The sequence below is a fragment of the Helianthus annuus genome, chromosome 15 (assembly GCF_002127325.2).
Source record: "Helianthus annuus cultivar XRQ/B chromosome 15, HanXRQr2.0-SUNRISE, whole genome shotgun sequence".
NCBI lineage: Eukaryota > Viridiplantae > Streptophyta > Magnoliopsida > Asterales > Asteraceae > Helianthus > Helianthus annuus.
In genome coordinates, this window is record NC_035447.2 from 12250181 (window position 1) to 12322269 (window position 72089).

Genomic DNA, 72089 nt, shown 5'->3' on the forward strand with positions numbered 1-72089 from the left:
ATAATAAATGGAACTTTTGAAATAAAACAGTTAAAACTAAACTAGAAGGCATATTGCTACACTAATTGTTTGGATATATCGAGTTAACTCCGAAGGAAATAAGACATTAGTGTAATACAAGAAAGCATGCATAGGTCTTAGGAAGACCCACTTTCAAATAGAGGTGGCAAATTAATTTGGTCATATAAGTTAAATGTTCATATTCGTCCAGACGTTATTTTTTCTTTCAAACAATAATTCCTAAATTTTCTATGATTAATACACCACATCTACACTCTATAGGATTTAAGCTCTTAATTTTTTAGTTGTAGAGTAAATACTGGCCACAAAGATGTTCTCTTGAGATTTATCTAAAAGGCCTATTATGTAAACATGCTTGAAATGAGAAAAAAAAAATACTATGAAAAAAAAAGTCAAACCAAAATACAAAAATTAAATCTACTTGGGAATTGGAAAACAAAAGAATAAAATCAGGAATGAGGTGGTTAGAAATTAACATTACTCTCTCAAGGTTAAGGCTATGAGTATGGTAATACTCTCTCAAGGTTAAGGCTATGAGTATGTCGTCATGATCCTTCATCACTCCTCTCCATCATCATACCCTAAAAACACAACATCGGCCCTTTGGTAGCCGTGAGTACGTGACCAAGCCACACAATTCACAAACCAGCTCCTTGAGGGTCGGTGTCCACTAGCCTCCATTGCCCTCGTGGCACACCAACGCACCCATAAATATTGGTTACTATGTATGTATTTATTTTGTTATTGACATGAGAGACTGTATTAAATGATAAATGTGTGTGTATATATGTATATAAAAAATCTCATCCACGTCAGTATTTTTCCACCGAACCACCCAAAAAAAGTGGGGTGTAGAAGCAGCGTGAATCCGGTTAAGACAACATAGTCTGGTCGGAGTGGGGCAACGGGGCTCTACAATTTGGGGAGTGCGGTAGCCTAATACAACTCCCCACCCAACCAACGCCACAACTTGTCAACAATCTCTAGCTCAGCTGGTGGCACTAGTACATAAATGGTTTATTGGGGCGTTTAAAATCGTTTTTTGACATGGTTTATGGACCGCCCCAACAAATAGGGAGTCAAAAAATAAGGCTATCTTTTAGCACGGTTAAGAAAACGCGTCTTTAAAAAGAAATAATAGCGTCAGTAAATAGAAACAACCGTGTCCAAAACCACTTCAAATAGGGAGTCAAAAATGAGGCTCTCTTTTAGCGCTGTTAAGAAACCACGTCAATAAATAAAAACAACCGGGTCATTAAATATAGATAACAAAAAAGTGCTAGTACATAAATAATAATAATAATAATAATAATAATAATAATAATAATAATAATAACAACAACAACAACAACAATAATAATAATAATAATAACAATACTGGTAATTTTCTATATTAGCATAACAAAAGAAAGGTTAAGAGTCGATAGATTCAAAACAAACATAAAACATAATACTTTGCTACCAAATGATAATAGTCAAACTCTCACTTCAACACAAAATAAAAAAACTTGGAACTCCTACAGAAACATATCTCCTACCAAATGTTCAAACACAAAATGAAAAAACTTTAACTCCTAAAGAAACAAATTTGCCACCAAAAATTCAAACATAAAACAAAAACTTCAACTCCAATCCGGTTGTAGAACTCCAACTTTTACCTTTTTTTTGCATTGCTCTCTTCTTAGTTTTCATCACCACACCTGACAAAATTGAAATCAAAATCAATCAAGATAAAAGAAAAATATTAATAAACAATATATTCAAGACACAACCAAACTAAAAGATAATAACTAAGCATTTTCAGTATGTTTCCCAAGTTAAGTCAACACATGAGATATTTGCTCAGTAGATGTCCCAAAACTTTATATAATAGCATTAGTTTTCTAATTATATTCAGTGTACTAACAATAAGACTATATATGAGAATATTATTCATTTTCTAATTATATTAGCTTTGTTTACTATATTTGACATGTGAAAATACATTTTACCTGTTGTCACGCATGCCTCTGACCTGTTGGAAACACCCTACTGATAAACTGTGGCGTTAATTCTAGGATCAGTTTGTCAATTTCTTTTTGCGGAAGACAACCTTTTTCGTTCCAAAGCTAAAACAAATAAATAGAAAACATGTAATTTGAAAAATATATAATTTAGTGCAAATATACAAAGTATATAAATATATAGAAAACACTTGCCTTAATGGGAAAGTCATGTTGAATAGTATTGACAAACTCGTACATGTTTTTGATAACCATAAAACCACATTCCCAACCATTCTTTTGCTGCTTACACTGTTTTGAATTAAGAATTAAGAATTAGAATTTTAAATGCATGAAAATAAACTGATAATAAAATAGAAAACATACATTCACCATATCCCAAAGAAATGGAAACCCAAAAGCTTCATCAATAACAGACGTAAGAAGGTAACTATGCTGGTCCTTTTCTCTACTTATAGAATCAATGATATAGCCTCTCTCAGTTGATGGACAAATGATAATTAGGGTCCAATGGTTACTACAAAAAATAAAAATCATACAAAAATTAAGTATGTATGTGTGTATGTATGGTGGAAGAACATAACTTACTCGGCTAAATATGGCGCAAGAAAAAATGTTTTGTCGGTATGGAACATAAACATATCTATGATATGTTCTTGAACGCCTTCAGAATTTTTCGTGCATGAATCACCTTTGATGTGGTGCGGATTAAAAAATGCGCTTCGAGAATTATGTGACTCATAAAAATACCTTAAATCAAGAACAATAAAAAATGATAAAGTTGGTAAACTGAATTGTATCTATAAAATGTTACTGTACCATGTAAAACAATAATAAAAACTTACATTGCAAACCAATGTATCACAGTGATGTCAAGCCAATCATTAGAAAATAGTTGTAACAACTCCACATATGGAATACTATCCTGAACCGTTTGGGGATACATCCTGGCCGGTGAAGAAATCTGAATGCTATGGTTATCCCCAACACACCTTGATAATAGTTCAACCATATCTTGAATTGCACGAGGCCTAGTCTTTGTTCTTTCCAAAGCAGTAGTTACTTCAGGATCGATAAATTCTGGATCTAGATTAGGAGCATGACTGTTTGCCATTTGTTTTTCAGGTAGTTCTTGCACTTCCATTAACTAAAAAGCATTATAAAAACAACATTAGTACTTATGGATTATTATAGAAACAAAAATCTGATTAGTACTCTTTTATATATGTTTGCATATATATAGAGATAGAGAGGTGTGTGTACACGCGCATTTGTGTGTGGATTGTTATATAAAACAAGTTGCTGATGCTTTACCATATTCATAAAACTCATCTGATCAATGTTTTGTTGAATAGGCATTTGTAGTTCATACGGGTCTTCCTCAATCTAAAATAACAAAAAAACTGTTAGAATCATAGTTATCAAAAGCGCTCGCCTGCTGCGCCTAGGCGCAATTTTCAGGCGAGGCGCAACCATACCGCCTTGTGCCGTCAAAGGCGCTCTTCTAGTAAGCTTCCAGCCAAAAAACAACTTTCCGGAGACTATTCCGGCCAGATTCCTGCCCAGTTTCCGGCGAACTTCTACAATACTTTCCGTATGGACATATTTGTGGTTGTGCATGGTTCAACGAAGACAAAAATTTGAATAGGAGAAAAAAAAAAGATGAAAGAATGAAAGGCATTATGACTTGCAGAAAGGATACTCAGTTTTGACCTTTGAAAAGGAGTGGAGAAATTTTTCTTAAAAGCTTACGTTAACAGTGTTTTGCAGAAAAAGCTAGGCACTCTAGGCACTATGTAGAAAGAAGACTGTGTCAATAGTTAACAAAATTCTTTTTCCTTTCCAAATATTCAAAATTATTATAGCAAGTACTCAACTATATATGTTAGAATTTCTTATAAAAAATTATCTAAAAAAGTTTTATTTTTTTAAACTACTCTAACTATATATGTTAGAATTTTTACAAAAAGATTATCTTAAAAAGTTTTATTTTTTTAAACTAGTTAGATAATTTTAATATCTAACTATATAAGTTCTACAAATATATTTAGAGAGTACTATTAATTTTATACACCTACAAGATACATTAATTATCTTTTTCAACCCATAATACATTATATTATTTTTTTCAATTACGTGCGCTTTTTTTCTAGGGCCCTTGCTTTTTTTGCGCTTTGCGCCTAGGCCCTAGGCGAGGCCTATGCGCCTCGAGTGCGCCTAACGCCTTTGATAACTATGGCTAGAATATGAACAAATCAAGCTAAATTAATATAAACTACCTCTGGATGATAACATGAAATCGCCGAGATGTCACCGGCTTGTGTTTGAGGCGAGGCGCCTGTGTGGCTTGATGAATCGAGCCTCGGGTTCGTTCTCAGGAAACTCACAGACCTGCTGGATGTTTCCTTGTTCACAATCTACAATTTAACAAAAAAAATTAGAGTAAACATCAATATACTAAAGTATAATGTAATATATAAACAAATATACCTTTACTGCATCCCTTGGCCATTGAACAAAACAGTGAAGCATGTCTCCAACACATTTAATGTCCACAGTTTTAGTTACTTCAAGAACAGGCATTTTCTCGCAACCTTCAATGACATTATCTACTTGAACTTTTACAAAACCCTCGCTTATTAGTTTGCCATGTAGAATCCTATCAGAAGTTGGCCATATCTGCCCTATAGCCACCGTCAACTCATCGCTAACTTGGAATGGAAAAAGCATCTCACATGGTGTCAATTTCTGCGAAACCATAAAGCATTTTTTAAAAAATATATAACATTTTTAACAGCCTATAAATATATTACCTCGATAGGTGGATAGGATATGATCGGTCCACCGGAATTCTTGTCCACCCATGATACCGAGCCTTTCTCCTTGTTCGCATCCAAACTATTGCACCTTCTTGCTCGCTTTTTACTATTGTTGAACAATCCTCCATGAACCTGTGTTGAACCTACATAAACTCAAAATCCAAAACTACATCAGCATCAATAGATGAAAAAAACTCAAATATATATATGTGTGTGTGTGTGTGTGTGTGTTTGACATTACCTATAAGCTCGGAGACTGCCCGTGTTCTTCCGCCGTGTTCACGTCCCATAACTCTAACAATCGGGTCATCCTTTCCTGCAAAATAACTACCATCTTCTATCATCTCTCTCTCGGTGCGGACCTATAGAAAGATATTGTTAAATCATCCGTTTCAGATATATACAACTTTAAAAAAATAATCAAACACATTTACTTACCAAACGTTCGATTGTTTCATGCGAATCTGGTGCAAGTTCATACGAGTTAGTTTCTGGGTTTTTTATTTTTTTACTCATTATCCACGCTTTGGCACGTTTATCTTGTATAGTTTTAAGATATGGATACTTTGCTTCAAGTAGAGGCCATATGATATCGGTTTTAGCATCCAATCCCGCAAACCCAGTTCGTCCTAGTCGGGAGAAGTTTGTGTTCGCGTTTGCACTTGCTTTGGCCTTCTCGCTTATATCCTTCACACAAATCAACAAAATACAATTAATACTTGCAAACGTAATAATAATAATAATAATAATAATAATAATAATAATAATAACAATAATAATAATAACAATAATATAATAATTAATTCATACATACCAAAAATTCTTTGCTTGTCTTTTTCTGAACGAATTCATCCCAATGCGCAGGATCGAGATATGCATATTTCTCAAAAGGCCTTTTTCCTTTATTAACATAGTTGATAACAAGCCTGCTTCTGAATTTTGTACAAAGCTTCTTTGCTTTTTTAAGCATAAACTTTTTTGCCCCATCAGTTTGAATATTCCATAACCTCTAAAAATTTACAAAACAAAAGGTTAAACATAATACTAAACAAATATTTCATCTTATGATAATGTGTAAAAAAAATAAAAAACCATACCTTGGTATCCAACCATAATTCTTCCCACCGGTTTCTTTCAAAATCCTTCGTATCAATATGATATGGAAACGTTTGTCTAACTTTCAGCCCAAACCATGACATAAATGGAGAACTCATTGCACCCACCGGGCGATTATTTTTGTCAAAATCTACCTTATAATCCTCCTCTTTATAATTCTTTTGAAAAGAAGCAACACCACGTTTGCCTCTTTTCGACATAGCTATAGATTACAATTAAGCAAAAGAAATAACTAAGTTATTTAATTAGATACATATACATATATATTTACAAAACCAATATACATATTTGCCCTAGTCAACAACCAAGCATCAGTTTAAACATAAACTATGAACTCAAAGGTCACCGTAACTTTAGAAAGTGATATTGCAGAACAAATAACGGTTTCTAAGAAGACATAAATGCTATCAACATCTTGATTACAGGTGTAATTATGTTAATTAGATTAGTTACCTAATATTTGATTTATTTGAAAGCATATGGATATAACACAAAAGAAACAAAATGAAAAGCTATATCTTGCATTTGAAATTCATAAATCCAATTAGAATGGTGAATTTGCAATTTCCAGTAAACTTTAGAGGCCACTTTCCTAAGATCACAAATTTAAAATCATCAAATCAAAAGTGTGTAATACAAAATCTAAGAATTGAATCCACACCTTAATTTCAGCAATCAAAATTGCAAAATCAACAAAAAGGTAACAAATATATATAACAACTAGTCAAATAAATCATGATTCACAAGGTAACAATAAGAAACATTAAACTTGTTGAAAATGCAAATCATCAATTTAAACAGAACTATAAAGCTTTTAACATGCAAAGATACTTACAAATCAAAATGAGGGAAATAGGGAAGAAGCTACCTTCGTTCACTGTTTTAATATGGCAAAACAACGTGGACGGTTTGGAGAAGAATATTAGGTTTAAAACTAACGTGGGACTGTGGTAAATGGGGCGGGAGCGGGTATTTTATGAGAAATTTATGATAATGTGGCGGGAGTGGGTTTTTTATGAGAAAATCTTGATTTTCTGAAACGGTTTTTCACCCATTTTTTTTCCAAAAAAAAAAAAAAGAAAACATTTAGGGCTTCTTTTTTAATTGCCGGAAAACCATCTCCGTCGGAGACGAGGCCGGAGACCCAAACTCAGTTATACCTTATGCATACTCTAATTCGCCGGATCTGTGCTGAAAAAGCCTAAATCGAAACGTAGGATATAAAAATCTCATGTGGAGGATGGATTATGAGGCCGCCATTGCTTCACATAATCAGCTGAAGCTCAGTCAAACCGGCTTGCGTCGCCACCAGAGTAGAGCCATTCTAGGAATCGGTATAGTGGAAACGGGGAGATGAATGAGATAATCATGATTAGTGGCGGAATAGAACGGTGCGGGAGGTGGAGCGGTAGTGGTGAGTGCCAACGAAACGGCGAATGCAAAGAGAGATGGAGAGATTGGCGTTAGGGTTTCCTCCATATTTGCTTTACCAATTTTAAAGTCACCTAATCTCTGTGTGCTTGTAGCCTTCATAATTTAAGAAAGTTAATAAATTTGTTTTCCCAGTTCCCATATAACAGCTGTCTCCGGTTCCCCATATGGCTTTTCACTTCCTTTTTTATTCTTTTTAGTTTATTTAAAACATTAGATTTGTATTTTTTTTTATTTTTAGAACCTATATAAAAAAAACCCTAAGTAATTAACAATTACTATCACGTACAGTATATACACATACTAGGTTGTAAAATTGATTTTGTAAAATTTATTAAGAGATATAATAAACAGATGAAAATAAAAAAAATAAATAGATTTTGTAAAATTGATTTAAACTTAAATAAAATTAGGTGTTAGTACCCAAATGTGTTATATTGATAAACTTAAAAAAATGCAAGGGTATTTTAGTCATTAATTAACTAATTTTGGTGTTAGTACCCAAATGTGTTACAAAATTGAAACCATAGAACCTAAATCTGTTAAAAAATAAAGTTAGTACCCAAAGGCGAAATTAGGTATAAACCACAGGACCCATTTGTGTAATTAACTCTATTAAATAATAAAAAGTTATATCTTTAAAAACCTCATTTATTGTGCGGTTTGAATAAATATAATTTTGTATACCAAACAATAAAAAAATTATATGTAAAAAAAAACCATGTGTATTCACGGGTGGAAGAAATGTAATTTTATATACTGAATAACAAAAAAAGGTATACTTTAAAAGAACTTTGTGTATTGTATTGGCTTTTATATATGATGTTGTCTATTTATGTTTAATGTTTGAGAAACAATTTTGGTATATTTTCTATATTTTTTGAAGATTAAATTATTTATGATATCATCCGATTCTTGAATCCGGTCCGACCGATCCAACCGGTTCGACCAGTGAACCGGTAAACCGACCAGTTCACTATCCGGTCCGGTCATGAAAACATTGATTATAACCATTTCAAACATTAGAACGCAGGGTGTGGGCGGCTTGGGTTGGGGCATTGCTTGACACGTGGTGTGTGGGGTCCATAAGGTAATTCTTCAAAAGAAGGGGTGTGAGGTGGCGTGGTTTCGGCTGGCGTGCCCAACCATGTAGATTTTGATTTTTTTTAACTATTTAAAATTCCATTAATTAAATTAACACACTAACTAAAATAGAAGATTGTATATTTTTTTTTCAAAAACTACAAATAAAATTAAAAAAAACTACATGAAATAAAAAAAGCTACTTAAAACAAAAAAAAAGATTAAAAACTTCATGATTTATCCATGTCATATAGGGATGTAAACGAACAGAACGAACACGAACAAAGCCTTGTTCGTGTTTGTTCGTTAAGGAAATAAATGTGTTCATGAACGGTTCATGAACACTTACCAAACGACATTTTATGTTCATGTTCGTTCATTAAGGAATTATGCATGTTAACGAACGGTTCACGAACACACAAGAACACAAATAAATTTGGCGAACGTGACAAATGCTAAAGGTGGATGGCCAGAGAACGAATGAACGAATGTTCACGAACACCTTACCGAACGTTCACGAACACAATAGAACGAATGAGACCTCTATTCATGTTCGTTCATTTAACTAATCGAACGAAATTTCTTGTTCATATTTGTTCGTTTATTAAACAGACGAACATAAATGAACTTCCCGCCGAATGGTTCACGAACTGTTCGCTGAACTTCAGTTCGTTTACAACCCTAATGTCATATTTTTTCAAGATTTCTTGTTTCATTTGCATGTCAATTCCAATTACGGACCGGTACGGTGATTGATGGGCATGACAAGAAATTTCATATCTTCGCATTTTTCTTTTAGAGATATTTTTTTTATAGTACGACACTTGGATATTTTTTTCCATCTCGATCCTTTGTTGTTGGATGAAATTGAATGTGTCGATTTTCGTCCCAATTTCTTCCAACAGGTCGGTGTAAAACCCTTTACCTGAGGCCGAACCCGATCTCCCTCTTTGAATCCGCTTTTTTGATGTGTCTCTACCTGGTGGGCGGGAAGGAGACTCATCAAAATCATCCAAATTACGATCAAGCTCTTGATTACGAGCAGTGGTAAAAATGGTAAAAAAAAATGGGTGTGGATTTATAATGTTAAAAAAGAAATATTTTTTTAAACAAAGTAGCCGTTTGGCAACGGCTAGCCTAAACGGTCATCTCTCACCAGCCACCTCACCTCCCCCCCCCCCCCCGCTCCACGCCAGGCTTCAAACCCACGCCAGCGAGGCAACGCCATAGCCAACGCTGCTGGCCCGGTGTGGTTTAGCCAACGTTGCTTTGCAACCCTCGCCCCAACCAACGCCCCACACCCCATAGCCTTATACCTGAAATTGGGGTTTAATGATTGCAATTTACATGAGTGCCAACATTATTAAAAAAATACATTTAATTATTTGTTATCTAATTGATTTTTTTGCATTTCTATATTTTAACTCTATATACATTTATGCGGTTACTAAATCCGGTTAGACCACTTTGACCAGCGCACCAATAATGCCACCAGTTCAATGTCCGGTCAAGTTATAATAATATTGTTCGCGGATCATTGAAGTGTGTGTAAAGATGTTCGTGACGTTGTCAAATTGGTCAAATGTGGGTCATTGTTAATTAGAATAAGTTTGTTTTGAATAAATATTATAATTTTAATATAATAAGTTTTAAAAAGTTGGTCAACAATGTTTGATCCATGCGCAAATTCCCAGCCAAAATTTATGGTGGCGAAATCTAGTTCCTTGCGACGTAACGGTTTTTTTTATTAAATTGTTGAGTTTTATTATAAACAAGTATAAATATTAAAAATAATTAGGATGTCTTTTTTATTTGTTATGCCAAGTGTGAGTACTATTAAGACTTTATTTTTATGTTTTAGTTTGCTATAGCAAGTGTCGTTACTATGACAAACTGAACGAATACCTATCAAATTCCGCCTAGGTTCGGCAGCAACGTGCAGGCTGAATCATCTAGTTGAGTAATATCATGTAGTACTTCCAGTCAAACAATAATCATTAATTAAGATGCGAAAGAAAAATTATTTGACTATACAACTTTACCACAAGAAAAAACCAATAAAAAATCTAGTGATAATTAAAAAAATTAGACACAAAATAACAATCTTTTACTAAGTTTCCACTAGAAAAAGTTCAATAAAAATGAGATCATCTATCACATGGCTTATCTTCATCATTGTCTATCCTGTAAAAAAAAATTGTATTAATAGACTACAATTAAAAAAAATAATACAAAATGTGTGTGTGTATATATAATCTCAAACCTTGATCATTTAGTTTGATGTGGTTTATCAGCAATACGTCCCTTCCGTGTGGTCAGATCGTAAGTATGTGGTGCCTTCAATCCTGTAATTACCTGGTTGAATACCGACTGAAAATGGTGGTAGATCATCAAACTGGTCATATTCTTCCTCATTAGCGACATTGTCGACACCAATAATACGTCGTTTACCTTGCAAGACGATGTGGTATCTTGGGTTGCTCGGGTCATTGACAAAAAACACTTGTCTGACATGTTTTGCGAGAACAAATGGTTCAGATGCATAGCCATCACTTTTAAGGTCTACAAGAGTAAAACCGTATTTATCAACTTTGACACCTGTACGATTATTCACCCATTTACATCTAAACACAGTTTGAGTGAAATCATAATAATCTAATTCCCAAATTTCTTGTATGACACCGTAATAAGAATCTTTAGCAATTCTTTTCATTGTATCATGATTCATCCTATCAAATTCAGCCGTTGATGCTATTATTGTAACTCCACTGTTCTGCATTGTACTTTTTGCATCTTGATCTTTAGTATAAAACGTGTAACCATTAATGTCGTACCCTTGGTAAGATTTAACTTTAAAATCTGGACCTTGCCCTAACTTTTCCACAATTCTGTCAACCTTAGTTGTTGTTACCTTAGTTTTCATCCAACTAGAAAACTCCTTATTATGCTTTATTATATACCACATATTATCCTTACCCTGGTATGTCGCCCGTAAAATGTTCATGTGTTCTTCAACAAATGGAGCAAGACAAGTCATGTGTTTTAGGACTAATAAATGTGCAATTTGTAAAGTGTCACGACTTGGGATGATGTTTTTCATACCAACACCTCCAACCCCATCAAGTTACCCGAGTGACGAGATTGAGGTACACCAATACTATCCACACCTTCCAAATAACCTGTACAAAATTCAAGCACTTCCTCGGAAGCATATCCCTCAACAATACTACCCTCAGGTCGGTTAGGATTTCTTACATAACCTTTTAAAAAACCCATATATCTTTCAAAGGGGTACATGTAACGTAGAAACACAGGGCCACAAGCCTTAATTTCCCCTACTATATGGGATACTAGGTGAACCATAACATCAAAAAAAGACGGTGGAAAGTACATCTCTAGTTCACAGAGCGTGATGATAACTTCTTTTTGCCATGTATCCAGTGACTCGGGATCAATAACTTTCGAGTGAATCGTGTTAAAAAACAAACAAAGTTTTGTGATTGTATGTCGGATGTTCTCTGGTAACACTCCACGAACTGCAATAGGAATCATATGTGTCATTAAAACATGACAATCATAAGACTTCATACCAAGAAGTTTACAGTCTTTCATTGACACTAAACTTTTAATGTTTGCAGAATAAGTTGATGGTACCTTAATATCATGTAAACATTTGCAAAACTTTGTTTTTTCTTCTCTTGACATAGTATAACATGCAGGTGGCAGAAAAATACGGTTGTCTCTCTCAACAGGGGCAAGCTCTTTACGTATTCCCATATTTACCATGTCTTTACGGACATTTATCCCATCTTTCGTTTTACCGGGAATATTTAACAATAAGCCCAACAAGCTATCACATACGTTTTTTTCGATATGCATAACATCTAGGCAATGTCTAACATCTAAATGTTTCCAGTAAGATAATTCCCAAAAGATTGACTTCTTTTTCCAAATAACACCTTTCTCAACGCGAGTTCTTTTTCCCAACACAGTTTTTTTTCCCAACACAGTTTTTAAATTTTTAACTCTTGAAAATGCATCAAATCGTTTCCTTATCTTTCGGAGCTCGGTACTACCATCAAACTCTTCCTTTTTCTCTCGATAAATGTGACCATCTGGAAGGAATCTTCGATGTCCCATGTATACAGTTTTTTTGCAATTTTTTAAATATACTGAACTTGTCTCATCTTCACAAACAGGACATGCTTTCTTACCTTTCGTCTTGTACCCTGACAAGTTACCGTACGCAGGAAAATCACTTATGGTGCAAAAAATCATGGCCCGCAATTTAAATTGTTCTTTCTTTTAAGCATCATACATATCTACACCTGAACTCCATAGAGTTTTTAAGTCTTCAATTAAAGGAGACAAATAAACATCAATATCATTACCAGGTTGTTTCGGACCCTGAATCAACAAAGACATCATAATGTATTTTCGTTTCATGGCTAACCACGGTGGAAGATTGTAGATACATAAAAGAACCGGCCAAGTACTACGGAGACTACTCATGCTGCCGAAAGGATTGATTCCGTCTGAACTAAGTCCAAACCGTATGTTTCTAATCTCTTCTCCAAATTCTGGATACATGTTATCAATGTTTCTCCACTGAGGTGAATCTGCCACGTGTCTTAATTTTCCATCATTTACACGCTCATCTGAATGCCAACGTAATAGTTTTGCCTCTTTTTCGTTTGAAAACAGACGTTTCAATCTCGGTATGATGGGAAAATACCACAACATTTTAGCCGGTGGCCCATTTTTTGTCACATCATCATCAACTTCATCGGTTTCTTTTTTACGTTTATACCTTGATGCATTACATCTAAAACATTTATGTTCATTCTCGAACTCATTTCTATATAACATACAATCATTTGGACATGCATGTATTCTTTCAATTTCTAATCCCATAGGACACATCAACTTTTTTGCTCGGTATGTCGAAAGCGGTAACTCATTACCTTCGGGAAGCATGTCGTGCAAAAGCACTAATAAATTTGTGAAACTTTTATCACTCCATCCGTTTTTTGACTTTAAATGAAACAACTTCAACACAGCATTAAGTTTCGAAAAATTTTCACAACCGGGATACAACGGTTTTCCTTCTTCTTCAAAGAGTTGTTGTAATTTTTCTTGATCATCCGCACCAATATTAGTCTCTAAATCATGAAACATTTCATTTAAGTTGTCATTTGGGTCATTAAAATGGTCATTATCGTCATCAATATTTGAATCATTGTTCTCCCTATTATCATCATCTAGATTGATTGACGTTGTGCTAGTGTTGGTAAGTGATTCCCCATGCATTGACCAACATGTGTATCTAGGCATAAAACCACGTGTAATTAAATGAAACTGTATGTCTTTGATATCATTAAATCTTTGGAAATTTTTACAAATTGTACAAGGGCAACAAATCAATCCACTTCCACTATTCAACCGATGTGTTTCAGCAACCCTAAGAAAATTTCGAACGCCATCTGTATATGTCGAGCTTGTACGTGTGCTATGGTACATCCAGTAAGTACGATCCATCTGCAAATTAAAAATAAACAAATAAATCATATAATTGCATATATATACACACACATATATGGTGTAAACTAGTGTTCTAAGGCGGTGGATCCTAACCCACTTTTTGAATATTCTATCTCATATGTATATATTTTAACAAGTTGACTATTTAAGAAAAAATCGACAGCATTTCGCCTTAACTCCCCAAGTATGCGTATAACCCGCAAACTCGAAGGAGCTAAGGCGAAATGCTACCGATTTTTTCTTAAACAGCCAACCCGTTAAAACATATACAGATCCTAATGAGATAGAATATTCAAAAAGCAGTCCCAAAATGGGGACAATCCGAAATTTATCTCTATTAGATAAATTTCGGACGGGTATACTCTAAAGGTTATCTAGATCTAGATGTTTTTTTTTTTTGAACGTCCAACATAAGAATCGCCGGGTACTCCGTACGCGGCACCCATTGGCCGAAAGGTAGCCCGCGGCAGCCCAACCTGCACGCACGGAGCCCCTCGCCCACCATGCCACCAGTTCCGGGGAAAACCCGACCCTGCACCCGCCCGAGGGCACGACAATGCAGAGCCGGTAAAACCCGGGTGGATCAGGAATCGAACTTGAGACCTTTCGGTCAAAAGTCTTCCCTCATTTCCATAACCACTAAGCTATAAGCCCAGGGTTTATCTAGATCTAGATGTATATGCATATAATCAATATATATAACAACAAATGGAATATGAATAGAATTTCCGTACCTTTAAATTGGTGATAGAATGAAGAGTTGACGAAATTATAATTCTTCAATTTTTAACTACAATTAACAGCATATAATCAATTAATACATGAATGAAATTAACTAGAGGTAAAAATATATTAACAATTAATGAAGCAAAATGAAATTTTCCTACCTTATATGGGTTGTTGAATGAATTTAATGCTGAAGATTTGAGAAGATACAGCTAACTCAATCAAGTGGACTGTGGCTATGGTTTTGGGAGTAACAGTGTTTCTGAACTACAATAAAATGAAGAAGAGGTTAGAAAAATATTAAAAGGGAAAGCATATAATGAACGAGCTTAGTCACTTTTGTGGCATCATGACTTGCGTATATGGGTATCTCAATAAGTAATTACTTTTTAACTCATCATTAGAGGTTCAAACTGACCAAAATATACAATATTCTTTCTGGTGATTCTAATAAAAAGAAAAAAAATCAGGAAACGATATAACAAAAACTAAACACATAATTAAAACATGTCACCAAGTTTAAGACGCATACATTTATTAAAAATCATAATATTAATGGGATCTAAGCTCAAGTCTGATGACTTCAAATCAAAACTCAAATCGTATATCTCGGATGATTTGAGAAGGTCAAAATGAGGTATCCAAAACAGTACAGTACAACCCGACCCGAAACCCATTTCAACCCGGACCCGTTCCAACCCGAACCCGTTTTGACCCGAACCCATCCCGACCCGAACCAAAACAACCCTTTTTTATTTGACCCATTCTGACCCGGACCCGTTTTAACCCGAACCCATTTTGACCCGCAACCCAACCCAACCCTAAATCCAAACTCGATTTCCTTAGAAATAGATTAGAAAATGACCATTTTACCCTTTTTTTTTTACTAAACCATAAAAAAAATTAAATTTCATACTTTTGTCCTAACATCATACCTTCAAAATCTTTATAGCATATTACATAAAAAGTCTTTAACTGCTAGCCTCTGCAGTCCACATTTGCAGAGCATTTTATAACAATTTACAAACTTACACATCTTTAATAGGTATAATCAAACAAAGAACTCAAGTTTTGCTATATTCTGGTATCAATATATGTATCTTGTGAAAACCCAAACAAAAATTGTTCATAAATCGCAACTAAATTCTCACAATTAAACCCAGCTACTTGCTAATAAAATTAATAACTAGTCAACAAGATTCAACCTAATATGAAACCATTCATTAATTGAAAGTACCTGGTTCTTCTAAACAAAAATCCACAGTAAATTCAACTATAAGCCTTAATCCATAAGTGATCTCAAATCTACTGGTTAAAGTTTCTGTTGCTTGGGCAAACGCTCAAGGAACGTGATCTCATATGTTGGACTCGGGTTCATGAAGTAGAAATACGGGTCCCAAAACTTAACACCGCGAACCGTTGTACCATGGAACATGTTCTGTTTAAGGTTCATAGCCACTGGGACAATCCTGTCACTTAACTCAGCAAACAAGGGACTGAACCGTAGTAAGAAAGGTTCACGACAAGTGGTGCCTTCTGGGCAGACCACTAGGTCCCCTTTCTGGAGTAACTCTTTGATACGGGCAGCATCCGCTTCACGTTCACGAGTGAGGGCAATTGCGAGAATTGGTGACATGAATCTCGAGAGTTTGCTAACACTGTAAGTAACACAAAACGGTTTGCGTCCAAGTGCAAGTCATAGCCATTGTAAAACTCTGGTTTGTTTTTTGTTTTAACCATTATTTTGCTATGCTCATGACAGTTGCCAACAAACAAAATGTTTCTTTTTAGTCTTAAAAAGTCAAACTTTTTTACTTTCTTTGCAAGTTTTACTTAGTTAACAGTATTTTCTATGGATATATCAAAATTTATGTGATTTTCTGAACCCGGAGGTAGATGAGTAGATGACATATATTCAATGATGTGGATTCAACATTTGACTTTTTTAGTCGTAGGTCAACTCACAAAAATACAGTAAGTTAGAATTAATTGTTTGTAAAATCAACTGATTTGTGTGTTGAGAAGAACTAAAGGAGATGAGGATAGTGATGTAGCATCACATGAGAGTTGAATTAGTGTTAAAACTAAAATGTTTAATTTCAATGCAGGAAACGAAATATTGAATAGCGAAACAATAGTTTCTGAACTTAACTTAGGAAAAAAATTTATACAAGTAAACATGTGACGAGTCATCAAATAGAAATATAAGATGGGCTTGATCAAAAGATAAAAAAGCATGGACTCAACTGAGCTGTAGCTACCAATATTATGCTTACGGAAAAAAAAGTTATAGAAGTAAACATGTGACAAGTCATCACACATATTCGAACATGTGACGAGTCATCACACATATTCAATACTTACAGTGTTACCAAACTCTCGAGATTCATGTCACCAACTCCCGCAATTGCCCTCACTCGTGACCGTGAAGTGGATGCTGCCCGTATCAAAGAGTTACTCCAGAAGGGGACCTAGTGTTCTGCCCGGAAGGCACCACTTGTCATGAACCTTTCTTACTACAGTTCAGTCCCTTGTTTGCTGAGTTAAGTGACAGGATTGTCCCAGTGGCTATGAACCTTAAACAGAACATGTTCCATGGTACAACGGTTCGCGGTGTTAAGTTCTGGGACCCGTATTTCTACATCAGGAACCCGAGTCCAACACATGAGATCACGTTCCTTGAGCGTTTGCCCGAGGAAATGACAGTTAAGGGTGGCGGAAAATCATCTATCGAGGTAGCGAATCATGTGCAGAAAGTGTCGGGTGGTGTTCTTGGAAAAATATTTTAAAATATTTTATATGTATATTATATCAAAATACCATATAAAAAATATGGTATATCTGCAGATATAAAAACTAAATATTATACATGGCGATACACTTGAAAAAATATTTTAAAATATTTTATATGTATATTATATCAAAATACCATGGTATATATGGTATTTTACATGTATATTTAACAAAAACCTAAAATCCAGCTACTTTATAGCTATATTTAATTGCTATTTATATGAAAAAAAAAAGAATAAATAAATTGTCTAATAGCTATCTATTGCTACAACCCTAATAGTGAGCCTAGACCTATACGCTACGTAGCGCACTATAGCGATTGATACACTCGCTATTGACAAGAATGGATTCAAGCAACCCAGTAAGCAAACTTAATACTTCACTAGGGGTGCAAAAATGGATGGTCCCTAGGGGTGTTATCGGGTCAGGTAAGGTTTCAAACTCACAATCCTTAAATTTATGTTTTAAAGTATAATCCTTTTTAATATGATTGCTGGAGGTGAAATGGATGCCAGTGGGTCACTAAGCAAACCTAACATTTCACTAGGGGTTTAACTATGGATGGTCCCTGGTGGTGTTAACGGGTCGGGTAGGGTTTCAAACAAAAGATCCTTAAATGTATGTTCTTAAAGCATAATCTTCTTTAACAAATGCATGCGTTATACCAGAGCATCAAATAAAAACTCACCTTTACGCTGGACGACAGAAATTCGCCGAGGTGTGCCGGGAAGAATGGAAAATCACTGTTGTAATCCAAATGCGGCGCCTTTGGAAGATGCTTCGGAAGACAAAGGAGCTCTGATCTAGTCTAATTTGGGAAGGAGGAGGATCTCAGCGAAGATTATTGTCGTTCGTGGCAGAGAGATTGAGAAGATAAACCCTTCGTCTCAAAAGGTATAACCGTCCCAGAAGAATGCGGCCCACATCCCCAAATACTTTAACCGTCCCAAAATAATGCACCGCCCCAAATGATTTCTTTTAATAACCCGGTTTGTTTTAGACTGGCCCAAATAAACCTTACTGACCCACTTTTTTATACAATGAAATTTTGTAGAGGTTTTTTGACACTGTATTTTTCTAAACCGCCCAAAAATGTTATTTGAACCGTCCCATAAACCCAGTTTTGTACTAGTGTGGGTTGGCTGGTTGTCTCCATTGGAGGCGCCGGTTCGATCCCTGGCTGCTGCAGGGTGAGACGTCCGGGTGAAGGCTCGACCCGGGATTCATCCCGGGTTCGAGTCCAACGGAGGGCGAGGGTTTACCCATTCCACGGGGTTCCCGCGCATTAGGGGTGTGCTACGCTTTCTAGCGGTGGTCGAGTAGTCGGCCTTTGGACATAGCTCCGAAAGAGTGGGTTTACACGTAGAAAACAGTTAGCCGTTCAAAAAAAAAAAAAAAAAACCAACACCACAACTCCCCGCAGTCTTATATGATTTTGGTGTGGATCAATAAGAACGCAACAGCACATGGTGTACACTCACAATCACGTGATGATCTCGATTGGCATATCATTACAGGATAATTCGAATGGTTTTCTGGATGAAACAGAATATTTAGAGTCGTGACAGAATTAACTTTAGGGAAATTCTGGTGGGTTTTGGGTTGGAGTGCACCCGGAAATTAGAAATACACAAACATTCAATAATGTGGCAAATTCAAAGGCATCTCATGTGGAAAATTATGAAACGATTCATTGAGTTACTTTTTATTATTTATTAGTTTAGAAACATTATGATTTAGTATTATTATTTAATTTAGTTAAAGGGAGATGAGAAAATAAAAGTGAACAAACACCACAAAGCGATAAGTATCCTTAAAAACTTTCATTTGTTGTATAGCATACGTTTTTATTAAAGGTGTGAATTATTCGCAAGTGTCAAGAGGTCTAGCATACGTTGTCTTAACCGGGTCCACGCTAGAGAGCCATGAGAAACCTCTATCACACAGACTCAAACTTGAGATCTGGAGGGGAAAACTTATCCAAGCCCACTATAGGTGGAACTTAAATACTCGTGGCCACCACTAGAGCACTAGTGATGGTTTTATAGCATAATACATACATTCATGTACACACGTAAAAGTGTTCAGTTTAAACTTTAGATATAAGGGTGTAGGGAGTGGTTAGACACTTTGAATAGGTAAACTCTTAAATCACCCAATCAAACAGTACCACATCATTTACATATTTTGTTTACCTATTGCTCAAAAACGTTAACAGTGGTTTACCACTTCGGTAAACCAAGTTTACCGTATGAAACCGATGCCACTCTTTAGCCCCTAAGGCAAATCAAAGTGGATCATCTATTTCTTTCAATTTTATAAATAATTAATATGAAAAGACATAATCATAATAAATGATAAATTAATTATCACTTTACCATTAATTAAATTTAGGGGTAAGATCAAATTAAAAGTTCATTTTGCCTAAGTAGGATAAGAAATAATTTTAACTATTCATTTTTTAAATCAATGGTTAAAATGAAAATGTAGGAAAAAAGATGGTGTAAGAGTATTGACTTCTTCTCTCCACATGGAAGGAACATGCATATTCCATCCTCATTTTTTAAACATTCATAACATTTTTACGACATTATTTTTTCATAAATATTTTACCATAAAGTCAAGCGTTTTTTTTTATTTTTGATTTGAGTACCATATTGCTATATAAAATACGTTGACTAAAAAAACCCACAAAAATGTGTTAGTATAACATTTTTTGTGTTTAATTTTTGTACTATTTTTTGTGCTAATTTTTTGTGGTGATTTTTTTTCTTAACATTTTTTTTCTCAATTTTTTGTGCTAGATTTTTTGTACTATATTTTTTTGTGCTATATTTTTTTGTACTGAATTTTTTATGCTAGATTTTTTTGTACTGGATTTTTTTGTTGTATTTTTTAGAAAACAAAAGTGGCGCCACATGTCATTTTTGCACTTTAATTTATAAAGACCAAAATACCTTTCCCTCTTACTTATATAGAGTGGCACATGGCATTATCACAATCTTTCTTATGCTAGTTAGGCAAAATCTACTTTTTAATGGATCCTTGCTCATCAAAATTTAGTGTCATTCATAAAATCTATCTATTTTTTTTTGGTTTCTCATTTCTCTTCTTACTTAATTATCTCCTGCTTAATTATAAATAATATAAGATTGTTTACTTCCTTATTATATTAGTATTAATATTATTAGTATTTTCTTCCTTATCTATAAATTACATTATCCAAAAATATTTCATAAATCCAACAAAGGTTAGTCTTTTTTCTCTTATTACAAGATTATGACAACTAAGGACAGATATACATATACCTTTTTTACATATACATGTGTATGTTTACGAGTAAAGTTGAGTAAATGACTCTTGCTTCTTTTAGTTGAATCCGCTCCCATTCCTTTGTGTTTTCTCCAATTCGAGATGGAACCCCCGCTACTCCTTCCTCTCTATCATGCAAAACACTTAACGCCATCACTCCACCTCAGCCGATGCTCTAATTCCGCTTCATCTAAAATGCATGCCATCCACCCTAAGAGTGACATAGACATGTGCATGTAACAAAACGAATACTCATGACTCAACCATGTGCATGTTAATTGCACAAGTTTATAGAACTCAAATTTTGAAAGCAACATAAACTTTTTGGTAAAGTGCAAATGCGCATGACATGTAAGGAAACAAGATGCTACATAATCATCCATATGGGCATAAAACGAATATTGTCATTCATGTACTATTACTTTAGATTGAAGAAATAAAACATTTTCTTGATACTTTAAGTTCATGAACATCAATGATTATTTAACCACAAGTGAAAGATGGCACCTTAAAAGGAATCATCACTTAAATCCTATTTTGCACATGTATAGTGCTTGGATTGTCTAGTTATTAACAAAAGTTCTTTGAGATTTTACCAAGAATCTTATAAAAAAAATATAAAAAGAACAATCAATCAATTAAAAGCCATCAATCGTCTCCAAAAGAACATCTAGGTGGTAAATTAATGAGTTCAACTTTAACATATTGGTTCAAGTACGATTCGAGGAAAATTAATATTTTGTGCATGAAGGATTTTGTTGAACCGCCTTCCAACCCGGTATACTGTTGTGGATAGAGACGTGGATATTCTTTCTATTCTTTTATTCATTTTGCGATGATCAGCCAGAGTCTTCTAATTATCTGTTTGGTTAATGTCAATTCACCGTTGCTATTTGGGATCATGGGCGAAGCTTTTAAGGGGCAGGAGGGGGCGGCCGATCCCCCTGAAATTTTCGCTCAGTAGTAGAGAGTATGTAGTTTTCGTATAAATTTTTTTGGTATATATGTTTTCGACCACCCGGTTTTATAGAAAATTTTAGGTTCGGTGACCCCCCCCCCCCCCCCCCCCCCGCGAGCACGTGCGCGCGATCAGAAATCTCAAGCTTCGCCACTGTTTGGGATAAGCTTGAAGTGATCTGAGTCACAACAAAAAAGTTGGTAGTTTAAATTATGCAGGATGCAGATTGTGATGGTATTCATCCTAGAAATCCTAGGAATTGATTTTAATATATTTTCCACTATTGTTCAAACAAAAGAAAAGAAAAATTAAAGTGATGTCATTCACAACCAAAAAGTTAGTAGTTTAAATTATGAAGAAAGCAGATTGTGATGGTATTTATCCTAGAAAACCTAGGAATTACTGTTAAAAAATAAAAACTCCATCAATCCATTATTAGAAATCAGTATACATAAACATGTTAATATTCTTAATCTTCCAGATTAGTGATGTCACTGTGACGTCATCCATGAAGTAACCATCCCTTCTTTTAAACGAACTAGTGAATTAACCAACTTGCGTGACATTATAATCCACCAATTTAACTAGTTTAATACCCGTCCGGTGGACGGGTTACGTTGAACAACGTAAGAAACAAAGCTAACCTATATTAAGTGTACACAAATTTAAACAACGTTATAAACAAAAGCACGATTCTTTAATTTATAAGAGGAAAACGAACGTCAACAGTTTACAACCACAAAACGATAGAAAATAAAATTGATAGAGTACTAAACATGAAATTGTGTCATTCTAATGGAAAAGTAAACGGTAGGCAAAAAATATGCATAACCTTTCTAGAGAAAACATACCGTCGAACAATCGTTTAGGGGACTTTTAGCTTGTTTGACTAAAATCGAGTGCAATAATAAAAATTTATACTATAATAAAGTAATTAACCAAAAAAACACTTTGTATTTAAAACTCTCCACAAAAGCCTTCCTTGATTAGCCATTTAGGAGGTTGTATACATTAAGTGTAAACATTTGGGGGACTTTTAGCTCGTTTGACCCATTCAACCCATTTGACTTGTTCCCCTTATAGTTTTTTTTTTTAAATTATTTTGATCATGCATATCCAAAATAACTCTCATCACTAATCCATGAGACATGTACATCAAGTGCTAAATACTAACAAAATTAAAGTAATACCAGCAGGGAACAATCAAGTACTGATAAAATAATGCAATAAACTCATTCAGCTTATGTACCAATCCATGATACATGCGCATTAAACATGTGTATAATAAAATTCTGAGTTTGATCCAACTTCCCATTTGCATCTTGAAATCCTAAACCCATTTGTGGAAGTATCACTCATCATTCAACCTTTTTTCTAATTTTGATTTGAGTCAATTTCAATGATGTTTATAGCTGATTTTCATAAATTAATTATAGTTGTAACATAGTTTTATACTCTTTGTAAGTTTTGGCCAAAATCCATTAAGAACACATATTGTCAAAAGTTTGACTTAGTTACATATTCAAAACTGAACTTCACTAATAGGTTCTGAACAGGAAAGTCAAAGACTCAAAGATGACCGTGTCTTGTGCGTCATTTAAAAAGCCAAAGATGACTTTGACCAGAAAGTCAAACCAGATCGAAAAGTGGAATCCCAACCCCCTTTTTTGTGCACCTTGGTTGTATAGTTTTTTGGGCTGTTTTGTGTCTTAGAGGAAGGGTGGAGATGTTTGGGCTGGTTTTTGATGCCTATTTGTATAGAGCCCAACTTAGAGTTCATTTGGTCGGGCTATATAGCCCAAATGATAGACCTGATGCTTAGGCTAGAGGTGTAAAAAACCGGTATTTTTTTTTCACAAACTGAACCACCTTTCTAACCTGATCACATAACATCTGAACAGATCTTTTCTTATCAGTAAAAATCCTGTTATTCCTTTCTTGACATATCAAATAAACCACATTAGCCAATACAAGTTTCCTTATTATACTCCAAATAGACTTAGAATTACCCTGCCCTTCAACATAATGAACTATATCAGGTCAATCATCACTCATCAGGAGCATCATTAAAATCACCCATCACTTTCACCCTTCTCCATACAGCTTTAGAGAACTCACAGATGATATAATCATTCTTAGTCTATGCATCTAGAAATAAAAAAATTAAACCCAAAAATCTCATATTGATTTGAAATCAAACATTACACAGGTATAAAGCACTTAAATTATTGGTCCAAGTGGATGATATAAAAATTCATAATTTCAGATGTCACATCCTTTATTCATATCGATTCATAACTTCTAACATTCCTTGTATAAGATACTTCCTCATTCAAACAGTGCTACAGGAAGTGCATAATTTCAAATGCGACACACTTTTATCCAATTACAGATTTCACTCAATGCGATCACCAGTAGATTTATAGAAAAGAGATCATTGTGAAGTAGATAAAATGTGCATAATCTAAGAGAGGGAGAGAGTGCGCACTCTGTGAAATATAAGATCGAGAAGAGAAGAATTGTAAACAAATTTGATGTCTTTTTGTTTCCAGTTGCTTCTCTGACCTTCTTGAACCGTTCGCACCGCTACTATTGCCGCCGCTGATGACGAATAGGACACTGAGCGCGATTGCAGATCCAACATCCACGAAAATACCCGTTTATTTGGATGGATCAACTTGAGAGCTATATTTTTCTTTGGCTTGAAAGTGGCTCCGTCTTTGTAGGAGCCTTTGTGAAACTAATCATGCATTTGTATATCTATAGTATCAAAACGGACACATCAATTTCAAAAGTAACCTATGAATTAATACAAAATCAAAGTGTTTCAGGTCGTACTTCACAAAGCAGTCATATAAAACCTAAAAACATAACTCAAAACCCTAAATTTAGGCTAAAATCCATCTTACCATTGCATAAGGTATCTTCTGCTTCGGTCTTCCTATGGTGATGGTGACCATGACCCCATGAATTTACTCCTCCTGACCTTTCTTCAACATACCTAAGTCTTAACAACCTTTCCCACAAGAGGAAAAAAAACAACCACAATAGATGAACAAAAAAAAACATTAGTTAATCAAATGCCTTTCAATTCCAACTGCAATAAATGAACAAAATTTGTAGCGATCAAACCTAGAACTTCTTCCAGGATTCGATTCCAATGTAAACCCTAAGCATTTCTCCATCCTTCAAGACGTAAACAAAAAAAATCTGTATTGTGTACCTGTGGGTGGTAATTAATGGATTCTGGGATGGATGAGATCAGAATGTGGCCAAGGAAGAGCTAGAGAGCAGTGGCGGAATCAACCGGTGATGTTGTCGGATTGGAGACACTGGCGTCAAATTGGATTTCCTGTTGAAACCTTTGATTGGAATGTGTCTTGCTCATTGGATGGATTTTTCAATCTCACTCGCAGCATTATATGGATTTTGAATCAGCTACAGGAATTTTGGGAGAATAAAAACTACAAACAATGGTAAACAACCAATTGCGTCTCAAACCTCTGCCTCCAGTTAATTGCCAGACCATGTATTTCATTGAGGATAAAACTGAAGGAATTTGATAGTGATGGTCGATGGGAGAATGAAAATATAGGGGAGGAAAGAAGGCTTCTCAAGTTCTCATTATATAGAAGAACACAACTGCAGCAGGTACACCACTACCCATTTTTTTAGGAACTGAGCATTTAAATCCACTACTACCCATTTTTTTAGGTGCTGAAGTGCCAAAAACATGGACAGAAAAACTGCTCAAACGTGGGATGGTGTTGTTCAGTTATGTAGGAACATGGACAGAAAAACATGCTTGCTGCAAGTAACCGCTCAGAACTGCCTTCAACAGCGGTTAAAATTAAGAGTTTAAACGGCCCAGATTTAATCTCAGCATAATCGAACGGCTGATATTGATTTCAAAGGTAACTTCCACTTAATGGGTTCCATATATATATAATTTTAGTGACTAATTGTTCAACAAACATTCTTGTTGATCGAATAAACAGAGTAAAATTTGCATTACGTAGTATGCTAACCCTAGTAAACTTTAATTTTTGTCCATGTGGTTTGGTCCAAAAATCAAGTTTAGTTCAATTTTCAAATGTTTAATAGTTTAAATGTCACGTGTTTGTATTTTTAACACTTTTCATCTCTATAAGTGATAGAGGCTAATGATTCTGTTAAGTTAGCACCAATTTCCCCTCACGTGACGGTAAAATCGTCCTTTCAACTTCAATGTTGTCTTCAACCTCAATTGAGCGTCTTCATATGCCCTAAATCGACGGCCACTTCATTTTCCTCTCTAAAATGGTTAACCATCAGAGCACCACCATCCAAACATTGTTGCTATCAACCCGTAACGACACCAATAATCAACAACCTACATCATCGTGACCATGAATCATCAGTACAAACCATTAGATCTTGTGCCAGCATTTTTGTCTACAACAATTAGATATCGTGCCCCGCAAACATACATGCAAGCCTCACAAGATTAATTGTTGAATCTAAGTTGCGAGGTTTTAACCTTCATGGTCTTCTTCGATTGCATCTACTAGATGAAAGAACTCAATAGAAAGAGTAAGCGACCAGAGTCTATAAACCACCATGTAACGCTCAACATTAGTGATTTATCCAATACAAGTATGTAGGTAAAAGTATTACAATTACATAGATGTGTATGTGTGTATGTATGTATATATGTTGTACTAGGGAACTCAAACCCAAGTGGGTTGGGTTCGTATGGGTGGGCTGGCCCAACAAGTCCATTGGTATTTTCTTGATTGAGCTTTAATGGTTTGATCCAGTATACTAGCTACATCATCATCTTGTGGTATTAAATAACCCCATCAATGCTTTCTTGATTAAATTAAAAATAAAATTACCCCGTACAAGATCAGGCTCTTTAATTGTTCATCAAGTGAGTAAGATTTAATTCTTTTTTTTTTAATATGGTCCAAGTGGAGGTAACAAATCTGTAATTTGGGTTACATATCGAATGTTTAATTTTTAGTACATGTCATAATAGTTGGCGCTAACCTGTAAACATCTTTTTTTCCATTTTCTAATATGTGAATATGATGCGTTCATATTAGTAAAAAGCGTAAATGTTTATTTTATATCCGTTAACTGAATTGACATGTTATCTCTTTAGTTTAACCAGTTACAGAAATAAAAGGCACAAACCACATGGACTAGCTTGTAGATCAATAAATTGAAAAGTTCACATTTCTTGTCAATTAACTAACAACAATCTCTTTTTGTCTATTGTCTACCAAACTAACATCTCTCTTGATTCCTCTCTATTTCCTAATGTTTACATTTTTATTGTGTCTAAAACGCATCCAAAGCAGCTCCTATTAGAAAAAACTCACTATCAATGTATGTATTGTTACAACAATCACCATGGCAACACCCACAACCCTCATCCCATTTATTCATCTTCCTTACAACCATACCTTCACTAGAAAGGACTTCATTAATTTTCATGCCTACACAAACCGAAGGCACTTTCACGCCTTTTTTCTTCGAATCCATCATCACCCATCTCTTCATTTCCATGTTTGGTGACTCAAAAACGTCTCTCCAAGACACCTCGGCTCTTCCCACAAGTTGTGATCGTCCAAACAAGGTAATCGAATTGCTCCTCCAACGAAGCTCTAAAACAATTGTTCCATGAGTGATCATGTCCATTGATTGCTTAGTCCCTTGGCAATCCAAGGAGAACGATTCGTTCCAAGATAAGTCTCCGTTTGAAGAAACTTCTCGGCTATCCACGCGTACCCTTTTCTTGTTTCCAGCCGAAAGATAGCATCTAACAAACAAGTAGCCACTAGAGTTGGCCAGTTGGATGTTTCTTGCATTCATGATCTTCAATTCACAACGAAGAGATGATAGAGCTTTTAGTGCATCCATTTGTATATGTATTGAATGTGCTTTACGTTTGAATTGATGAGAGAGAGGGCTATAGAGAGATGATTATATGTGTTTTGAGTACTATGGTGTCCACAAAGATGGGTGCGGTATATATATGGATGTGGGTAACCCAAAATCTAATATAAAAGTAGATAAAATCAGCCGACCCCAACCAGAACATATGTGATTGAATGTCTAGTGTATAGCAAAGATACTTGAAATATTATAGGGCCCATTTCTTTATTTTATCATAACAATCTTTGAACATCACCAAGAGATCTTTCAAGATTTTAGCTCTAGAAAAAAGGTATTAAATAAAAGGGACACTAATCCATTGCAAAGGCCTCCATTTGGTTTATAATATTATGTAAACCTTAATCATTTAGTTTATAATAATATGTAATCCTTAATAGAAATAAATTATTATAGTGGAGTTGTGACTTTTGTTCTCCAATAAGTAGATGGTAATTTTATTACATCCTTTTATTTAACAAAATGTAAACAGATATAAATTAAAATATAAAATCTGAAAAAGAAACACATATGAATGATAATATATAGTTCTCATAACTTTTGTCATTCTAGTTTAATCTAAACTAGCGGGTTTCGTCCGCGCTACGCCGCGGGCACTCTACCAGTATTGGTTCATTACGTTACTGACACTTGCTATAGCAACAGAAAGATAAAACACAATAAATAAAGTCTTGATATGCACAAAAGAATATTTGAATAAATGTAATTTTCTTTACTAAATAATAAAAAGTATATATATCCTTAAAAAACCTCGTGTATTGTACGAATTGAATAAATCTAATTTTATACATCAAAAATAAAATTACGATTTTGGCCCCGTGGTTACATCACTTTTAACCTTTTAGCCCAAAAAAAGAATTTTTTAACATATAAGCCCCTAACGTCTTTTTTTCTAACCTTTCTGGCCCCTAACGTCTTTTTTATCCCTTTTGGCCCCTAACATTTAAAGGATGGAGTTAGTGTTAGGGGCCAAAAGGGTTAGAAAAGAAGACGTTGGAGGCTCAGATGTTAAAAAATTCTTTTTTGGGATAAAAGGGTAAAAGTGATATAACTACAGGGTTTAAAATCATAATTTTCTCTAAATAATATTATAAATGAGAAGAAAATATTAAACTAAATAAAAATTATACATAAGATATTAAACTAAATAATATTTAATAGGAGAGTTATCTATAATTAATTAGAAAAGATTAAATTAAAATAATAATTATCTATAAGAGATACTCTAATATGATGACAAGTGTCTCAAAAGTGGTTTCTTTTATTATATAGTATAGATAGATTATAACCCCGTGTATTACATGGGTTGAATAAATAAATTTTATATACTAAATAATAAAATAATATATTTTTAAAAACCTTTTTTATTGCACAAGTTGAATAAATATAAGTTTATATATTAAATAAAAAAAAGTTATATCTATAAGAACAATATTGTACAGGTTGAATAAATGTAATTTTATATACAAAATAAAAAAGTTATATTTTTAAAACCACATGTATTACACAAGTTGAATAAATGTAATATTGTTTACCAAATAATAAAATAATACATCTTTAAAAAACCCCATTTATTACACGGGTTGAATAAATGTAATTTTATATACCAGATAATAGAAAAATTACATCTTTAAAAATATACGTATTACACGGTTTGAATAAATGTAATTTTCTTTACTAAATAATAAAAAGTATATATATCCTTAAAAAAACCTCGTGTATTGTACGAATTGAATAAATCTAATTTTATGGAGTTAGTGTTAGAGGCCAAAAGGGTTAGAAAAGAAGACGTTGGAGGCTCAGATGTTAAAAAATTCTTTTTTGGGATAAAAGGGTAAAAGTGATATAACTACAGGGGCTAAAATCATAATTTTCTCTAAATAATATTATAAATGAGAAGAAAATATTAAACTAAATAATAATTATACATAAGATATTAAACTAAATAATATTTAATAGGAGAGTTATCTATAATTAATTAGAAAAGATTAAATTAAAATAATAATTATCTATAAGAGATACTCTAATATGATGACAAGTGTCCCAAAAATGATTTCTTTTATTATATAGTATAGATTTCTGTAACTTTTAATATACTTTTTTTTGCCTGGTTTCTATTCGATCAAATAATAAATAAATCATGATTAGAACTATGTTATTATTAGAATTTATGTTTTACTCTTTAAATAAATTAAACAAATATAAACGCTACATACATACATCATTTCAAACTGCAATCATATATAGATTTAGGGTTATTGTATTTTAACAATCTTAAGTTTCACATATTGGCCGATAATAATCTCAACTTAAAAAATTCCCTCCAATAATCTGAACTCGTAAAAGTTTAGCCGTCATTGATCCTTTTCTAACATAGATGCACTTAAATCAATTAAGTAGTCTCTAGATGTAACTGAATCTATTAAGGAGACCAAATTATTATATGTTTGAAAAGGATCAATGACGGCCAAACTTTTACAAGTTGGGATTATTGAAGGGAATTTTTAAAGTTGAGATTATTATCGGCCAATAGGTGAAACTTATCATTATTAAAATCCAATAACCCATAGATTTATCACCAAATTTTATTTACTTGAGAGTAAATTAACATAAGCCCACTGAGATCAATTCACTGATTAATAAATAAGTACAATAAAGTGTAAAGTATTTTATTTACAACTCATTTTGGATAGAGACGATCATAATAATATTTGAAATAACCCTCTTTACATTGGATTGGCAGAGATGTAACTTTATGACTGTGTAACGTTATCCGAATCCATCAGTGGAATCATTTTTAAGTGAAATCATTGTGTAAGCGACTCGTTGTAGAAATTAATGTGCAAGGGACAAATTTATTACTTATTCTGCCTATATATGCTACTTTTGTTCTTTCAAGTTTCTAATTTGTTTGTTTTTTCTATCATCTATGTCACTTTTCTTGTTATCCTTGTAATGTTTTTTATTTTTTTATTTTTTATCAATGTTACTTTTCTTATCAACTTATTATTCTAACTTTTGTAATTCTAACAAGTTGATGTCTCGCCCGTTTTGTGGGGAGATAGCTGAATAATTCTCAATCAATTAAAAAAAGACTACTATAATTTTGCTAGGAAAAAGAAAAACAAAAACGATGATAAGACCGTAATTTTGGGCTCAAGGCAAAACTGTAATTTTTCAGGACTAATGAGTGAGTGTTGGGCATCTCCTTGACACGAAAAAAAAAATTATATCAAGTAAACCAATTAAAAAAAACCTTTATAGTTTTGCTAAAAAAATTAAAACGATTGGAAAAACGAAATTTTTAACTGAGGGCGAAATTTTAATTCGGAGATAAATCGTAAATTAAATGGACCAACGGGGGAGTGCCAGGAAGCTACCGGCACGACTGTAATTTTACACTGGGGGCAAAATTGTAATTTCACCAGGAAAACAAACAAAAACAATGGGCAAAATGTAAATTTAAGTTGAGGGTAAAATCGTAAATTGGGTGTGAGAAAAAAAAACTAATGGCAAAATTATAAATTTATAGGGGGCAATATCGTAATTTTGAATCTGAGGGCAAAATTGGAATTTTAGCTGAGAACAAAAGCATAAATTTATTTTTAAGCGGGGGTAAAAACATAATTTTGAACTGATGGGGAAATCGTAATTTTAAGGGAAAAAAACTAATGGCAAAACTGTAAATTGAAACGGGGCAACATCGTAATTTTAAACCGGGGGCAAAATTAAAATATTTAGCTGGGAGTAAAAGCGTAAATTTATTTTTAAGTGGGGGCAAAAACATAATTTTGAACTAATGGCAAAATCGTAATTTTAAAATGGGATAAAATCATAAATTTGTTGGGCCAATAGAGGAGTGCCAGACAGATGCCTGACACTATTACTTTGCCGCCCATTTTGCCCAATAAAGGGCGACACCTATTCCCATGTCGGTGCCGCCACTTCTTTTTGTAGTAGTTGAAAGTGTTTATTTATATTTTTTTATCTCATTTATTACGGTGTCATTTCTTCTAACTCTTATACATGTGTTGTCACTTTTATTCATTTTAACTCTCTTACTTTCGTTCTTTCTCTTAATTGGCCTTTGTTCTTATGCATTTGTTCTACTGATGGCCCTGAGATAAGAACCAACAAACGGTATGATTGTTGTATCTGTTCAATACTTGAGCTCGAGATAGAAGTTAAACGAGCCTAAGAACGAGCCAACAAACTGAGTCATGAGCCGAGAGCTCGACTCAGTTACAAAATGTAATTCTAATGTTTATTTTTATTTTTTGTATCTTTGTATACTAGTCCTAGTTCCAAGACAAAGATTACGCTTCCATCTTTTACCCGCTATTTTGTGTCTAGAAGTGTACCTTTTTTAGAAGAAAAGTTAAAACAGGATGCATAGAAATAATGATATAACATGATACACAACATTTAGACGTTTTAGTTAAATGCAAAGTACACCTAAAGAAATATTAAAACAAAAATCACGTAGACTCATTTGTAGATAAAAAATAGGTTGAAGTTTTCACATTTCTTGCACATTAACTAACTACAATCTCTTCTTGTCTACTAAACGAAAATCTCTCTTGATTCCTCTCTATTTCCTAATGTTTACACTTTTATTGTGTCTAAAACGCATCCAAAGCAACACCTATTAGAAAAAACTCACTATCAATGTATGTATTGTTACAACAATCACCATGGCCGCACCCACAACTCTCATCCCATTTGTTCGTCTTCCTTACAACCATACTTTCACTAGAAGGGACTTCAATCTTCATATCTACACAAACCGAAGGCGCTTTGACGCCTTTTTTCTTAGTTTCCATCATCACCCATCTCTTCATTTCCATGTTTGGAGACTCAAAAACATCTCTCCAAGACACCTCGGCTCTTCCCACAAGTTGCGACCGTCCAAACAAGGCAATTGAATTGCTCCTCCAACGAAGCTCTAAAACAATTGTTCCGTGAGTGATCATGTCCATTGATTGCTTAGTCCCTTGGCAATCCAAGGAGAACGATTCGTTCCAAGATAAGTCTCCCTTTGAAGAAACTTCTCGGCTATCCACATATACCCTTTTGTTATTTCCAGCCGAAAGATAACATCTAACAAACAAGTAGCCACTAGAGTTGGCCAGTTGGATGTTTCTAGCATTCATAATCTTCAACTCACAATGAAGAGATGATAGAGCTTTTAGTGCATCCATCTGTGTATGTTTTGAATGTGTTAATTTACGTTTGAATTGATGAGAGAGAGGTTATATTTGTTTTGAGTAATAATATGATGTACAGAAAGATGGGTGCGTTATATAGAGATGGATGTGGGTAACCCACAATCTAATATAATAGTAGATAAAATCAACCCACCCCAACTACAAACCATTTGACTGAATGTCTAGTGTATAGTAAAGATACTTGAAATATTCTGGGACCATTTCTTTATAGTAAAGATACTTCATAACAATCTTTGAAGATCACCAAGAGATTTTACAAGATTTTAGCTCTAGAATAAAAGAATATACACAATGAACACTAAACCCATTTCAAAGGCCATGATAAAATTACACTACACGTCTAGCTTTCTTGTATTTAATCAAAGTAATGGGCTAGGTGGCAAGCTAGTGGAGTTGTGACTTTTGCTCTCCAATAAGTAGATGGTAATAAGTAATTCCATCCGTTTAATCAGCATGTAAACCTATATAAATTAACATATACAATCTATAAAACAAACGTAGAAGAAAAATAATGGGTCTATTGTCACTTTATCATTTAAGTTTAATCTAGGTTACAACGGTGAAAATATATATGTAACATTTAGTATACTTTTTGTCCGTTTGATTCAATTGATATATAAATCATGATAACAACTCTGTTTTTTAGGTTTCAAATAAAACAAATATAAACGATACATACAAAATACATGATAGGGTTAGAACAGATTTAGAGGAAAAGAAGCTAAAGAGAAAGATAATTTCACCAAATCTGTTACCATTATTCCTTCATACGTTTAACATAAATAGATATGCAAGTAATTACAATCATACCCCTTGCATAATAGAAAATAACAAAAATACCCTCAAACTAGAAATCAAAGTTTAGATACTAAAAACATAAATAAATAACGTAACAATACTCCCTCCTTAACCCAATTTTTGTCCTCAAAAAGTGATTCAAGGAACCTTGTCTTCATCCTCTTCCGTTGCTTGTTTTTCATCATCTACCACTTCAAGTATGTAGAGTTGTTTTTTCTTACACTTGTGCCCCGGAACGAACCTTTCGGTACACCAGAAACATTCCCCCTTTGCCCTTTTTTGCTCAAGTTCATCACTCGTCAAACGCCTCGATCTAAGGATTCCTGGTGTAGAACTTGATGGCTCGGTTGTTGGACTTGGCAGCAAGGGTAGTTTTGAACCATTAATGGGAGGTGTTATTTTGACATCTTCGGGTTGCAGCCCATCCTCCACAGCGTTGAAACGCTTCATCAAGCATGTGTTGTTCATAGTTTGAATTCTTGCTAACCCATACGCCTCACGTAGTGTTTGAGGCTTGAACATCTTTACCGGCCCTTTTATTTCCGGCTTCAAACCCTTCAAATATAGGCTAACAACATAAGGTTCGCTAACGGTAACCTTGTTAAGCAAGCGATCAAAATCTGAATTATATTCTTGTAGACCCTTGGCGTTATCAGTAAGTTGAACGAGAGATGCAATCTCTTCCATAGGGTCTTCAAACATTGCATCAGAAAAACAGGCAGAGATCGAACGAACATAGTCCGCCCATGGGACCTCGGCAACCGTGGCATTACGGGTCTTCAAGTAGGCACGGTGCCATTGGAGGGCATCACCTTCCAAGTGAACCGCAGCACAACGTAATTTCGAGTCATCAGGAGTGTCATCCATGGAAAAAAAATGTTCGCAGCGATAGACCCACCCCTCAACATCGTCCACCGAAAATTTAGGGAAGTCGATCTTACCGATACGGAATGGTTTGGATGTTCGTGAGTCACCATCTGGGCCGGAGAAGGACCCGAAGGAACTGCCTGACGATTGAACTCCCTTGTCACGGACAGCCTTCAAGATTTCTTCCTGTTGCTTCGATGATTGCTCCTGTTGTTTCATCAAAGCGGCTAAGGCAGTTTGGATATCAGCGATCGCCTTATCGTGGGATTTGAGGGTGTTGTTGACTTCTTGGTTGCGGGTCATGGCGGCGGCGGCAAGGTGTTCCGATGAGGAGTCGGAACGGCTCTGATACCCTTGATAGGGTTAGAACAGATTTAGAGGAAAAGAAGCTAAAGAGAAAGATAATTTCACCAAATCTGTTACCATTATTCCTTCATACGTTTAACATAAATAGATATGCAAGTTACAATCATACCCCTTGCATAATAGAAAATAACAAAAATACCCTCAAACTAGAAATCAAAGTTTAGATACTAAAAACATAAATAAATAACGTAACAATACATTATTTCAAACTGATATAGTTCATAGATTTATCACTAAAATTTATTAATTACTTGAGAGTAAACATAATCCCACTGAGATCAATTCATTGATAAATAATTACAACAAAGTGTAAAGTATTTATAAATCATTTGGATATATAGAGATGCTCATAATAATATTTGAAATAACCCTCTTTACATTGGATTGGTAGAGACAGTGGTGGACTTATAGTGTTAATAGGGGACGTAGCACGGGCTACCCCTCAATCCCGTCTCCGTAGTGTAAACATACCCCTTAACTCCATTTCCGTAGTTTAAAAATACCCTTCAACTCCGTTTCTGTTATATAAAGGATACCCCTGATCCTAAAAAAAGAATTAGGATACCTCTAAATTTTTGGGCTAGTTCCGCCACTGGGTAAAGATGTAACTTTATGACTGTATAAGTGTATAAGTTATCCGAATCCATCAGTGGATACTAGCGCACTTTTAATCATTTTTAAGTGAAATAATTGTGTTAGCGACTCCTTGTAGAAATTATTGTGTAATGTAAGGGACAAATCTATTACTTATTCGGCCTATATTACAATTGTTATCTTTCTAACTTTGTTTTTCGGTTTTTCCTATGTCACAGTTGTTGTTATATTTGTAATTTATTTATTTTATTAATGTTACTTTTGTTATCTTTCTAACTTTTTATCTCTTATAATTCTAAATTTATTTTTATTTTTGTATCTCATGTATTATAGTGTCGTTTCTTTTATCTCTTACATATGTTATCGCTTGTATTCATTTTACCTCGCTTATTTTTGTTCCTTCTGTTAATTCTTTTGTCTCTAGTACATAAGCCTTGAACGATAGCAAGTGGCCTTCGTTCTTAAGTTTGCGGGAAAGACTAATTCTTGAATGTATAGAGACTTTAGAGTTGTATTATTCTGTCTTCAAAGATCTCTTTGAACTTGGACTTCAAAGATAGACTTTAGAGTTGTATTATTCGTTCAATTGTTCAATACCTGAGTTCATCCACCTTAAAGAACCTTTTGATAATTTTTTTTGGGATCTTTGTATAACATGATACACAAAATTAACTAGTAATAGTCATATGCAAAGTCCACCTAAAGATATAAAAACAAAACTAGTTTGTAGATGATAAAAAGGTTGAAATTTTCACATTTCTTTCTTGTACATTAACTAACTACAATCTCTTCTTGTCTAGTGTCTACTTAACGAATATCTCTCTTGATTCCTTTCTATTTCCTAATGTTTACACTCTTGAAATTTCTAAAATGCATCTAAAGCAGCTCCTATGAGAAAAAACTCACTATCAATGTATGTATTGTTACAACAATCACCATGGCAGCACCCACAACTCTCATTCCATTTATTCATTTTTCTTGCAACCTTAACTTCACTAGAAGGGACTTCAATCTTCATATCTACACAAAGCGAAGGCGCTTTGACGCCTTTTTTCTTCGTTTCCATCATCACCCATCTCTTCATTTCCATGTTTGGTGACTCAAAAACGTCTCTCCAAGACACCTCGGCTCTTCCTGCAAGTTGCGACCGTCCAAACAAGGCATTTGAATTGCTCCTCCGACGAAGCTCTAAAACAATTGTTCCGTGAGTGATCATGTCCATTGATTGCTTCGCCCCTTGGCAATCCAAGGAGAACGATTCATTCCAAGATAAGTCTCCGTTTAAAGAAACTTCTCGGCTATCCACGCGTACCCTTTTGTTGTTTCCAGCCGTAAGATAGCATCTAACAAACAAGTAGCCACTAGAGTTGGCCAGTTGGATGTTTCTAGCATTCATAATCTTCAACTCACAATGAAGAGATGATAGAGCTTCTAGTGCATCCATCTGTGTAAGATTTGAATGTGTTTTATGTTTGAATTGATGAGAGAAGGTTGTATTTGTGTTGAGTAATAATATGATGTCCAGAAAGATGGGTGTGTTATATAGAGATGGATGTGGGTAACCCACAATCTAATATAATAGTAGATAAAATCAACCCACCCCAACTACAAACCATTTGACTAAATGTCTAGTGTATAGTAAAGATACTTGAAAGATTCTGGGATCGTTTATTTATTTTATCATAACAATCTTTGAAGATCACCAAGAGATCTTACAAGATTTTTGCTCTACAAAAAAGAATATATACAATGAACACACTAAAGTGCTAAACCCATTTCAAAGGCCATTATAAAATTACACGTCTAGTTCTATTATATGAGTTCAAAGTAATGGGCTAGTCGGCAAGCTAGTGGAGTTGTGACTTTTGCTCTCCAATAACTAGACGTTAGTTAGTAAATATATATGGTGTACAAAATCCGGTTTAAGCTTAAACGATTCGATTATAAACTAGTCCCTTGTTTTTAGTTTGGTCTCAAAGCGGTTTGACCCAAACTCGATTATAAACTAGTCCCTTGTTTTTAGTTTGGTCTCAAAGCGGTTTGACCCAAACTGATTCGGGTTAAGAACAGGTTTTTTGGGTTGAAAAAACTAACCCACCCAAACCGATATGGATGAGGTTCAAAACCAGTTTTAGCATTCAAACAGGGTTTTTTATCAGTTTTTTATTAGCTTTTTAGGTGGGCTCAAACCAGTTCGGGCTGTAACTGATTCTCAACCCAAAAACCCTAAACATGTACCAAACCACCGGGTCGTGTTGCACCCATACCGGTTTTAGCTAAACTAGTTTTTACCGGATCGGGGCAAAGTCGGTTCTGGGTCGCCGGGCCAAACCAATTGTATACCTCTACATAACACCGGTTAATCGTTAACATTTTTTGTCCAATTTATTAGTGTATGTATATATAGAGTTAGTTTTTACCGGATCGGGGCAAAGTCGGTTCTGGGTCTTCGGGCCCAAACCAATTGTACACCTCTACATAACACCGGTTAATCGTTTAACATATTTTTTCCAATTTATTAGTGTATGTATATATAGAGTTTTTGTATAGACGCATTTATGTTAGTTGAAGTTAGTTAAGAGGTTAGTTGTATGTTGGTTGCCTATATATAGAGATTGTATAGATTGTAAATAATGAGAAATGAAATGAAACCTTGCATTGTCTTGATTTCTTTTATGGTATATATCAGAGCTAAACTGCTCTGACGAGACTGTTGCTTCTAAGCTAAACTTTATGATTTAGTTTTCATGTAATCGAATATAAATGCCAACCCATACACAATATTTCAACAGCTATTTAGATGAATTCATTGATAAATAAGTAACAAATGTAAACTAATTACAACTCATTTTGGATAGAGTTGTCCATAAAAATATTTGAAATAACCCCTAGCCACATGCCCGGCTTCTTTACATTGGTTTGGATTGGTAGAGATGTAACTTTATGAGTGGACAATATATCCGAATCGTTCAGTGGATACGAGCACCCTTTTAATCATTTTTAAGTGAATTGTGTTACCGACTTGTTGTAGAAAATAATATGAAGTGAATACTAGTACTTATTTTAGTTGTTATCTTTCTAATTTGGTTAAATTTAGAAATATTGGATTTTAATAATCTTGCTATTCGTCTGGCCGCCAACAATCCCAACTAAAAAATAACCACTAACAATCCCAACTATTAACATATTGGCCTCAAATGGACTCTGACTAACAGAACCCTAACGTCGTTGTAACCTTATTACGGACCTTTAGAAACATTCTTTTAGTAAAATCCCCAATTATTGAAGTCGTCGAAAAATCCTTTTTGGTCGGAAAACTCAACATTTTCGTCCCAAAACTCTTTATAACCTTAGATAGGAACTTTAGAAATCTTTTTCTAGCCAAAAACGGTTTTCCAGCAATCGGAGACTAACAGCGTTACGGTTCTTTTAGCCAGGGTTCATTGGAGACCAATATGTTAATAGTTGGAACTGCCAGTGGTTATTTTTTAAGTTGAAACTGTTGACGGTAATAACAAATAGTTAGAATTATTAAAATCTAATATTCCTTTAATTTATCGGTGTTACTTTTGTAAAAAAATATTTTATCTATTGTATCGTTGTTATTTGTTTATCTCATATTAAAGTTAAAATATTTTTCGATTTGGGATCGCATAGATGTCTTTTCATCAAATATGTAAGGGGTAGGCTAAATGTACCCCCTCTTATTACTTTTTATACCCCTCTTTCATAAAATCACATTAAAATTTGTAATACTTACCCCCTATACAAATTATCATTTTAAAAAATATTCTCTTTGTTACAAAATAAATTCAAAAGTGTAAAAAAAGATTACCAACGTTTTTTTAAGAAATTGTTTTTTAATTTTTATTTAAAAAACATATTTTTTAAAAGTTCTCGGATATTGTTTTTAAAGACACTTTTCAAATAGTATTTTGATTATGCTTTTTTATTGAACATCTTTATAAATAAATACTAACATTTTTTATAAAAAAACAATAAAAAAAGTTTTGAACTCTCTTTTTAAAAGAAATCTATATTATGTTTTTCCCTTGTATAGTTTATATTTAAATGTCCTACTTTTATATTTTTTAGTACTTTAAATGTGTTTATAAAATAATTAACAATTTTTATTTGTTAAAAAGTAATAAAGTTTTTTTCTTTTAAAATAGTATTTATAGCCCTAGCACATATTAATCATTCAAACCATCTATGTAAGTGAACAAATAAACAATAGGTACTAAAACAATTTTATCAAACTATAAATTAACAATCTATAGAAGTTCAAATTTAATTAGTGTAAGGAGTATATTATAAAGAAGTTAAAAGCAGTTTAGCACTTTCGATCGAAGTGAACACTTTAATAAATATGTTTTTTAAATTAATATACAAAACAAACAAAAATTTTGAAAAAAAAAAAACGTCTACAATATTTTTTTACACTTTAGAATTTGTTTTGTAACAAAAAGAATACTTTTAAAAAATATGACATGTATAGGGGGTAAATATGATAAGTTTAAATGTGATTTTATGGAAATAGGGTAAGAAAAGTAACAAGAGGGGGTACATTTAGTAGCCCCGTATGTAAATAGAAACATAAATTCGTTGAAATTTAACATTGAGAAATTGGGTGGCCCAGCCTTTCAAAGAAAAAAAAAAAGAAAAAAAGAAAAAAGAAAGGGAAAATTACGAATTTGTATTTTGACCAATATGGTTTTCAATTTTGTTACTCTCATGCGTCCTTAGAAGGATCTCTGAGCACGGGAGTGGTCTGCGACGCACGGGAGTGGTCTGTCGGTCTGTCCGAAGAGTCAGCCAAAACGGGAGTGGTCCACCGACGCACGGGAGTGGTCCGCGACGCACGGGAGTGGTCCGCGACGCACGGGAGTCGTCTGCCGACGCACGTGAGTGGTCTGCCGACGCACGGGAGTGGTCCGCCGACGCACGAGAGTGGTCTGTCGGACACGTGTCAGCTCTAGGGACTTGGACGCATCAACATAATATTCGGACTCTTCCCGTGCTGAGTGGTCCTTCCAAGGACGCAGTAGGGTGAAAATTTGAAAACACTCTTGGTCAACCAACAATTTCGTAATTTTCCCAAAAAGAAAACTTGGGTGGCCCGGATTCCCACACTTGAAACAAACGTAATGTTTAAATTGACATTCGCCTAGGTGTTTTCGACCACAAGTTTGGCAATGACTTTGTTCAACTTTGGCTAGGGTGGTAAACAAACCGAATGAACACGTATAAGACCTTGTTCGTTTTCAACGTGTTCGTTTGTTAAGAAATATATATGTTTATGAACACTTATCGAACGAGATTTTATGTTTGTGTTCGTTTGTTAAGGAAATGAACTTGTTCGTGTTTGTTTGTTAATTTTAGGCAAGAACACAAAGGAACATTGATAGACACAAATAAGCACAAACTAATGTTTATAAACACAAATGGAAACAAACGACCTAGCGTTCATGAGCAGAATATATAATACACCGACACTTATTAATAATTTTATTTATTAGGATTTTGAAGTATTTAAAGAAAATATAAAAACTAAAAACGTTAATGAACTATTGAACACAAACAAACATGTTACTGAACGTTCACGAACATAAATGAACGAGCACGGCCTATGTTCATGTTTGTTCATTTAACTAAGCAAACGAAAGTTCTTGTTCATGTTCGTTTTTTTAATAAACGAACGAACACAAACAGACTTCCTACCAAACAGTTCACGAACTGTTCATCAAATGTTTGGTTCGTTTGCAACCCTAACTTTGGGACTTGAATTTCTTGGAGCTCGGAATATTTTCTTTTCTTTGTTAGGTTAAAATTTCTCTCGATTTATATATTTTACCCGTTCAGTTTGCTTTTAAAGTTCTAGTCCCCTCACGAGCCCAATCAATTATTTCTTGTTATGTCTCATACTTTGAGGGACTTATGAATTCCCTGTATTCAACATTAAGCATGTTATGGTATCGTTTAATTTTCATTCGATCAGTACGTTTTATTTCAAACAAAATTTGGTCTTGTCAGATATATAGAAAGATGGGTCTGTTATATATAGATGGAAATCATATATGAGAAGCTTTTAAAATGTGAACAAATTTTAGGCATATATATATATATATATATATATATATATTGGTTAAATTATATGGATATGATTAAGGATTCCATTAATGGTCTATGTGGTTTTGAGAAAATTGTGGATTTAGGTGTAAATATATATATATATATATATATATATATATATATATATAGAGAGAGAGAGAGAGAGAGAGAGGAATGTTAACGTACATTACGGCTTAACGTACATCACGTACGACAGGTAATTACGCACGTTCATTTTAAAATCACGCACGTTATAACTCAATAATCCAAAATCACGCATGTTGAAACACAATAATCACGCATATTGAAAACATTAATCACACATGTTATAGAACAAATCACGCACGTTATTGTACTTGAAGTACGTTAAGCCGTAATGTACGATATACTTTTTCTATATATATATATTGGTTAAGTTATATGGATATGATTAAGGATTCCATTGATGGTCTATGTGGTTTTGAGCAAATTGTGGATTTAGTCCACAAACTTTATTTAATATTGTTTTGGTCTCTAGTGATCTTATTTGTTTTCATATTAACAACCCAAATAACTTTCCCAAAAGAAAAAGAAAAACTTTTTTACTATTCCCAATAACATCGAAGAAAAAGAGTACTCAGGGCGCAGATTTGTTTTTCATTCTTCACGCGTGGATATGTGTAATACACCACCGCAACCAACCTTCAAAACGCGTGAATTGTATAACTCGTGGCCATCATGACGCGTGAAGAATTGAAGGTGCCGCACACCATGTTCGATGGAGATGAGTGGGGGGGGGGGGTGAGTGATGGACACCCCCACTAAAATCCATCACTAGTGATGGAACCTAGTTCGATGACGTGGTGTTTGATGTTTGGGTGTTGTGAGTGATGGAAAACCATCACTAGTGGAGCCCGCTAACTAGTACCCTATTTTTTGTAACTACAGATCATGTAAGTTCTTTATTTGATCTTGAAATCGAAGCCAATCAAATGGATTGGACCTTCTTCGCTAAGAAATTCTCATCGGCTACTTATTTGTTTTCTAATTGAATGAATCAACCTCATCTCTACGCTCGATACACAAAACGGAATTGCCATTGTCAGTATTCACAATAATAAGCACTCACAATGGAGTCAATATGCGCCCATACTCAAATTATAGGAAAAATGTAAGACTTTGTTTATTTTCATTCATCCATACATCGGAGTCCCCATCCCCATATCTCATACCCCGGTTATGTGAAAAACTAAAGTAAACTTCACATTTGGGGTTTCATTATATATTCATCCCCTATATTCATCTGCTAAATCATATTGTTAATGGTTGTGAGTGGAAAGATATATATAATTTAATTGATTATGAATATATATGGGAACCACCCAATAACTATAGTGTAATGTAACCATCCACTATTTGTGGCCTAGTGATAAAGAGGTTTGAGTTTTCCAAAGAAGATCTAAGTTCAATCCTTACTCATGTCATTTTGGTGGATTAGATAATGATAGATAGAGATTAGCCTCCTTACAGAGGTGTCAGGCTCTATCTTGAGTCCACCCGTGTTTTCGTCCCACCGTGTGTTAAGCCAGAGAGTTCTACTCATGTGGTGGCACAACGACTGTCAAGTGGCAGCCGACGGTATGGTTTCACGGGGGAACGCCCATGCCAAACTCTGAAGCAGCGTGGACCTGGTCAAGACAACATAGTCTGGCCGAGTGGAGTAACGGGGCTCTCCAATTAAGGAGTGTGATAGCCTAATACAAGAAAGTTGCTGTAAAAAAAAAAAAAAAAAAAAAAAAAAAAAAAAAAAAAAAAACTATATTGAAGCTAGTATTGGCCCCACCTTTTCTCCTCCGATGCTCATTACCCAGAGGACGAACAAGTAAATGGCGCCCCCAATTACTAGACGGCGTGGTATTTGACGCTCCTATGATGAGTTGACATGAGACGCTAACCCACAACACGTATAGCCAGATTAGCTCATGTTAATCCTTGACACTTTTTGTACGGTTTCTAAGAATTATATATTCACATATAAAGGCACCCACAAAAAGTTAATTACAACTCATTTTAGATAAGAGACATCCATAATAATATTTGAAATAAACCGTAGCCACATGACCCGTTTCTTTACACTAGATTGGTAGAAGTTATCCGAATCCATAAGTGGATACGAGGTGAATTATTTTGTATATTTATTTGGTCTATGGTACCTTTATTTTATCTATTGTTATTTCTTTATCAATATGAACTATATCTGCTATTACTTTTTATTACTTTTCGTATTTTTTTTTATTTAGGGTATGTTTGGCAAAAGTAGCTGATGGCTGGTAGTTGAAAGCTGAAGGCTGGAAGCTGGTAGCTGTAGCTAGTAGCTAGTAGCTGTAGCTTTTTTTATATATTTGGTGTTTGTTAGAGTAGCTGGAGCTTTTAATAAAATGTATAAAATGACCAAAATGGGCATAACTAAAAATTTAGAAAGTTGGTGTATTAAAAAGTTCCTTATTTTTAGAGGTTAAAATAGTCATTTTTTCTCTAAAAGCTTGTAGCTACTTCTAAACGCTATTAGTAGTAGCGTTCAACCAAAAGCTTCAATCTTCTAATCTAAAAGCTTAAAACTTCTTCAACCAAACAAAACTTTTTATTTTGTAGGAGCTTTTTCTTAAAAGTTTAAAGATAGAAGCTCCTAAAAGCTTATGTCATTTAGTTTCTCTTTTATTTTCTCTCTTATGTTAACGAAATGAAAATGCAAAATACAAGTATCCGTAAGATATAACATGATACACAACATTAGATAGTCATAGTCATATGCAAAGTCCACCTAAAGATATAAAAACAAAAATGTCATAGACTAGTTTGTTGATGATAAATAGGTTGAAATTTTCACATTTCTTGTACATTAACTAACTACAATCTCTTCTTGTGAATATCTCTCTTGATTCCTTTCTATTTCCTAATGTTTACACTCTTGATATTTCTAAAATGCATCTAAAGCAGCTCCTATGAGAAAAAACTCATTGTCAATGTATGTATTGTTACAACAATCACCATGGCAGCACCCACAACTCTCATTCCATTTATTCATTTTTCTCGCAACCATACCTTCACTAGAAGGGACTTCAATCTTCATATCTACACAAACCGAAGGCGCTTTGACGCCTTTTTTCTTCGTTTCCATCATCACCCATCTCTTCATTTCCATGTTTGGTGACTCAAAAACATCTCTCCAAGACACCTCGGCTCTTCCCACAAGTTGCGACCGTCCAAACAAGGCAATGGAATTGCTCCTCCATCGAAGCTCTAAAACAATTGTTCCGTGAGTGATCATGTCCATTGATTGCTTAGTCCCTTGGCAATCCAAGGAGAACGATTCGTTCCAAGATAAGTCTCCGTTCGAAGAAACTTCTCGGCTATCTACGCATACCCTTTTGTTGTTTCCAGCCGAAAGATAGCATCTAACAAACAAGGAGCCACTAGAGTTAGCCAGTTGGATGTTTCTAGCATTCATAATCTTCAACTGACAATGAAGAGATGATAGAGCTTTTAGTGCATCCATCTGTGTAAGGTTTGAATTAATGTGTTTTAGGTTTGAATTGATGAGAGAAGGTTGTATTTGTTTTGAGTAATAATATGATGTACAGAAAGATGGGTGCGTTATATATAGATGGATGTGGGTAACCCACAATCTAATATAATAGTAGATAAAATCAACCCACCCCAACTACAAACCATTTGACTAAATGTCTAGTGTATAGTAAAGATAGTTGAAAGATTCTGGGACCATTTCTTTATAGTAAAGATACTTCATAATAATCTTTGAAGATCACCAAGAGATCTTACAAGATTTTAGCTCTATAAAAAAAAGAATATATACAATGAACACTAAAGTGCTAAACTCATTTCTAAGGCCATTATAAAATTACACGTCTAGCTTTATTTTCAAAGGCCATTATATTACACGTCTAGCTTTATTTTCAAAGGCCATTATGTCATCAGTTCAGACTTCAGAGTTATGGGCTAGGCGGCAAGCTAGTGAAGTTGTGACTTTTGCTCTCCAATAACTAGACGGTAGTTAGACTACGGGGTTAAGAAAAATAATGCCCCCACCATGGGGCATTATCCAACACGTGTCATCTCAGTTAGCATGGGGCGTTATTGCAAAAGTGGTGTAGTGGGAATAATGCCTCTTCCAATCATTAAAAAAAAACAAAGAAAGAAATTGCTCATTGGCTAGTCAAACACTTGACCACTCCCCATTGGCCACCATTTGATCATTTCAGCGTTATATTTAAAACGCTGGAATGCAAATTTTCAAAAAAAAAAAAAAAAAAAACGTCCTATAACGCCTAGTGTAGTGGAGGGGGGGGGGGGGGCGTTTTTTTTCAATTTTTTTTAAAAATAACGCCCCACTACGGATGGTCTTAGTAATTATAACATACATCTCACCCTCTATATCCTCTTATTCTCTAGAGGTGTACAAAACCTGGTTTAAGTTCAAAAAAAGTCCATCGCACCAACAGTTTACTTGTGTACTAGTGAAAGGATTCGATTTGTAAACCAGCCCATTGTTTTTAATTTGGTCTCAAAGTGGTTTGACCCAAACTCATTCGGGTTAAGAATAGGTTTTTGGGTTGAAAAAACCAACCCACCCAAATCGATATGGATCGGGTTCAAAACCGGTTTAGCGTTCAAACAGGGCTTTTCTTTATCGGCTTTTTATTAGTTTTTTTTAGGTGGATTCAAACCGATTCGGGTTAGAACTGATTCTTAACACAAAAACCCTGAACCTGTAATAAACCACCAGTCGGGTTGGACCGATACCGGTTTGGGCTAACTAGTTTTTTACCGGATCGAGGCAGAGTCGGTTTCTGGGTCACCGGGCCAAAACCAGTATTTTTGTACACCTCTACATAGCACCGGTTAATTGTCACGCCCTCAAATTCTACTTGTGAGATTTCACTACGAGGCGCGTGACATATCAGGATCAAGCCACTAATCATGTTGAACCATTTCATATTTATTGTTAAGAGAAAAATGCCCGGATAGTCCCTGTGGTTTCGCATTTTTTCACCTATAGTCCCCAACTTTCTAAAATTACCTGAATAGTCCTCAACTTTTCATTTTTTGTTCCCGGATAGTCCCTGAGTCTAACTTCAGTTTGTTTTCTCTGTTAAGTGGGTGTGAAATGACCAATTTACCCATTCCTTTAAAAGGCCAAACCACAGGGACTATCCGGGCATCTTCTACATTTTCAAAGAAAAACCCCACCACCACACTTCATCTTCAACCTCCACCCACCATCACCCTCCTCCACCCTCCACCATCACCTTCTTCTCTGCAATTTCTTTGAAGAAACCGTAAAACACCCAAGACACCTCACACCCCCCTCATCACCTCTGTCTCTCTCTCTGATGATTTCCAACCGCGATGATGCCGGCCCGGCCACCGTCGTGGCCTCGTTTTTTGGCGACAAGCACAAACCCACAAACCCAGCTCCCTCTATCTTTCTCCGGTGACAAGACCAACGTTTAATTAAGCAACGTCTATCTTTCTCCGGTGACAAGACCAGCCGTTCTCCAACGGAGATATTAGATATATGAAATCCAAACAATCTTGACCTGATTGGAGACATCAGAATGGTCTCTGCGAGTCATCCCCTCACCAATAGCACTCTGCAATCGTAAGGCTTAATTAAACCAAATCCCTTCTATTTGCATTCTTAATTGTCAACTAACAAAATGCAAGTGACAAGCTACATCCAAATCAATTAGAGATCTGGGGGCTTACCTTCATCAATCGAGATAGTGATGGAAGCATATTGATCGGAGGGTAAATCTGTCAAGTTTCATCATATAAACACTTCTCAGTTTATGTGTTTTAACATATTATAAATGACCAATCAACCATCATTTTTATCCAACCTGTCTGTTGTGGAGCTGCCTGTCAATATATATCTGTCCTTCAGTAATATAGCCCGTAAGATCAGGAGTGGGATGTGTGATATCTGATCAATCAATGCGTAAAGGTTGGACACTAATTAGTAACAGAAAGTACATAAGTTCTATGTGAAAATGTAGAAGATGCTCGGATAGTCCCTGTGGTTTAGCCTTTTAAAGGAAAGGGTAAATTGGTCATTTCACACCTACTTAACGGAGAAAACAAACTGAAGTTAGACCCAGGGACTATCCGGGAACAAAAAATGAAAAGGTGAGGACTATTCAGGTAATTTTAGAAAGTTGGGGACTATAGGTGAAAAAATGCGAAACCACAGGGACTATCCGGGCATTTTTCTCTATTGTTAAACGTTTAACTACCACATTCAACATGAATAGCGATGTCAGTTTTAAAGTTTAAAAAAACATAAGTTAAAGTTATAAGTGGAAGCAAGAGTACAAAATTCATACACAATGGAAAACCACAATTGCTTAGCATAAATAATGAAAACAACTCATTAACACCATGACACTCTCCAAGTTGTCTGTTCTCATGTGCAACATAAGTCACGTAAATTCTACATCTATACTACCACATAATATGCATACACATTGACACTTAGTTGTTCGTTTATGTTAGGGATGAACATTTTGTACCGGGTATGTTCGGTACTGGTACCCACTTTCCTCGTTTTTCGGTACCGGTACCGGTATTTACGGGTAAATACCGGTACCGAACCGGTGTATTCGGTACCGGTACCCACTTTTCCCGTTTTTCGGTACCGGTACGGGTACCGTGCTCATCCATAGTTCGTGTAGTTACGTGCATGTGTACAAGTCAATACATGTAATACGTTCAATGATATTCGATTTGACGTCAACTAACAATTAACACCTCATACTAACAAGCAATTGCACTTATAACATAAACATCAAGTTTTAGCGGTTTCAGCTCAACGTCCGTTGTTGAGATGTTTTTGTGATTTTCTTTTAAAATAGTAAACAAATTATAAAAATTACAAATAATATATGAGACGTGTCACTAGGTCTAAAACGGTTTGTGTAATTTTCTCAAGGTCTAATTGTTCACAGAAAAATCACCAAAAATCATTTAACACATAAAGAGCAATTTCGTCACACTATATCGACAGTTTATGGTTTATTTTATAGAAAATTCCTCGTTAATCTGATTGACGAAATTCCATTTGCAAAGTTTTGTAACCTCATAAGAATATCTACTATAAAATTTTCAAGTATTAACTCCAACCATAAACCAAGCTATGACTTTCGTAACAGGCTGCAACTTCTGTAGAAAAATGCAGCCTGTACCTGTGTTTCCATTTACTTTGCCGAAAAATTATGAATCTAGTTGGGCTTGAAAGCAATTTCATTGAAATTTGTTTTAGTCTCAAGAACCACACGTTTTTGTTATGTTTTGATAAGGTTACAGTCAATATAAGTTGACCTAAAAATCTGCGCAAAAGATGTTTATAATTAGATCTTATAAAAACGTGTTTGTGAAAGGTATAACTTGCATTAATTAGATGTGTGTGTGTGGGGGGGGGTGTCCGAGTTTGTGAAAGGGGGGGGGGTTGGGAGTTCCGAATTTGTGTGTTGTTTCCATTAGTTACACATTAAGTCCTTCAAGTTTCGATCTGTATAACTTGCATAGAAAGTTAGTATTTAACTTCCGAGTTTCCGAAACTAGTCTTACTAGTTTATGTTAGCTTATGTTCGCGTGTTATAACCTACATGTATAATGTGCATGCAAGTACGTATATGCTAGCAAATAGTAAAGATTTAACAAAGGGAGTTAACGGTAAGAACCTGAAAATGCGAGTTGTCACATTAATCGTTAAGATTTTTTGTCCAATTTAGTAGAGTGTAGGTATATATAGAGTATTTGTATAGAGGCGCTTATGTTAGTTGGAGTTAGTTGAGAGATTAATTGTATGTTGGTTACCTATGTATAAAGATTGTATAGACTGTATATAATGAGACATGAAATGAAACCTTGCGGTGCCTGATTTCTTTTATCAGTTTATTGTATCAGAGCTAAACTGCTCCGGCGAGACTGTTGCTTCTGAGCTAAACTTTATAATTTAATTTTCATATAATCGAATATAAATGCCATTCCCATACACAATATTTCAAACGGCTATAATACATAGATTTTGCACCAAGTTTTCTTTACTTGAGAATAAACTTAGCCCATTTAGATCAATTCATTGATAAATAAATAACAGTGTAAACTAATTACAACTCATATTGGTAGAGATGTAACATTATGAGTGGACAAGTTATCCGAATCGTATGGTGGATACGAGCACCCTTTTAATCATTTTTAAGTTAATTGTGTTACCGACTTGTTGTTAAAAAATATGAAGTGACTACTAGTACTTATTTTAGTTGTTATCTTTATAATTTATTTAGTTAAATTTAGGAATATTGGATTTTAATAATATCAACTATTCATCCGGCCGTCAACAATCTCAACTTAAAAAATAACCACGGGCAATCTCAACTATTAACATATTGGTCTCAAATGGACCCTGACTAACAGAACCCTAACGTCACTAGTCTCCAGCGTCGGAAAAACATTTTTGGCCGGAAAACTAAACTTTTTCGTCCCAAATCTCTTTGTAACCTTATTACGGACCTTTAGAAACATTTTTTTAGTAAAATCCTCAATTATTGAAGTCGTCGAAAAACTCCTTTTTGGCCGGAAAACTCAACATTTTCGTCCCAAAACTCTTTATAACCTTAGATCGGAACTTTAGGAATCTTTTTCTGGCCAAAATCGGTTTTCCAGCAATCAGAGACTAACAGCGTTAGGGTTCTGTTAGTCAGGGTTCATTGGAGACCAATATGTTAATAGTTGGGGCTGCCAATGGTTATTTATTAAGCTTGCGTTCGTTTGTTAAGGAAATGAACTTGTTCGTGTTTGTTTGTTAATTTTAGGCAAGAACACAAACGAACATTGATGAACACAAATGAACACAAACTGATGTTTATAAACACAAATGGAAACAAACGAACACAAACTAGCGTTCATGAGCAGAATATATAATACACTGACACTTATTAATAATTTTATTTGTTAGGATTTTGAAGTATTTAATGAAAATATAAAAACAAAAAACATTAATGAACTATTGAACACAAATGAATATGTTACCGAACGTCCACGAACATAAATGAACGAGCACGACCTATGTTAATGTCCGTTCATTTAACTAAGCAAACGAACTTCTTACCGAACAGTTTACGAGCTGTTCGCTGAACGTTTAGTTCGTTTGCAGCCCTAACTTTGAGACTTTAATTTCTTGGAGGCTCGGAATATTTTCTTTTCTTTGTTAGGTTAAATTCCTCTCTATCTATATATTTTTACCCTGTTTAATTCGCTTTTAAGGTTCTAGTCCCCTCACGAGCCCAATCAATTATTTCTTGTTATGTCTCATACTTTGAGGGAGTTATGAATTGAATTCCCTATATTCAACATTAAGCATGTTATGGTATCGTTTAATTTTCATTTGTTCGGTAGTTCTAATTCCAGACAAAATTTGGTCTTGTCACATATATAGAAAGATGGGTCTGTTATATATAGATGGGAATCAAATATGAGAAGCTATTAAAAAGTGAACAAATTTTAGGCATAAATATATATTTTTTGGTTAAATTATATGGGTATGATTAAGGATTCTATTGATGGTCTATGTGGTTTTGAGCAAATTGTGGATTTAGTCCATAAACTTTATTTAATACTGTTTTGGTCTCTAATGACCTTGTTTGCTTTCATATTAACAACCCAAATAATTTTCCCAAAAGAAAAGAATTTTTTTTACTATTCCCAACAACATCGAAGATAACTAGTACCCTATTTTTGTAACTACATGTAAGTTCTTTATTTGATCTTGAAATCGAAGCCAATCGAATGGACTGGACCTTCTACGCTAATAAATTCTCACCGGCTACTTATATGTTTTTAAATCGAATGATTCAACCTCATCTCTACGCTCGTTACACAACACAAAATTCCCATTGTGAGTATTCACAATAATAAGCACTCACAATGGAGTCAATATCTGCTTCCCCATACTCAAATTAAAGGAAAAATGTGAGACTTTGTTTATTTTCATTCATATATGGAGTCCCCATATCTCATACCCCATTTATGTGAAAAACTAAAGTAAACTTCATATTTAGGGTTTCATTATATACCCTATATTCATCCGCTAAATCCTATTTTTAATGGTTGTGAGTGGAAAGATATATGATTTAGTTGATTATGAATATATATGGGAACCACCAATAACTATAGTGTAATGTAATCATCCACTATTTGTGGGCCTAGTGGTAGAGAGGTTTAGGTTCTCTAATAAAGATCCAAGTTCAATCCTCACTCATGTCACTTTGTGGATTAGACAATGATAGATAGAGACTAGTCTCCTTGCAGAGGTGTCAGACTCTATCTCGAGTCGACCCGGGTTTTTGTCCCATCGTGTGTTACGCCAGAGAGTTCTACTCTTGTGGTGGCACAAGGACTGTCAAGTGGCAACCAGCGGTATGGTTTCACGGGGGAACGCCAACGCCAAACTCTGAAGCCAGCGTTGGTCCGGTCAAGACAACATAGTCTGGCCGGAGTGGAGTAACGGGGCTCTCCAATTTAAGGAGTGTGGTAGCCTAATACAATAAAGTTGTCGTTAAAAAAAACTATAGTGTAATTTAAAAAAATATAGTGTAATTTAAAAAGGGTGATTGTTCTGACCACCCAAATTTTTCGCTCAGTAGTGTAATATATGTATGTGCTTTTTGTATAGAAATTTTTGGGTATATACGTTTTCGACCCCCTGGTTCTATAGAAATTTTTGGGTATATACGTTTTCGATCCCCCGTCAGAAATATCATGCTTCGCCACTGATGACGCCCCCAATTACTAGATGACGTGGTATTTGACGCCCCATAGTGAGTTGACATGAGATGCTAACCCACAACACGTATAGCCAGAGTAGCTCATGTTAATCCTTGACGCTTTTTGTACGGTTCACATATAAAGGCACCCACGAAAAGTTAATTACAACTCATTTTAGATAAGAGACATCCATAATAATATTTGAAATAAACCGTGGCCACATGACCCGTTTCTTTACACTGGATTGGTAGATGTGTACCTTTATGACTGTAGAAGTTATCCGAATCCATAAGTGGATACGAGGTGAATTATTTTGTACATTTGTTTGGTGTTTGGCACCTTTTTTATCTATTTTATTTATTAATTTCATCTATACCACTTTTGTTATCTTTCTAATTTGATCTATGTTACTTTTATTATCTTTGTTATTTCTTTATCAATCTGAACTATATCTGCTATTACTTTTTATTACTTTTCGTATCTTTTTTGATTTAGTCTCATTTATTTTCTCTTTTATTTTCTCTCTTATGTTTATTATCTCTCTTATTTCTTAGACCGTGGGGTATGGTGGAGCTTGGATTAGGGCATCGGTTGACACGTGTAATTTCAAAACTCAAGTCTCAAACCCACTTTGAAGGGGTATGGTGGAGCTTGGGTTGGGGCTTGGGTTGGAGCATTATTTTTTTTTTTAAATCAATACATATTTAATGGGTCATTCACAACCCGCCATGTCAGCTTTCTCCCCCGCCCCACACCCGGTTTGAAAGCCAAGCCCCAAGGGCTACGCCCCAACCCAAGCCCCATACCCCATGTCCTTATGCTCAAGTACTCCTTTTGTGTCTTGTTATTTGTCTAGAGGGCAATTGCTTCAATCGGGTTGTCTTCTTATGCTTTGGACTATTATCAAGGGTACTTAAAATAATTGAATTAAGAACATTGCAATAATTGTGAATCTTTAATGTGTTTTAACTTTTAACTAGTTTAAGTATTCATATTTCATACCGGTTACGCAATGTGAAATATAAAATGTACAAGTCTGTTAATAAGTTTGAAATGAAAATATTAAATCTGTAAAAAGTTAAATTATAATTAATTCACAAACAAACAAGCAAAATTGTAAGTCTATAAAGATTTTCTTATACACCTATTTATGTTCTAAGTTTTTCATCTTTATTTGGTATTTGTAATTTGACTTTGTCTATACTCTTACTCTTGATAGTGCAACATGCAACTGTCAATGAGTGAAAACCGGTTCTTTCGATTATAAATTAATTTTTGCTAGTGATTGTCAAGGAAATCATAATTTCTTTCTGGTTGTATTTGACTAATTATATTTATTTCTCAATTAAACTATATTTGTTCATGAACATTAAGCAAGATATTGAATCGGTTATAAAGAATTCTAGGAAACGAAAAGTCGCCGGAGCCATAGAATTCTGACCGCTGCCGGGGTTTCGACGAAGAGGATACTACTCGGGTTAGTGTTCGAGGTCGCTAACATTGGCTTGACCTTTCACCCTAACCTGGTGTTTTTGATTCTTCCACCCGCTGTCCGGTGCTGGCCTGCCGTCGTAGAAAACGCAGTTACTGGGAAACAAATCGTAGGCGGCTCGACGAAGAGGTGGTGATTGGAATAGCGTGCGAGGTCTGACTGTTATCACATATTGCTTGTGATTCTGACGAGACCTTTCATTCTATTTTGATTTCTTCCAATTCCACTCGCTGTCTAGATTGTTTTCCTTGGTTCCGACATGGATAGGAGAGGAAGGGGCGGTATAGAAACGAGAAGATGGAAGATAAAAGAGAAGGTGGCGGGAAACAACAACCAAACAGAAGATGACGAAGAATGGGAGAGGGTAAAGAAGAAAAAAGGCAAAGAAAAGATTGATGACGAACCTAGCACTACAATTTTCATTGCTAACTTACCAGAAGATGTTTCAAGAAAAGAAATTTGGTTGGAATGTAGGAGATGTGGTAATATCACGGATGTATATCTACCTTTCAAAAAAGACTTGAAAGGAAAAAGGTTTGCGTTTGTCAGATTCAATAAGTTCCGGGATTTGGAGAAATTGATTCAAGCACTAAACAACGTATGGATTGGGGAGAAAAAACTGAAGGCAAATGTATCTAAATTCGAAAGAGAAGACATATATGACGGGAAAGGAGACAGGAAAGAATATGGAAATACAGGAGGTATGTATAAAAACATGAACTGGGCAAAAAGACAAGAAAACCTGAACCGGAATAGTGCGAATCAGTACTGGAATAGTGCGAACCAGAAACCGGCCATGCACATAGGTGGTAATGATGGTAATAATATAGGAAAAGGCAGGTCATATCTGGATGCAGTAAAAGGAGTAAGAAGACAGGAGGATTTGGTTTCAGTTGTCCTACCGGATGATAGCATGAACGATATGGGGGATTGGAATAAAAGAACATTCTTGTTGGAAGCAAAGTCAATAGAAAATCTATGCAGAGCAAAAATAATATTAAATGAAATATGCTCACATTCCATGGAGGTGAGGTATGCAGGAGGATTAAGCATCTTAATTACAGTAGGGTCCCAGATGGTAGCAGAGGAGATAATGACAACGTACAAAAAGCAGATTGAGGAATTCTTCACACAAGTGATATTTTGGAAGGAAGACATGGTTCGATACGAAAGACTCGCGTGGATTAGGGTGTGTGGTGTACCGATAAGTCTCAGGAAGAAGGAAACTTTCAATGCTATTGGAGGTTATCTAGGTAAAGTAGTAAAAGAGGCTGATGCAACCACGGAGGATAATAATCTTACGAGTGCCCACCTTGGTGTCATCGTTAACACAGGGAAAGTATTCAATGATGAAATTTTGGCCCAATATAAAACTACAACATTCAAATGCTGGGTATCTGAGGTATCCGGTAATTGGGCACCTAAGTTTGTTGAAGACGTGTCACCGTTTATTAACATCCCGGATGAAGCACATGAGATATTCGGCGAAAATGAAGAAGAGATGCATGATGATGACCGAAATTCCAATAGCAGTCCGGACGGTGGTAGCAACGAAATTCCGGCAGAGGGGGAAGTTGAAACGGAGGAGATGGAGGGACAAGATAATGAAGAGCCACATAGGAAAGAGAATAAAGAGGCAGCGGCATTGAATTTTGGTGGGAATTGGAAGGAACTTTTTGCTGACCACATGGGGAATGATAGGAGTCAGGATGATAATTACTCTAGAAGCTCAAATAGAATAGATCTTAATGGTAGTAATTATGGGGCCGACAGAGTTTTTACTTTTACCTCAAATAACAGGAATAAAGATGCACAAGTTGGGTCGGACATAGGAAATAGTAATAACAGCAGGCCCATTACAAATACATTAGATGAGGAAGCAAATGGGAATGGGCTGGATGATGATGACCCATTTGAGTTAAATGAAATCATTTGGGGGAAAGGTAACAAATTATTAAAAAGGAAAAAAGGAGACTCGTCTTTTACATTCACCAGGCAAAACAGTGTAGCAAATAAAAGAATCAGAACAGAAAATGGTGCCACAGAAGTAGGAGGAGCGCTACACGATGAGGTATTGGACTCTATTGACCACGGTTTCGATTTAAACAAAGACCCAAGTGATGAAGTCAACACTGAAGCAGAAGCTACGATAAATATGGGTAAGATTGTAGGAATCAGGGTATCAAAATATCGTCGGCAAATAAGGAACATTGTCAGGGAGGAATTGGAGCCAGTCGTTGAACCATGAATTATTTAGCCATTAATGTAAGAGGTATTAGGGTACGGAAAAACCTAGTTGGATAAACAATATAGTCAAAGAAAACAAAGTCTCGTTTTTATGCATACAAGAGACTCAAGTCTCCAGTGTAGATGAAGTAACCATCGGAAGATATTGGGGAAAAATAGATATGGAGTGTGAGACAGTGGATGCAAGGGGTAGATCAGGGGGTCTGGTCTCGGTGTGGGACCCAGGCGTATTCACAAAACAAAATGTGATCAAACATGAATCGTTCCTATTAGTAAGCGGCGTATTAGCAGGTAGCAATAACACAATAAATGTAGTTAATGTGTATGCCCCATGTGACACAATAAGAAGAAGAACATTATGGAGCGATTTAAAGGCAGTTAAAGATAGCGATATTGGAGGCTTATGGATAATGATCGGAGATTTCAACGAAGTTAGAAGTGAGGAAGAAAGAATGGTTTCAAGGTTCGATAGTCAAGGAGCATTAATCTTCAATAATTTCATTGCAGAAACGGGGCTCGTAGAATATCAAATGGGAGGGTATAAATACACGTACATGTCGGAAGATGGGAAAAATTTAAGCAAGATAGACCGTATTCCTGTATGTGATGCTTTTATGGAGAAGTGGCCGGGGGCGAGATTCGAAGCACTTGGGAGATATATGTCAGATCATTGTCCGATACTACTTTCTTGTGCTAAAGTAGATTTCGGACCAATACCATTCAGGTTCTATAATAGTTGGTTGGAAGATGAAGGATTAGATGAGGTGGTGAAAAAAATTCTTGATGGACAGGAAAATATGGATAACAGTATGAAGAAATTAGCCAAGGCTCTTAAGAACTTGAAGTTTGATATAAAAGAATGGAGAAGGAATTTTAAAGCACGTGAAGAAAAAGAGATTAAGGATATGGAAAAAGAGGTGGCGTCCATAGAAAAGATAGCGGAAGAACGGGTTCTAACAACTCAAGAAAAGGAGCGTAGAGCAAATGGGAGATGGAAGATTAAGAACTACGAGAAAAAGAGATTACATGACCTCAAACAGAAAGCAAAATTGAAATGGGTTAAATTGGGGGATGAAAATTCAAAATTCTTTCATAGAATTATAAACTGCCGCAAAGCGAAGAATCGGATTAATGCCATTAAGATTGATGGGGTAGTAGTGACAGAACCTAAGTTAATAAAGGAGGAAATAAAAAAGAAATTCTCAACAAGATTCATGGAGCCGATGAAACAAAGACCTTCCTTCGACGGCAGAGGTTTTAAACATCTTTCACGCGAGCAAATCAGTAGTCTTACATCGGAGTTCTCAAAAGAAGAAATAAAGGAGGCGATATGGGCTTGCGGTAGTGATAGAGCACCGGGACCTGACGGTTTCTCCTTCAAATTCATTAAAAGGTACTGGGATCAACTGGAATCTAATTTTGTAGATGTCTTTAAAGATTTTTATGACAGAGCGTACATTGAAAAGGGGTGTAATGCATCTTTTATCGCGTTGATACCCAAAGTAAAAGATCCACAAACAGTAAACGAATTTAGGCCTATATCCTTGATTGGTGTAATATATAAGGTCATAGCCAAAGTACTTGCAATTAGGCTAAAGAAGGTTATATCTTCCATTGTATCACCGGTACAAACCGCATTTGTGGAGGGAAGATCAATTTTTGATGGACCTTTAATTACGAGTGAAATTATATCTTGGGCAAAAAGGTGTAAGAAAGAAATGTTCTTCCTCAAAGTCGACTTCGAAAAAGCTTACGATTCTATCAATTGGAAATTTCTTCTTGCATGTCTTAAAGCTATGAAGTTCCCTAGTCGGTGGATTAAGTGGATTGGTGCTTGCTTAAAGTCATCATGGGCTTCGGTTCTAGTAAGTGGATCACCAACATCAGAATTCAAACTTCAAAGAGGTCTCCGACAAGGTGATCCGCTATCACCGTTCCTATTCATCATCGCAATGGAAGCCCTAGAGGTCATCATGAATAGGGCGGTGAAGAGAGAAGCGTATAGAGGCATAAAACTACCAAACGACGGCCCAAACTTAACCCACCTATGTTACGCGGACGACGTAATATTTATGGGTGATTGGAGTGAAACGAATGTGCTAAATCTGAATTGTATCTTAAGATGCTTTTTTCTTTGCTCGGGGTTGAAGGTTAATCTACAAAAGTCAAGTTTGTATGCTATAGGTGTGGAAGAGGAAACAATAAAGGATGTAGCAGGGAAGGTAAAGTGTAGTAGAGGTAACCTACCATTTAATTTCCTAGGACTAACCATTGGAGCCAATATGAAAAAAGTAAAGTATTGGAAACCTGTGATTGATAAATTTAATAAGAAACTATCAGCTTGGAAGGCGAATTGTCTATCGTTTGCAGGAAGAATGGTGTTGGCAAAAGCGGTAATGGGAGCACTTCCTAATTACTATTTTACCATGTACTTAGCTCCGAAGAAGGTCACAAAAACACTTGATGCAATACGTAGAGACTTTATATGGGGTAGAAAGGCCGGAAAACACAAGATAAGGTGGATTGCATGGAGGAAAATGACTAGAGAAAGACAACATGGCGGAATAGGCCTTGGAAACTTGAGGATTGCTAATCTTGCATTCATGATAAAATGGTGGTGGAAGTATAAAACAAAACCGGAGGAGCTATGGACGAGAGTGATCAAAGCGATTCATGATAACAAAAGAAGTTACAAATTTCTACCAATTAATAAAAACTGTGCAGGAGTTTGGAAAGACATAGTGGCTGCAGGTAAGGAGCTGGAAGATATGGGCGTCTCAGCAACAAATGAACTAACAGTGGAGTTGGGGAACGGAAAAACGGTTAAGTTTTGGCTGGATCGATGGTGTGGTGACAGAAATCTTAGAGAAGCATACCCGGAAATCTTCAAGATAGCTGAAAACAAACAGGCTCGTGTTGCGGATTACGTTACTATTTCACAAGATGAAACTCAATGGTTCATAAGTTGTAATCGGCCACCGAACACGGATGTGGAATGGGTCCAATGGTCTAAGCTGCTGCAACAGATTAACGGCATACGAGTTAGGAAACATGATGATAGGTGGGTGTGGAAATCGGATTCTGAAGGAATGTTTTCGGTCGCTACAGTTAGGAAGTATCTAAACAAAATCGAGGCCAACCGTGAAGAGGATGAGTGGAAGTTCTGGAATAGATGGGCACCACCAAAGGTAAATTACTTTAGTTGGAGGGCAGTGCTGGAAAGAATACCGGTGAAGCAAGAACTGGCTAGGAGGGGTATTATTTTGAGTAGCTCAGAATGTTCAAGATGTGGAATCCAAGAGGAGACTGTAGATCATCTCATTTGTGAATGCACAGCATCTAAAAAAATCTGGGAGAAGGTATCAATTTGGCTGAAAATCCCTTCCTTGCATGGAAGTCGGAATTGTAGGGATGTGCTGGAATTTGGAAATAATCTAAAAGGATCATGCGAGTGGAAGAAGATTATAAACGTTATAATTCAAGCGACGATTTGGAATATTTGGAAATCACGCAACGAGAAAGAATTCGAAGGCTATCTACGGAATGATGAGGAGCTAATGGATATAATAAAGGAGGACAGTTTTATATGGATGAAAACAAGGTCGAAAATGCAAAGTTTCGTGTGGGAAAGATGGGTGGATCTTCAATATTAGAGACGTAGTGCGATAGTTGTAATGTAAAGGAGTGTTAATTTATTTTTTTCTCTTTTCTTGTATTGTACTGTTTTGGGTTTTTACAGCATATGCTGGCCCTATTCTATCTATCATAGAATCCGACCGTTCAAAAAAAAAAGGTTATAAAGAATTAAATTCTGAACAAACTTGAGTAGCATGGACGTTGAAAACTGAACTGCAGGAGATCGAGACAATATTTTTCTCGTAATGATGGTGGTAATTTGTGAATGGGTTACGGAATGATTAAATAATGACTTTATAAACACAATTATTAATGAAAATTTTGTTCCTTTTCTTGATAGAATGATTAGCAGGTAGATTAATGATTTTTTTTTTAAAACATTAGGCCATGTCTAGTCATAAAACCCCTTTGGAAGCGTTATGCGACAAGTGGCGAAATGCGTAATAGATGAGCTTTATATCACAAGAGGGTGTAGTGGTAAGACTGTGGGGTATGGTGGGGCGGGGATTTGGGGCATGGGTTGACACGTGTACTTCGAGGGGCACCGCTGGTCAGTTGCATGTTGGGTCGGTATGGCGGGGCGTGGCTAGCCCGCGTGGGTTGGCCACGTGTTATAATTTTTTTTTCAATTATTATAAAAAATACACACAAAATTAAAAAAATGCCTAGCCACCTATAGCCTAGCCAACCCAGCCAATGAGAGCCGGCCACGGAAGACCGCTAGGCCCGCCCAACGCTCGGGCTGAAACCCCCACCCAAGGGGCCACGCCGAAACCCAAGCCCACCCGGGGTGGTGACTTGGTCGTTTGTACCCAACCCCCGCCCCATACCCCACAGTCTAAGGGGGTTATATAACCCCTTCAATTATACATACATATGTATCTATACTATATTATAATGCATGAGGGAGAGATATTTCAAGATACCCAAAAAATAAGAACTTTCCCTCATTTATTTATAGAAAGACCGCTAATATGAGGGTATGTTGGTCTCTTAAACATTATTTAGTTTTTAGCCCTTAACTTATTACACTTAGATCACTGAGGTTTTAACAAAATTATAGATAATTAGTTACAATTCACCCCTCCACAACAAACTTATAATTTTTTTACGTATTCTTGACATATCTTATAAACTATATTGTTTAAAAAAATCCAAACATAGCATGATGACCTACACATTTTTGTCAACGTTTCGGTAGTTGTCTTGTCAAATATCGACGCACGGATTAAAAGGTACAAGTCGATAATGCTTTAATGTACAAGTAATTAATACATGTGATCTAATGCGCCTAATCTACAAAGATGGGCTCCACCTATGCAAACAAAAACAAAAAGAACTAAAACTACCGTTACATAAAATGAAGATATATGTGTCACATTAATACTATTAAAACAGCCAAATATCTATACTTAGTTGTATCTTATAAAAACTTAGAACTAACCACAACAAACTTCCTAAATAAAAGGGTGACAAATCTAAAATTAAACCCTAATGCACTTCTATAGTTACTATTCAATATTGACGTACAGATTAAAAGGTACAAGTCGACAATGCTTTAATGTACAAGTAATTAATACTTGTGATCTAATGCGCCTAATCTACAAAGATGGGCTCCATCTATGCAAACAAAAACAAAAATAATTAAAAGTACCGTACCATAAAATGAAAAACTTTATGTGTCACATTTTATTTTATTAAAACTGCTTAATATCTATACTCAGATATATTTTATAAAAACTTAAAACTAACCACAACAAACTTCCTAAATAAACGGGTGACAAATCTAAAATTAAACTCTAATGCCCTTCTATAGTTACTACTATAAATACACAACAGAACACCTCTATATCTATTATTAAACAAAGTTAAAAATGGATCCAGTTCTGAATTCAATTGTTGTGAAAAACCAAGCACGCGAGATCGAAAATTCTAAGGTCAGTTCTGTTATATCGCAGCAGTGAATAACTGTTTACTTTATGTGAATGTTAACTTATTTGATTTTTCAGATTCAGTTGCATGTTGAACATGCCAATTTAAACAACTCAGTTGTCGAACAAGCTTCTAAGGTATTGATTTTGAGGGTTTTTTAGTATTATTTTTACATATATCTTTCGTATTAACATGTTCGTTATATTATTATATGTGGGTTTTATTGTAGGATGATGGTGATAACATGTTCGACTGTTGATCCTAATTCATCGGGACCGATTTGAAAGCCTGCGGTTGTGACGGTTGTTGTTAGTGGTGGCGTCCGGCGATAATGAGCGGTGGCACTGTGGGAGTGGTGGTAGAGGTTGGTTGGAGAGAGATGAAGAGGAGAGATTCTAGTGGTTAGGGTTGGGGAATTGGGGAAAATGGTGTTTATTTATTAATGAACATTTTAAATAAAAATAAAATAACCAGAATACCTTTAAGTAGATAGACATAACTGGAAATTTTGACTTTGTTAGTGCTAAAGGACGAAAGGTGTAATGTGTTTTCCAAATAAAGGATTGTGACTGTAATTATTAAAGTTAAAGGTTATCCGTTTGCAACTCGCTACAAACATAAAGGACGAAAAGTGTAAACATTTAACCCGTTAATATTTGTAAATAGGGAAATTGACCTGTAATAATCTCACCTAAACCTTATTGGTCAATAATAATCCCACCTCAAAATATCCCCCCACCAGAACCACCTTTCACCTATTTTTCCTACAATGGTCCCCCGTTAAAAAAACTTAATGGAGTTAAGCTTTTTTCCAAATTACAAACAGATGTTTTAGGGCTTTTGATTAGAACGACGATACAAGTCCATTGATGTAAAACTTGACTCGAAACGGTGCTCCAAACGATGAAAACGGCGCTTCAATTCGGATGTTTAAATTTCCGATTAACCAAAATCAAGTCACTTGGAGCAGCACCATTTCGAAGTAAGTTTTACATCAATGTACTCGTATCATCGTTCTGATCAAAAGCCCTAAAAATTTGTTTGTAATTTGGAAAAAAGCTTAACTCCGTTAAGTTTTTTTAGCAGGGGACCATTGTAGGAAAAATAGGTGAAAGATGGGAATGGTGGGGGAAATATTATGAGGTGAGATTATTAATGGTCAATAAGGTCTAGGTGAGATTTTTAGAGGCCAATTCCCCTTGTAAATATGTTATAAGTTTAAATCAATTTTATAAACATATATATTTGTGATTTTCTAATATATTCATAAAAACAAACCAAACTAACCATTTGTTAAAAAATAAAATAAGCATGTATGTAAAATAAATCGTCTAACTTAAGATATAATTTGAGCTTAAAATTTACCAAACAGTTTCACAAACCATTTTTAGTTAGCATACATAACCATCAATAATTTCATTTAATTAATATAGTTTTCCCTCATCTATGAATCATGGGGTCATGTTGATTAGCTTCAAAATACCATATCAATTATCAAACAATCGCCATCAACACAACATACATTTTCCACATTTTCCATGGAGAGATATAAACCACAAACACACTCACATACATAATAGAACCACAAATAATGTTCAAACACATTGGCATTCAGAAGACTATTTTATTTTTTTAAACGACAATCGCAGGGCCGGTTTATTCCTCAGCAAGCATCACCATGGCCCATCAATGCAAGAAGCATTTTCTCATAATCTCCAGACGTGTCTGCTGCGATGGCGCGATCCAAAGGCATGCTGTTCCTTCTTTTGTACTCTTCAGCAATACGCTGCAAATCGACCTCAGCACGCGTGACAACAACGCGTGTCAGAGCCTTTTCATCTGTCCCAAGTTTATTGATCGCCAGACGGAGAACCTTCTCGTAGTATTTCTCTGGAACAGTCAAGCACTTGATGGTTGACCTTAAAAGTTTTAGATATTCATTTTCTGGATCAGCTTTCAAATCCTGCAATGTTGATAAATAGGTTATAATTTTTTATTTATTTATTTTTTTTTAACCATCGTCAATATCATTCCACACGAAAAAGGGCAATTACAAAGCAATGGCAGGTAATTAACTTTATAAATAACACTATAACAGTTTAACTCTATCGACCACTTAAAAGGTTGTATGAATTAACTTTCAACCCGTTTGACTCGTTCTATACGGTAATGACACTAATAAATAATAATACCTTGGTGACGGCGTTTCCAAATTGATCGTTGTAGTGGTTGAACGTTGCATTGAGCTGGGATTTGCTTCTGGTTGTAAGAATCCGGATCAGGTCATCATCGCTGTAAGCTTTGTCACAGATCTTCTCATGGAATGTTTTAGCTTCGGTTTTCGCTAAGGTCATGTTTACCTCGTCCCCCTCATACCGGAAAGCGCTCACAAGAGGAACCAAAAGCTGTATAATTCGCCACATTTACATATGGCGCGATACACACAACAAATTTCAAAACTAAATAAAAACCTATTTGAAGTTGTTTGATAAAACTTATAGATAATACCTTTCGGAAATCGCCAGATGTGTGATGTGCAACATCTTCCTCCAATGATTTCTTGTATTTAGCATGATACGCCTGCCTCACGGAAAGCAAATGGTGGGAAGATCTAGTGCATGCAACTTCCATGATTACCCAATTGCTTGCAGTCAGTTTCTTTGTCGCTTGGTTAACTAAATACGCGTCACGCTCAGCTGGCTCCAGTGTCCACAACAACACTGCATTCTGTTTATAAAAAGTGAAATACAGATAAGACGATAAGTATAGGATATAGGTTGTTTGGGTGAAAAAAAAAACAAAATAGAAACTAAAGTAACCTGAAAATCACTTGAAAGCTCAGAGTCCAAATCTTTGAGAAGATCTTCGCCATGTGTTTCATGATATGTCTCTCGAATCTTTTTGCGCTGATCTCCATTTCTGTGGGCAAGAATCTGAATGATCAGATCCTCGTTTGTTCCCCAACCTACAAATAAAAAAAATCAAGCTAGAGAGTTTAAGGCTCAAGGCGCAATAGGTGAGACTGTCACCTAGGCGCACACAAACCTGACACCTGAGACAAGCAAGGGACACGTCCGTTAAAGCCATTTTTTTAGTAACCATGAGAACTTGTTACCGGAAAGCTCATGGGACCGCTAAGCAAGTGGCTTTCAAGAGATCATGGTAGCAAACCAGTTATAGCATGACTTGAACATGAGACCTCTACTAGAAGGGAATCAAGTGCTTACAACTACACCACCCCTTGAAGGTTGGTCCATGCCATTTTCGGCTATTTTAGACTGGTTTTTTGCTCATTTAGACTGTTTTTGGCTGGTTCAGGCCTTTTAAAACTAGTTTTGGCCTGTTAAGGAAGGGTGTTTGCCAGTTCACCGAGGCGATTTTGCTACACCTAACATCGTGTGAGCACCTAAGAGCGTGCCTTTGACTACTATAACTTCAAGGCGTTTTAATTTACCAAAAATTAATTTTTTTTTTTAACTTGACAATTGCACTCTTGACCTATGTAATTTGAAGTTACATAATCCGATTCCGTGACTTTTCATCCTTTAGATCAAACCCTGGTTTTATTCAGCACGCCTAATGCGCAAGGCTAATGATGAAAATAGTTGTAAATAAAGCTTATTTGGTTGTATAGCGCCTCATGTACATGATTCGGTTGGAGACTCGGAATGCCTCATGTACATGATTCGCTCGGATCGCCTTATGTACATGATTTTTAAACCAACATTGAAACATAAGTAGATTATATTTATAGATCTAGCTCCAGGCAGGCTTGACCTTCAATTATCATACATACATACATACTGGTTTGACTTTGACCATATGGTAAACAAACATATTCAGTCTGATCCTGGATGCAACATATAATACATTGATCAAACAGATCATAATATGTGCAAGCCTAACCAGAATATTAATCCGATCAAACACAGAGCAAGATCAATGTCACAAAAACGTTATCAGGCTTCAATCGGACATGAATAAATTCAACGATCAACAAAAACAACATAGATCTGAAACGATCAAACAATAAGCAAAATCTGAAATGAATGTAATGTAATGTGAGAGGAAAATGAAGATAGATGATGACCTGCAAAAGCTTTACGGAGTTGCTCACAGTCCTCTGAAGGAGAAGGGATGGTTGATGGTAGCTTAAGTGTCGCCATTGTAGTTGTACTTCTTGTTGTTCTTGGGGTTTCTGTTACAGATTGAAGAAGCCAATAATAATTGCAATAAATAGCAGAGATGATCACACGCTTCTTGCATTTACCTATTTTTTTCCTTTGTTTATTTTGTGTTTCTTTGGGATTTTCGAATGGGGCCCACACTTTAATAATAATAATAATAATAATAAGGTTGGGTGCAACCTGTTGCTCATTTATCTATTGTTCTTACACTGATTTTTGTTTGTATTGTTAATTTTATTTAAACTTTCTGAATTTTTTTAGTGCAAAATATTTGATTTTTAAGAGTCCGGTCATCACCGATTTGGATTTTAAGAGTCCGCCACCCACTGAATTTTCGTTCAAGCTTCGCCAGTGGTACCCTTTATTTCATGAGTTATTAATATATATATGAATTAAATAAAATAATAATATCAATAATAATAAGGTTATGTTTAATGCTATTACACATTCATTTATTTTCACTGTCAATGTAGAATTTGTTTTAATAAAAATATGTTTTAAACACAGTTAAGAAAAGCTAATTTTTATTTTTTACAAGATGAGTTTTTTTTTATTTAAAAAGTTTCTACAAGTGTGTTATATATAAAAGCCTTGAAAAATTAAATATTTGTGTTCGATCATTTATTATACATTATTATTTTTTATTATACACAGAGTAAGGTTATTGTAAAAAAGAGTGTGTTTTGTGAGAAGTGTAGGAAGAAATCACACCATTTGATCTATAATCCAATGGTTGACATTATAATTGCAAAATTGTAAATAGTGTTTACTATTAAAATAATTAATTTTCTATATTAAGGGTATAAATGTAAATTTAACATTTTTAAATTCAAAATACAATGCACATGCAAATTCCCCCGTCTTTTTTAAACGTCAATAACTTTTTATGCGTAACTTTTTTTTTTCAAAAAAACTTACACCATAATAACAAGTGTTTTTTATCTTTAATATAAGTACCATATTGCTATACTTATATACAGAAAAAAATTTACGTTTCGATCGTTTGTTTTAGTCCATGGTGTTTTGTCTATTTGTTTTAATTGTCTAGTGATTCAAGTCGTTGTGTTTTACAGTATATAAGACACCATAACATTGCAAATACCATTTACATTCAATCTTGTTTCCTATGTTGTTTTATTTTACAAGGCACCATAATTTGTTTTGAATCTCTAAAATAAAACACCATAGAAAACAAGACTGAAAGATTGAATGTAAATTATATTTGTAATGTTATGGTGTCTTATATACATTCATGGTGTTTTACTGTAAAACACAACACATTGAATCACTATACAAATAAAATAACATAGAGAAAACACCATGGACTAAAACATCCGATTGAAACGTAATTTTTTTTTCTCTGTAAAAGTATAGCAATATGATGCTTATATTAAAGATAAAAAAACACTCTTTATTTTGGTTTAATTTTTTTTAAAGTTACGTATAAAAAGTTATTGACGTTTAAAAAAGATGGGGGAACTTGCTTGTGAATTACATGTGTGTTATTGAATTTTATCTTTTATTATGTTTTTTTATTAAATTATTTAATTGTCCGTATCTTAATAAATCAAATAATGACATGTGTTCTTATCATGTTTTTTTTTTATAATTCTCACAAATTTCATTTTTATACAGGATCCTAAACCATACATATTATTATGAAGTGCCAATGAATAGTCATCATAAATTTTTAAGTATTCTATTTTTTTAATCTAAATTCTCTAAATATTATTTTATAACTTTTTAATAATATGTTTTCATCATTTAGATTAATTTTTTAAAGACTTGCCTGCATTAACTCGCTAATCATAATTTTTTTAAGTATTCTTTTTAATCTTAATTTCTAAATATTATTTTCTAATTTTTTTAATAATATATTTTCATCATTTAGTTTGATTTTTTAATGACTTGCCTACATGACGTTTAAAATATAACATTATCTCTTTGTTAGGTATAGAATTGTATGAGAAAGTCAAATATCCTTTGGCCTTTGGGCACGTAGATAACCTACCTGGCAATACCTCCATTATTAAAACTCGATGGATTTCTTTTATTTTTTTGAATAATATGTTATGTAAAATTAAATAAGACGTTTAAAACGTGACAAAGACATACTCAAGCATGATTAATTTTTTTGAATAATATGTCATGTCGAAATGGACACCATTAAAGGTGGACACGATTGTGATCATCAGTGGAATACGTTTTCACTAAATTTTATGATTAATTCTTTGTTCTTTTTATCTTCTAACTTACATATATTCTTTTTATTTTCTAACTGATATATATTTTGATGTTGGTGTCGATACCATTAGAAGATTGGCTTCTTGGAAAATGCATAATTATATATAAACCAGTGGAAATTCCTCGCGAGTTGTTGCGGGAATTCTTTCGGTATTAGTTGAGTTTCTTACGGCATCAGTAGATACGCGATGACAGTTCCTTTGAGGAGAGAAGTAGAAGGAAAATGAAAGGATGATTTTTAATAGTTTTCTCTCCTAGCATTCCTTTCAAAATGAGATGAGATGGTGCGCATCACCTCTATTGATGCCTTACGCACATAAACATAACCATTATGTATAAAACTAGAGGGGATGGATAGGTTTTTAAAAATCATTCTTTAAGTAAACACTAACTTTGAATGGTTTAATTTAAAGCATAACTTCTTTTTTTTGCGGTTGATATTTGATCTTCAATCTCTCCTTAATTGGATGTGTAAATAACTAAATATTAAAGGAACTAGAGATATGTTAATTAGATGTGTATATTGAAGTATAATTATGAGCAAAATGGGTGAGTGAGAAAGGTTAGAGAAGGATCTATCTATAGGCACAAATTGAAATTTCAAGGAAAAGCAAATTGCCTCTTCCATGGTTGATCCCACGGTCGATCCATCGACCTTGGATCGACTAGAAAGGCTATTTGATAGCCTCTAGGCACTTAAACATTATGTAACATTTAGATCTTACTTTAAACACATTTTCCCTAAGCGGTTTTTTTATACCGTTTTTATTGCAGTTTCAGGTCGGGTTATAAACCGGTTCTTACGTTCACCTTTCTCACATAATATAAGTACACACAAACGAATTATGCGATTTTCGTAATTCTACCTAGACCCCAAATCCAACAATAAGACATCCAAACAATATAAAATAAAAATAATAAAAATAAATAAAACCCAAACTTAAAATCAGAATCCATAACCGTAACCTGCTGGCAACAAAAGTAAAGCATAATAATCTTCACAAACACATGGGGATTTCAAAGGTTTGAACTTCATATACTATAAGCTCTTGGTGGCCTGTAATTAGAATAAGCATTTTGAGCCTTCTCACTTTTCTGCTTAATATCTTCATACATCTTCAATGAACACTCTGCAAACTTGGTCAACCCATCCAAAACTTTAGTCAAACTCGCATGCATCGACCGCAGTTTCACCGACGTCTCATCATCATTTGGCGTCGCTTCTTCACCGTTATCCTCCTCTCCATTCAAACCCGTCTCGGGTTCGTCGACCGAATGTTGCTGGAGATGAGACAAAAACGCTTTGATGGCGTCGCTCAGTTGCTGAGCTGGCAGACCTTGGATCCCGGCTGACCAATCCCGACAAATGACGAATAGAGGTGGGCCCGTGGTTCGTCGAGGGGAAAAGGCACGTCGTTTCGTACTTTGTTTAGGTTGAATGATGCAGTTTTGGACCCAACCGTTGATTGATTCGACGTATGAGGTTTGACTGTTGACCATGTCTGCAAAGCTTAAACCGAAGCATTCAATCTTGTGTTGAAGCTCGTCCATAATCTGCTTCTTTGTTTCTTCTTGAGTTTTTGATTTCTTCAAGTGGTAAGCTAATGAGATTGTTATATACTGCGCGTGATGGCACTCCAGCATCGCTTTCCACATCCGGTTTAATCTACACGGGTGTCGAAAGTTGAAAGTGATTATTATGTGATATTCAATTAGTGGCGTAAACGACCCATGCTGCTCGTGGGCTACTCGAGATCGGCTCGTTAAAAGCTTGAATCGAGCCGAGATTAAACGAGCTCAAGTCAAGCCTAAAACTAAGTTTTTTTTGAGTAAACTTCCGTTTTGCTCCCTGTGGTTTGGTCACTTTAACGGTTTTGCCCCAAACCTTTAAAAATAGCCATTTTACTCCCTAATGTTTTGGTTTTGTTGCCAGTTTGCTCCCTGCGGGGAGCAAAATGGAAAAACAAACAATTGGAATGGAGTTAGAGGCGGGGAGCAAACTGGCAAAAAAACCGAAACATCAAGGAGTAAAATGGCTATTTTTAAAGGTTTGGAGCAAAACCGTTAAAGTGACCAAACCACAGGGAGCAAAACGGAAGTTTACTCTTTTTTTTTTTTGATAAACGAGCCCGAGCCAGAGCTTCACTCATCTAGCTCGAGCTTATTCGCAAGCCTAAATGAGCCTATTATTAATATTTATACAACTTTTATATAATATGTATTTATATTAAAATTATTATTATATAAATGATAAAAATAACTGAACAATGTATATTATGTTGTATATAAAATTTAAATTTATAAATATACATAGATATAAAATATAATTAAAAATGTAAATAAACTAATTAATAAATATTAAACAAGCCAGGCTCGAGCTTGAGCTCTCGTAAGTTAAAACAAGAGCTCGGCTCGCGGCTCATTTACACCCCTATATCAACAAATAGAATCGGATAATCAGCTGCGGAAATGATTGTTACCCTTGAATGAGTTCTAAAAGCTGCGGCTGCAACTCTTCGTCTCTCATTTTCTCAATCCGTTTTGATATGGAATCAACGGTATGCAGTGCAACAATGATTCTTGAATGAAGATCTTTCACAAGAGCACGTGTTTTATCGATCACGTGACTTTTTAGATCCTTTGCAAATTGGTGTCTAAGCTGGTCACACTTTCTGTCATACACTTTCCTGATGGATTCACTGGCCTGCAAAAAAAAGTATCAATTATATAGTGAATATACAAAATATATAATATTTTTTTTTTCTATTTTGAAACGAGTTGAAGGGTCAGCCTGTTTATTTAAACGGGTTAAACAGGTTAACATGAACACGACCCATTTGATTAACTGGTTATAGAGGTCAACCCAAAACCTTTTGCACCCATTGGAAGGATGTGAGGGTTGAAAATTTTGGTTGTTTGGTGTCGGTTCTTATAAAAGACAGAAGATTATATGTGAGGTAAAATGTATTGTTAGGAGGGTGGGAGCGGTAGAGCCGTAATTAAAAGCCGAATGACATTATAATTAGCTTTTAATTTAAAAAAAAAAAAGATAAAAGGATACAAAAACTTCAAACCGTAGTCACAGGGTTCGTGGTACGCTCCGGTACAAGAACGTGGAACGGGATCGCAAGTAGCTAATAGGCTGCTAAAAACCATAATTATTAAATTACTTATGTTTGAAGTAACTATTATTAAATAGCTAATAGGCGGCTAAATTGTTTATTGTTGTTTAAGTCTGTTATTTCGGCTCGTGCGTAGAACTGTAGATCTCTCGTTTTTTGCCTTAAGGCCCTATGTGCCTTAGGTCATTTTTAGACGTTTAGCAATATTTTTTCATTCCAAAGAACATGAATACCGTATCAAACGTCAAGTTGTACCTTCCTTCGAAAACAAAAAGGTTCGTAAAAAAGACACGAGGTAAAAGGGGCTACCTTCACTTCATCATAGAGTTTCCTTTCCCATGCATATAGTCTATCAAGAGTCGAAGAATGGCTTCCCGCGATCATGCAAAACTCTTCAAGAAATTCGCTTCCACTATCATCACTAACATCTTTTGACGTTGGTGCCAGAGGGTTTCGTGAAGACGATGAATGTAATGACACAGATCGTTTCCACGTAATGATATTCGCCACATCTACAAGTGAAAACACGTAAAACTTTAAGTTGATAAAGCAAGGGTAGTCAACGACTCAACGATGATATTATAACACCACCCTAAATTCCATGAAATAACAACGAAAAAGATATCCAACAATGAAAATATACAAAGGATAACAAAAGCTACAATACTTACCATGTGAAACAAGTGCCGTTTTTCCTT

At 35.0% G+C, this 72089-nt stretch overlaps 6 protein-coding genes and 4 long non-coding RNA genes across 11 annotated transcripts in view; all 10 read right to left on the reverse strand.

Annotated features, from left to right (window-relative positions):
* Positions 1-10458: 10458 nt before the first annotated feature.
* Positions 10459-12377, reverse strand: LOC118487369. The gene is made up of 3 exons (XR_004881646.1): positions 12128-12377; positions 10737-12009; positions 10459-10657 (listed from the first exon to the last, which is right to left on the reverse strand). It is a non-coding gene; the product is annotated as an uncharacterized LOC118487369 (long non-coding RNA).
* Positions 12378-13818: 1441 nt separating this feature from the next.
* LOC118487370 lies at positions 13819-14806 on the reverse strand. The gene is made up of 2 exons (XR_004881647.1): positions 14749-14806; positions 13819-14011 (listed from the first exon to the last, which is right to left on the reverse strand). It is a non-coding gene; the product is annotated as an uncharacterized LOC118487370 (long non-coding RNA).
* Positions 14807-14931: 125 nt separating this feature from the next.
* Positions 14932-18517, reverse strand: LOC110910830. The gene is made up of 3 exons (XR_002576509.2): positions 18222-18517; positions 17249-17252; positions 14932-15002 (listed from the first exon to the last, which is right to left on the reverse strand). It is a non-coding gene; the product is annotated as an uncharacterized LOC110910830 (long non-coding RNA).
* Positions 18518-27128: 8611 nt separating this feature from the next.
* On the reverse strand, positions 27129-27710 carry LOC110913341. Its single transcript, XM_022158179.1, has one exon. It carries the CDS (start codon positions 27708-27710, stop codon positions 27129-27131), a length of 582 nt encoding a protein of 193 aa, XP_022013871.1.
* A 4524-nt stretch (positions 27711-32234) lies between these two features.
* Positions 32235-33016, reverse strand: LOC110914824. The gene has a single exon (XM_022159520.2). It carries the CDS (start codon positions 32942-32944, stop codon positions 32366-32368), a length of 579 nt encoding a protein of 192 aa, XP_022015212.1. The 5' UTR covers positions 32945-33016; the 3' UTR covers positions 32235-32365.
* A 3311-nt stretch (positions 33017-36327) lies between these two features.
* LOC110914825 lies at positions 36328-37114 on the reverse strand. The gene has a single exon (XM_022159521.2). It carries the CDS (start codon positions 37038-37040, stop codon positions 36462-36464), a length of 579 nt encoding a protein of 192 aa, XP_022015213.1. The 5' UTR covers positions 37041-37114; the 3' UTR covers positions 36328-36461.
* A 7549-nt stretch (positions 37115-44663) lies between these two features.
* On the reverse strand, positions 44664-45242 carry LOC110913342. The gene has a single exon (XM_022158180.1). It carries the CDS (start codon positions 45240-45242, stop codon positions 44664-44666), a length of 579 nt encoding a protein of 192 aa, XP_022013872.1.
* Positions 45243-47250: 2008 nt separating this feature from the next.
* LOC110914826 lies at positions 47251-47697 on the reverse strand. The gene is made up of 3 exons (XR_002578628.2): positions 47608-47697; positions 47474-47521; positions 47251-47358 (listed from the first exon to the last, which is right to left on the reverse strand). It is a non-coding gene; the product is annotated as an uncharacterized LOC110914826 (long non-coding RNA).
* A 15600-nt stretch (positions 47698-63297) lies between these two features.
* On the reverse strand, positions 63298-66115 carry LOC110910833 (annexin D2). Its single transcript, XM_022155415.2, has 5 exons — positions 65929-66115; positions 64658-64803; positions 64347-64565; positions 64031-64243; positions 63298-63801 (listed from the first exon to the last, which is right to left on the reverse strand). Exons 1-5 carry the CDS (start codon positions 66002-66004, stop codon positions 63502-63504), a joined length of 954 nt encoding a protein of 317 aa, XP_022011107.1. The 5' UTR covers positions 66005-66115; the 3' UTR covers positions 63298-63501.
* A 3058-nt stretch (positions 66116-69173) lies between these two features.
* LOC110910834 (protein ALTERED PHOSPHATE STARVATION RESPONSE 1) overlaps positions 69174-72089 on the reverse strand; it is a 4660-nt gene continuing 1744 nt past the window's right edge. For both annotated transcript variants that reach the window (XM_022155418.2, XM_022155417.2), the window contains exons 3-6: positions 72063-72089; positions 71701-71903; positions 70750-70973; positions 69174-69935 (exon numbers count right to left, since the gene is read on the reverse strand). The exon at positions 72063-72089 is cut by the window's right edge and continues 42 nt beyond it. In XM_022155418.2, coding sequence (XP_022011110.1) covers positions 69302-69935; positions 70750-70973; positions 71701-71903; positions 72063-72089 — 1088 coding nt within the window. In that variant the 3' untranslated portion in view covers positions 69174-69301. The remainder of the gene's footprint in view (positions 69936-70749; positions 70974-71700; positions 71904-72062) is intronic.

Bases quoted from the DNA above. Each gene is read 5' to 3' on its own strand.
- LOC110913341 (XM_022158179.1), bottom strand. From the start codon at position 27,710: ATGGATGCACTAAAAGCTCTATCATCTCTTCGTTGTGAATTGAAGATC.
- LOC110914824 (XM_022159520.2), bottom strand. From the start codon at position 32,944: ATGGATGCACTAAAAGCTCTATCATCTCTTCATTGTGAGTTGAAGATT.
- LOC110914825 (XM_022159521.2), bottom strand. From the start codon at position 37,040: ATGGATGCACTAGAAGCTCTATCATCTCTTCATTGTGAGTTGAAGATT.
- LOC110913342 (XM_022158180.1), bottom strand. From the start codon at position 45,242: ATGGATGCACTAAAAGCTCTATCATCTCTTCATTGTCAGTTGAAGATT.
- LOC110910833 (XM_022155415.2), bottom strand. From the start codon at position 66,004: ATGGCGACACTTAAGCTACCATCAACCATCCCTTCTCCTTCAGAGGAC. The intron at 64,566-64,657 runs GTTACTTTAGTT...TTTTATAAACAG, and splicing joins AGCTTTCAAGTGATTTTCAG to AATGCAGTGTTGTTGTGGAC. The intron at 64,244-64,346 runs GTATTATCTATA...CGAATTATACAG, and splicing joins CATCTGGCGATTTCCGAAAG to CTTTTGGTTCCTCTTGTGAG.